The 72,089-nt window shown below is 38.6% G+C and overlaps 2 protein-coding genes and 1 pseudogene across 2 annotated transcripts; all 3 read left to right on the top strand.

Annotated features, from left to right (window-relative positions):
- Window positions 1–33,161: 33,161 nt before the first annotated feature.
- LOC149223196 (uncharacterized) lies at window positions 33,162–42,505 on the top strand (annotated as a pseudogene).
- Window positions 42,506–44,899: 2,394 nt separating this feature from the next.
- LOC149223195 (uncharacterized) lies at window positions 44,900–45,280 on the top strand. Its single transcript, XM_089383243.1, has one exon. The coding sequence runs from the start codon at window positions 44,947–44,949 to the stop codon at window positions 45,178–45,180; it is 234 nt and encodes a 77-aa protein (XP_089239369.1). The 5' UTR covers window positions 44,900–44,946; the 3' UTR covers window positions 45,181–45,280.
- Window positions 45,281–56,497: 11,217 nt separating this feature from the next.
- Window positions 56,498–57,155, top strand: LOC149223194 (uncharacterized). The gene has a single exon (XM_089383241.1). The coding sequence runs from the start codon at window positions 56,687–56,689 to the stop codon at window positions 56,924–56,926; it is 240 nt and encodes a 79-aa protein (XP_089239367.1). The 5' UTR covers window positions 56,498–56,686; the 3' UTR covers window positions 56,927–57,155.
- The last annotated feature ends 14,934 nt before the right edge of the window (window positions 57,156–72,089 follow it).

The following is a 72,089-nucleotide window of genomic DNA, read 5'->3' as shown; positions in this document are numbered from 1 at the left end:
AGTCCTTCTTCAAAGGGATCATTGCTAGAGAGAAGCTGCCAGATTGGATAGGCTGTGTGTTGACTTCATTCAGGAAGAGTTGCGAGACAAGGATATTCATCCAAAGAAGAATACTTTCGATGATGACATGGCACTTGCAGCACGAATGAAGGGTAAGCAAAAGGAGGACTTGAGTAAAGTCAAGTGTTTCAACTGTGACGAGATGGGTCATTATTCATTGATATGTTTGATGAAGAAGAAGGGAGATGACAAGAAGAGGAAAGGAAAGTAGGTCGTTGGTGTTGCCACTTTAGCTGAGATAGATGATCTCACCAAGAGATTGGAATAGGAAGACTTTGCTATGTTCTCTCATTTCTCATAGGAAACTATCGATAAGGATGGATGATACATGGACAGTGGTGCAACGAAGCATATGACAGGGTCACAGGAGGTTTTTGAGACTCTAGCTGAATCAGAATCGAAGTTGCACATGGTGTTGGGCAATAAGAGTCAGTTGGAGATTCGAGGATAGGGAGTTGTGCCATTCAGGATGGAGACAGGACATGTGATGCAGGTCTAGGATTTACTGTTTGTACCAGGACTCATATATAGTGTGATATTTGTCTTGATGATAGAGAGGAATGGGTCTGAGGTCTTGTTCCAGGATGGGAAGGCAAGACTCAGGCCCAGAGGCTCTAAGTCCAATGGGATTGTACTCAGAGTTAGAGAGCATTTTCTCTACATGTTGATAGGCAAGCCTATAGATCATCGAAAGGCTTTAGAGGATGCAGGTCCAGGTTCCCAAGAAGAAGGTAAATTTTCCCGAGAAGAAGGTACATGTTCCAGAGACTCAGAGGGAGTCTAGTTAGAGAGGGTGCTTGCAGGCTCAGAGGGATAATTTGCAGTCCAAGAAGAGTGTGTGGTCAACGAGGAGCAAGGGTGCTCCTACAAATGAAAAGAAGGAATCATGGAGAGAGTTAAAGACATTACCAGAAAAGAAGAAGAAGCAGGGTGCTTCCAGCAGTGACAACGACACTTCCAAGAGAGGCGTAGTTCACAAAATAGGGATTGTCGCGATTGTGAGTGCCAAGAGTTGGGCTACTGTTGCAAGTAGTGATGAGTTACTTCCTAGCCTTGGAAGTACCTCCCTCGCTGAGAGGGAGTGTTTATTTGTGTAGCTTGGGAGGTAATCCAAGCCCTAGGGTTCGCGGTTTGGAGGGTAAACCACCACAAGAGTCACTTGTGGGCTTGGAACCCAAGTATGGATTTTTGCACCAAATCATGTTTTGGGAATTTCCATAAGCACATTTCTACATGTGATGGCATGAGATGATAAAGGGTAGATAGGAGAATCCAATGCTTCAAGAATCGTCGAAATCCGAGTTATAGAAGTGGAGATATGAATTTTTGAAGTTATATTTTGGGTTAACACCATAAGTGTCAAGGTCAGCCTAAGATTTTTTTAGGCTCATGACAGTTGGTAGCCCCTAAATCTGACGCTTTAGAATCCCTTCTTCATGGTGTAAATAGGAGGTTATGTGAGGAGTATTCCTCATCCATTCAAGCAACACAAGAGCTCATTAAAGAACTCGGCCAAGGGAGAACGACACCTCTGAAATAACTGCAACCAAGGAGGACAAAAAACAAGGAGTTCAGGGCATATTTGAAGGATATTGAACTATTTTTAGGAGGGTCGCGTAGCTGGGCTAGAAGGTCAAGGATGAGGGGAGCAGATATGGGTTGTTTTAAAGGTTAAATGTCGTCTAGAAACTCTATCTTAGTAGGTCGTGGGTACTAGAAGCTACCTGTGGTAGGCTGCAAGACCTAACCCCACAGGAAAGGCCTTACATGTGACTACTTCGGGGCTAGATTGAGCCATAATCAACAGCGTGGAGGCAAAGGACTTAATCAAGGGAGAACCATAGTTTTTAGGGTTTTTAGGTGACTTGGTTCAAGGTTGTTGTAGCATGTGGATTCCCTGACCAGTCACAATTAGGAACAACAACAAAAGAAGATTTAGAACAACAATTTGTGTCTTTTGGTGGGTCAAGCAGTGACCAGTTTTGGATCAAAATTATTGCATCCTATAAGTGCCATGTATTGAGCTCAATTTGGGCAGTTGGAGATCTCATTTAGGAGCATAACTTATAGTGAATTATTGGGCATCATTGGTCTAGTGGAGGGAAGCATGTTGACAGCCCAAAGTTGCCCTAGACAAGCTATCTTGAAGTGATGAAGAGGGGCTGAAGGTTGGGTGAATATTGGTGCCAAAATGCATCACCTTGATGGAAAAAGGTGATTACTAGCCTGGTAGATTGGAGCTTAGGATTAGGCCTAACCAGAGAGTAGATTAGATCACCCATGTACATGCTACAGAAGTGGCATGCAACAATGTTAGGTGGCAACCCTCCTGGAGTCTCGACGTGTTGCCCTTTGAAGGACTAAGGGGTAGTTAGTGAACAGTACAAGAGTGAAGGACCGACAGGACAAGATACAACGTCGAAGTTGCAGTGAAGTTTGTCATTGTATCTTGCATACCATAGAATGTTCTATTATTCAGATTTGGTTTAATAGAACGAAGATTGGGGTTGTACATTATTGTACAATTTGTTAAAAACTGTGTATATTTGTGCATTTATGATTTACTGCTTTATATTTTCCACTCTACAAAGTAGTTATTGATGATATTCTTGGTTTGGTAGCGTCAGTGATTTTAAGACTCTAACCCAGACCCAAGGTCGTGGAAATTCAACAATTTTCATGTATGACATGCCATTAAATGCAAAGGGTTAACTTCAAAGATCAAAAACAGAAAGCCAATGAAGCTAACTATATTAAACCCTCAGCCTAAAGGATGAACAAACACAAGGAACCACTCCAGATTATAAACCATAGCTAACAACACAATCAATTGAAGGTAACCAAATCAAGCCAAAGCTAGTAACAGGAATATAAAAGAGAGAACCACATTAAGCATAAGCTTTCAAACAAAATAGTCATGTATTTATGAATTGGAGACCTATGTTTCACCTGATTGATCGAAGAATGGGAGAGGTGGCATGAATTACAGGTGAAGCATTTTCCCTCCTCAAAATCCTTGGTCCCAATCTTCCCAAAGAATCTACATAAAAATAACCCAAATACAAACAATTGTTTGTTACACAACTTTCACCAAATAATCTTAACTAAACACTTTGCTCCTCAAAGTATATTAAAGGAGCAATGATATGCACTATTTCCCCAAATCACGCTGCAAATCTTACTTATCTTCTTATAACAATTAGTTATCTTCACGTAAACAGATACCTTATACTATATTTAGTGATTCAGCAAATTCATATAAGTTCACGCAGTAAATAAACGGTAAACTTTCAATTCATACCCAATATTCTGGTGCGGTCCCTTACTGCACTACTGATCTCCTCCAGCCCCTATATAATGGCGTTGATGCACTGTTCCCTACCTTTGGAGGAGTTAAAGGTTGCACCTTCAACCGTAGCTTTGCTATCTAAAGGTTCAGCTCCAACTAAACCTCTACTGCTAATCTATGGATGTGTGCCTCTGTTGGTGCTTCTGATGGGATGACCAGCTCAGGGACCATCTGGCAGGCTTCTTCCAAGTACCTGCACCATCTACTTGTTCTAAGACACGACCTCGTCACGCTACAAGCTCAACTACTCCATGTTGATCTTCTGCTCACTTAGCACCTGCAATGCGCGGCTCTCCCTAGCCTACAGTTCTGCAATAATCCCATCCTGCAAAACATAGAGTGTCTCCCATGGGAGCGCAGCCATGTTGATCCCTATACCTTTCAATGTACTGACCATAGGCCTGTCGGCCTCATTTGTTGTAACCAGTGCCCCTTCTGGCAGCACTATTGTGTTGGTCGTATGAGCGCGCAACATTTCCTCGGTTGCGGTTGTCCCTACTATGAGGCTAGTCGAGAGAGTACCAGCCTGAGGAGTGCGCACCTGCAACTCCTGAATCTGCACTCAGAGGGCCCCCAACACAATCTGATTCTCCTCCGCAAAGTTCTGGAGGGCCTCTGTGGTGACGTCACGCACCGTCTCCCCTATATCGTGCAAATCCCCCTCAGTAAGGGTGATCGGGTCGATAGACAGCTTCGATGCTTTTACCTTCGTGTGCGACCCCATCCGCTCACTCAAGCGCTGGCGCTTTAATAGTGTCAACATTTTCTGTGGGTCTGCGCCACCCTTTGCTACCTTTGTTTACATTTCCTGCTCCTGCTTAGGCGAAGGCGACTTCTGGCCCTCGCGCTCCTTCTCTGTTGCCTTTTGTGATGCTGCTGCAGCCTTTTTCTATTTTGTTACTGTCTGTGCAGCGTCTCGTGCCTCCTGTGCTTTTTCTGCTGCTGCTTCTTTCCGTCTCTTTTCTGCCAACTGTGCCATGCACAGTTTTGCCTCCTCCCTCTTTTTCTGCGCAGTAGACTTTTCTGGTGCAGAGATGTTTGGAGCACGCCACTCTGGCGGCCAGATCTCCAGTACGTCAAAGATCACATCATCTGTGGCCATATATGGTAGCTCATTCCACTTCTTCGCAGGGTCCTTGCATGCCCTAAGGTAGATGTGATGAAAGTCCGCTTTAAAATCTATGAAACTTTGCAGGTTGTTGTAGACAGTGGGTGATAACCACAGCTTGTGGTTAATCCCCATTCTGATGTTCATCTCCATGAACACCCAGAATATTTTACTGTCGCGGATCTGGTTTGCATCCTTAGTGGCCCATAGTGAAGCGTACTTCACAGCCTCTAGGAGATCCCTTGCAATCGTGGGGAACTGGCTGTCCTCTAGCAATTCCCCAGCCACCAGCACTATGGACAATAGAAGCCATGCATAGTGGAAAGTTTTTCCTTGTTCCTGTGCCTCGTGGCAATTCTCCAGGAACTCCTTGCACAAGAATTCAGACCAATTAAACTGGACCCCTTCTGTGCACTGTTCAGCAAGTGCCACCACTGGCACGAGCACCTCATTTACGCGAAACTTTCGCATGAGCTTACCTATCAATATCTGAGTCGCAACTCTAACTACTTTGTTGTTGATGTTGGAGATTACATAGCCCCTCTTTTTCTTCTCCATCTTGTATTTCTTTTTCATGGCCTTCGCGATGGCCAAATCACTACTTTTAACCTCCAAAATGTTTGTGAGGTCCTCTCCTTTACATGGGAGCCAAGTAATTCGATGGATTAGGTGATCCGTGATGGGGATGGGCTCCTCCAGCCACAAACACCCACCATGCACCAAGCAGAGCACTTGCCTGATGACGAAGATATTCACTTGGGCACGATGGTAATGCGGCACCCAGAGCAGGTTCAACAACCCTACCTTTTCGCCTCTGTGTAACCACTTTCGTGGCTCCAATTCTATAACTCCCGCCGCGACGTTCTGCTTTAGCTTCATGAGCTGTGTGGTCTCCAAATGAGGGAATTTCTCGTGGTCGGCGAGATCCCAGTCTTCAAACTTCAAATTCGGCACTTTTCCTAGGTGCGTGCCTTCAAAAATGATATCATCTAAGAGGAGCGGAGTTTGCAGAGAACTCTTGCTCTCATCGAGGTCCTTGGGCACCTTTGCCTTCCCTTTCCGCGGGGGGACATACGCGGGCAGCTTTGTTGGAGGGTGCGCAGCCTCGGTTTCTTCCTCCATGCCCTCGTCCTCATCTTCTTCAATTATGAGATCCTCAAGGTCTTCTTCCTCCTCATCGGTTTCCAGGTTAACCGCTTTCCCTTTTTCCTCCATTGTTAATTTGGTTCATAGCGGGTTTCAAGGGGACACACGCACCGAAATCATTGGTTGTTTGTCTTTCTTCGGTCTCGACATGCGCAGGGATTTATGGATTTCCGCAAAAATCCCAACGCTCTCAGGGGCATCTTCTATGGTCATGGCCTACGCGGCGTCTTCGACAGTCATCTCTACGATTTCCCTGGCTTCCTCAGACACTGACATCTTTTTTTCCAGAAATATCTCAATCGTTCACTCAGGTGCTCAACCAACGCTCTCCACAGGACAAATAGGGCTCAGTTTGGAATACGCGGGGCGCACGACAACAGAACTCACAAATGACGAAGTGTTGTTTGTTGGGCAGCCCTTTGTATTTTATAGCGTCTTTTGAATTTGAATTCGACCATTCCCCCCAAATCTAGTCCGTTAATGCTCCCTTAGCGGAAGATTTGCCCAAATCTTGCCCATAAAGCTCGTCTTAAATGCCTACCACCCGCTCCATTTGGTCTCAGGTCAAGCATCACATTGTGAATAGTGACTACAATGATCACTTTCCAGCCAACCTGCATGGCAACGCAGCCCCCCTTGCGCTGTCGTGGACCTTGTGACACTTTGCTTCTGTGTGCACCCTCGACATCGCGCAGCTCTCGGGCAAATTAATTTATAGTTCCGCGCCTCCTTTCAACTGCTAGGAGCACTAAGAATATACTTCCCACGGCTAGTCAAATGATCACACCACCTGTATAGGGTTCCAACCAGTCATCCGTCACTTTTCACTGAGAAAATCTGCCTTTTATTTTTACTGTCCGCGTTGCGTACTTTACCATCGGCATCGCGCCACCATGGGTGATCCCTTTAGTAATATGCGGTCCAATCCAAGGCATCAGGCTAATCAACTCTCGGCGGTAGTCCCCAATTTCGTCAACATAATCATGCGCACCCTGTTTTATCACCCCAGTTTTCTTATCGAGAAAATCCTTCTTTATTTCTTCCTCAAGCTTCTTGACTTCCACGTCCACTAGAGAGCTTTTCTTCCTTAACCACACCTGTTCCTTCATGAGTTATTGGAGCCTAAGATCACCTTGTCGGATTTCGTCCTCAGGTCCCAAGTGTTCTTCTTTGCTCAGCTGCGCTATTCCTTCTTCTAAGGCTTCGTGAACCGTCATATCCACCAGCGCTGCTATGCATGAACTAGGCATACTGTACTCAACTGGAACTACAATGGTTGCTCCATAGGCCAACCTAGAAGGTGTCTTCCCTATCGGTTTCTTGCACGTTGTCCTATAAGCCCATAGAACTGCTGGTATGCGTAGGTCCCAATCACTCCGCTACGCATTATATACCATGTTCAGTGTCTCGCACACTTTGTTAAAGGCTTTAGCATGGGTAGCCTTATGCGCACTCATTCCTTCCACACTTCGTCGTCCCAACTGGAGGGACCATTCACGTAATTGCCTCGCCAACACCTGCTTATTGACCGTGTTCCCGAACGTGAAGTCCATGTGCATCTGCGCAGGTTTTTTAGCATATGCCTGTACCCATCTGGACAGATGCACACTCAGATCATTCTGTCCATCATACTTGTCTTTTAGACGCATCTGAGGCTTCCCAAAATGCATGCGCATCATTCTCCTATATTCGCGCGAGTCCTCAAAACTCCCTTGGTGGGTACCCCACCATCTCACAGGTGTAGCGCGTAGCACCCATTTCAAAGCCTCGAAACGTTGTTGTTTTGGCACTTCTCTTTCAAATATGTTCAGCAAAGCATCTACCTCACTTATCCCATCATAAGTAGGCAGATCCCTTACTTCCATTGATACGCAACGCAGCGATATTGTCGTCATGTTGCAGTTCAGCGTGGTTACCTCGTGTAACAGGTTCTACCATCGCTTTATCTCTTCACATGAATCTGACGTATAGGATCTTTCGCACTCCCATGAGATTCGTCCATCCGCGGTGGGATTTACCCAGTCTTGCTCTCGCGTGGTTATCTTGTAGATGCAGTCTAAGTCGTCGTCGCTTTCATAGTCGCGCACTAGCTCCATGTAGCATGATCCTTCTGTAGGGTCCAAAGGTACAACTACGCACAAAGACTTTTTCTCAAAAATCATCTTGCGCTTCTTCAGATTTATCACCCCATTCATGTTAATGGCCCAATCTAATCCTAATAGCATGGGGTAGGGATTGTTGTCATCAACAATCTCTATCACTTCAAAGTTTTCTAGCGCTCTTGCTCCTTCAATATTGACAGTGATTCCCTGCAATCTCCCCATAGGTATGATCTTTTGTTGGTTCGCCATTCACAGCTGGATAGGAGACCATTGTAGTGTAGACCTTCCCATGTGCTCCCATGTTTGTTTCGGCAGAACGTTCACATCCGATCCTAAATCCAGAATCACTTGGTCCATCTCATATTCTCCAATTTGCACGGTCAATCTCATTTCCCTTCCCATCCTTGTCGCATGCTTTCCAATCTTTTGGACTACACAGGGTTCTCCAGTCACAGTCCCAGTGCATCTATTTATGAGTTCCTGCAATCCATTTACAGCCTTGCTGTCACGCAGTAGCTTCATGCATGTTTCTAGGAATGTTGTGAGCATTGATGGGTCCATTTCTGGCTCCAGTCTGTCTTTGCTTCCTGAAGTGGAGGCATCAGCAAAGCTCTTCCTAGCTTCCATGAAGGTTTCCTTAGTGCGCTCCAAATCAAACTCTAGTTCTTTCGTCGAAGCCTTGCGAACCCAAGTACTATCTTTTGGCTGCTTGCCTTTATCATCCCCTATCGTAATTCCACTTTAGAGCACAATGTTCACATTAGGGTCTTCCTCGTGTGGCTCAGACCTCATCATTTGTAGGTTTTGAGTCGAGGGAGGTTGGAGCACTCCCTTGTCGCGTAGCCTTGCTATCAGTGTGGGAAAATCCTCCGTCTCATGATCAAACAAGGTACAATACAAGTATGATGGGTGCGTTGGATTCATACAATCATGGGCATAATGTCCTGGCCCATCGCAATTGTAACATATCAGCTGTTCGTGACCTCTTCCAAGTCCTCCTCCACCTCGGCCTCATCTGCGCCCCTGAAATCTGGTTCGCACCACTCCTGCATTCTGGCTAAGGGGACGTGTTTCAGCCTAAACTCTGTAGGTAGGAGTCTTATCCATCATCATCTCATAGCTTCTACAGGTGCGCTCATCGTGTCCCATCGATCTACAGAAATTACAGAACAACTGTTGCGAATTCTGCATGTACTTTTGCAACAAATGGCAGTTGTCTGTAGCATGCTTTCCTCCTATTTGAAAAATCACGCACCACAACGCAGGCACCATGATAGGTCCTGCTTGGGCCTCTGGTCTTAACGGTATAGGTTCTCCTCCCGCGAGGTAATTCACAAACACTAGGCAGTGGTCCTTATCATGACCCTGACCCTTACATTTAACACACCATACCTCATCGCGCACTTCTGGGTGAGCTGTCCTGTCCTGTTTCAGACTCTGCATCTCAAGGCACAAGTTTTTCAACTACACGTGGATCTGCTGAACTCCCAGGTTAGGATCCTGTATCGGGGTCTCATGCAACCTCATTGCGATCTCCAAGGCCTCTGCCTGAGTTGTTAACCTTTGTTGTGATAATGTGTTCCTTAAATGTGGCATTAGCGATGCTACAAACCATTCGCGGTGTTGTCCATCCATCAAAGTCATGTTAGCTTCACGAATTGTGCACTTCAGTCTCTGATCTAATTCCTAGGGGGTCTCGCCTAGTAGCATCGTGATCTCCTTGAACCCAATGATCGACTGCACCTCTGACTTCGGCCTGCTAAATTCTCTATTTAGCGCAGTTTGGATGTTTGTGATCCCCACATTCAGATTGTCATTAGAATTCTTAATATACCAGGTCAGCGCGCGATCCTACAGAGCGCTAACCAATGTCGCTTTCTTTATATTGTCATCTGTAACTCCCTGCGCTTCCCATACAGCTTTTATCACAAACCAAAACTGGTCTGGATCTTCATTTCCTACTCCCTTGAACACCGGCAACTTTATCGCACTTGCCATGTTGACTCGCGGTGGTGGCGGAGGTGGTACGGGTGAAGATGGGGGTGAAGGCGGTGAAACTGGCAGTGGTGTGGGTGGGGGTGGTATGCACAGAATCCTCTACCTTATCAAATTGATCACACTTCTTGGTGAGACCTTCGCAAGCTCTTCCTCGTCCCCTCATGGAGGTGAAATCAAGGGGCTAGTTTCTAGTTCTGCACTACCTTCATTTCTGTAAATTCTCCCACTTCGCGTAGCCCCAAACATCAATGTATTCGCATAATCCACTTTTCACACAGTAGCATTTTAATCCAAGTGTTCAAAGACTTAACGTACTTACCTCGCGGTCCTTTGAGGAAGCGTCGTTCTGCCTCGCTATAGCTGACTGAAGTATCTACCGTGAACTTAGTAATGAATCCTCCTATAATTCAATCGAGCCAGTGATCAACAACGTGCACGATCTTATCCTCCGATGCTTCCAATTTGCGCACCAACTCTAGGGTCCACACAATAGGACTGTCGAGCTTGCACCTTCCTTGGCTATATACTAACTTCGTGATCCACTCGTACATCCTAGTAGGAAAGATGCAAAGAAAATTTCATGGATCTCTGCGTACAAGTAACAATATAACCACTCTTCTTCTGATAGTTGTGGATTCTTGTTCTCCTATGCCGCGAACTCGTGAATTCTCTTGTCCAACCAAACTTCAATTTCTTTCTTAGTTGGATTCCAATGATACGACATCAAACATCTCTATGAAGATTCACCATTTGTTGGATTTTTGGGGCCTAACCCAGGTTCGTAGTTAATTAGCCAAACAAATCCCTGTACTACTGGCCCTTTCGGCAACAATCCGTAGAGCGCAGACTGAGGTCTCACCCGAAGTAGTATGGGGGGATGCTGGAACCAGGTTTTCGCACCCTTGAGATGTCTAAGGGGTGGATTTAGTCCAACTGTGAATGCCTTCCCGCAGGTTACTTCGCATATTTCCTTGACCTGCAAGGCCTTCGCGCCCAGTTATATTCACCTTCGCATAGCCCTAGTCCAGGGGTTGTGGGGCTTTTGCACTGCAAGAGCAACGATCTGCACTATTTCCCCAAGTCACGCCTTGAATCTTACTTATATTCTTATAACAATTAGTTATCTTCACGTAAATAGATACCTTATACTATATTTAGTGATTCAGCACATTCATATAAGTTCGCGCAGTAAATAAATAGTAAACTTGCAATTCATACCCAATATACTTCAATGCATAAAACAGGTAAAGATACACAGAAATATGGTAAAACTTCTCTTTATTAATGTTTCCAATGGTTACAGACTTGACCTGCCCTGTCACTCAGCTGCAGGGGTTCGCGCACTCAGTTGCGAACTACTAGGCCTCTGCTCGCTCAGCTACAGAGCCTTCTCCTACTCTACGACCCAAAGACACAACTCTATACTTCGACTCACTGCTTCATCAATTTCTTAGATCCTTTGATTATCTTTTACACTTAGAGCCTCTCTCTATTTATACAATCCCATGGTCCACGGACCATGGGAAGATTTCCCAAACCAACACTACATTTACAAAAGTAAGGGTGGACAACCCTATGACTCTATTACAACTTCGCTCTTTGCGCCTGCAACTCGTAGAGTATTTACAATGGACTTAGTCAAAACATGGGCTTTAAGCCCCAAAACATTCCTTGGGAGGATCCCACGCCCAACAGAATCTATGAAAATAGGATTTGCACATCCAAAATAAGCCCAAAAATTAAAAGAGTCCCAAATAATTTTTTGCATAAATGAATTAAAAACCCATATGTTTTGTGTTGTTACCAAGCGAAGTGTAGTTCTTAAAATGATCAAGGGTAATCGCCATAGTGAAAATGAATACAAAAGGCAATAGGAATGCTAGAAGCAACACAGTGTAAAAGACAGTCTTGTAGGATAGATGGCATGCAACAACATTCACCTTCATAAAATCCAAAAAGGCATTGGTGGTGGAAATGGTGTTTTAGGACATGTTAGGAGATATGTGAACCTACATTGTGAGATTTATTATTCTAGTACATAGTCCTTCCTAGTTGTCCCTTTTTAAAGCAATTTGTTGGGCCTTATAATTTAGTGAACACTAGTCAAAATCCATGGCTAATACGTGCATAAGGCGGACACAACAGATCCATTCAACAAAGAGGTCTGGTCAATGATGAACACTAAATAAAAACAAATACCCCATCATCATTTTCACACACTTACATTTCTATGTATCTAAAATTTCCATCATAGTATATTTCCCATAAAAAATTATGGGAAGGTTTTCGATCCACTAGTATCTTGGTTGCAAGCCAGAAATTAAAATGATATTAGACTTCAGCTCCTGCAATTTGTGCTCAGAGATATGGTACAATCTCCACTTGTGATGTACAACCTCCACCTATTTTTCTGTTGCTGGGATTATCCTCACTGCTACCTTGTTTCCTTTCCTCCCTTGGCATGAACATTAGATGAAGATCCTTTATCACCCTTGCTATGTTCTTGAAACACTGTCCTTCGCAACTCAATCAATCAATGTCTCTAATTTTTTCTTTCTTCTTCAGCTAGTCTTGCTTTTATAATCTTGAGTTATTGACCGAATCCATAAGCCTAACCTTGAAAGTGATTGACAACTCAAATTAGATCTCACCTCACTTGTCAATGCCAAATGGTTAAATTCATCTAATTCAATAATGCAAAAACATTTTCATTTCATTAGATTGAACTCACTTTTTATAAAAAAACACTTCACTTTAATTAATCCTTTAATTAAAGTGAATTTACTAAGGTTGAAGGCTTTGGACAACTTCCACACGTATAGACACTTAGACTTGTGCGGAAGTTCCTGTTTGATGCTACAGTCATTAATAGTTTTAACTTATTTTGTATGCAGTTATATTTTTGCAACCCTAGGAAACTCATCTCAAAATATATAATAAGAGATGGGAGAGGATACACATCTATAGATAGTTTTAAATTTTATTTATTCCACATAAAATTTTGTCTAGCAAATTTTCCTATGGAAGATTTTATTCAGTTGTAATGGAATATCAGTAACATACATTTCTGACAGTGATCTACATGTTCTGTTGTATGTTTTCTAACCATGTTTGTTTATATATTCTGGAGAGATTCAAATGACGGTTTTTATTGGCCTTTAAATTCAGACTTGTTAGTTTCTGGTGGGAGCAAAATCTGTTTGCATGTGTTAGAAATATTCATCAATTTATGAAGGAATTTTAAGTATTCTATGAATGGAAGTGTTGGAATAAATATGTGGCCTGTGCTTTGACATTATTGTTGTACACAAAATGCAAAAAATGTAAAATCAAGCTATTTTAGATTAACCGTGAGGTGATAATTCCTTGTTATGAATAAAGGAAAAATTTGTTGGAGTTGCTTACTGAAAAACATAAACAGCTTGGTTAGGATCTCGAACTAAAACTTTCATGAGAACATGCATGAATCCTTGACATAGAACATGCATTCAAAAATATTTTAGTAACTAATGGTTAACATGCATGTGACTAAGTCATTATCCTACTATAAAAAAGTGTATGGAAAAGAAGAAAGCTCCATAGAGCTGCATGGACTAAGCATTATCTAAAATGCCCCACTTCTGGGCCATTTCTTTGTCCTTTCAAGTGATTCTTCCGACATATTCTTGACCGCAAATCTGAAGCTGCAATCCCACTAAATCGAATTTGCAATTTCATTGATCCTTAACCACAATTTAAGGGGTTTCAGGGGGCTATGAATTGCCCCAGATCATCAAAATCGCAAATCGAACAATGTATCTCACAGAATTTGCAGATCTATGATCAGCCAGATTCTGGTGAAAGAAAGCAAGGTGTTTTATTTAACATGTAGACGATGTCCCATGGGGCATGATAGAGATTTGAAATTTTGTATAATAAATCCCAAAACATAGCATGTCCATCTTGAACACCCACTTTAAAGGGCACATAATTCTTCCAATTCAACATCAAAATGATTTTAATTAAAATGAGCGAGACATGACCCAAATCACAGACAAGTTTGACAGATACAAAAATTAAGAGCCAAAATAGGATTTAGAAACGGAAATGCCCCTAGAGATAGCAAACATTGCATGAAAACAAGATTATTTTTGGGTTGAAGATTGAAAATTCTTACCATTCAGTGAGTTGGAGGCCAACTTGATATCCAATGGCTTCGATCCACATGGCAGCAAGCTCTTGTTTGTTGGCATAGAATATGCTACAGTAAGCAGCTACCATCTCCATTATCACGCTATCCACACAACTCTCATATACTTCCCTGACCATTTTTTCTGTTTATTTTGGGTGATTTTGTAATCAATTTTCCTCTGGAATGTATTTCTTCTCCATAATTTTCACAAATTCTAGTGATGTTTGTGAGCATACTCTTCTTCATCATATGTCAATGTCTCTTTCACTCTAACATATGTCTACATCATGTATTATTTTCCTCCAGATTTTGCACCCTTTTGGCTCCTCCCTTAGCTTGTCGCTTGATGCATTAGGCTAGTCTTGGCTTATGCTTGCAATATAATGGTTGACTTGGATATGTAACATAGTTAAGATTTCAGTAAGCCTTAAGTAGCCTTCATTTTATTTTCCTCCAGCAAGACTCTTCTCTTTAGATGAAGTATGGTTTTTTTTAAATAATGTTAACCAGTCTAACATGTATTTTTTTAACTCTGTCAAGCTTAGTAAATAAACAAGATTTCATTCCCGCAAAAAATTCAAGGTAGATTGAAAATTTTTTGGTGAAAAATAAGGGTACAATAACATGTATGAGTAGCACTTACTCAAATTACCAAATATATACCCAAACCATCAATATGATATATTTTGTTTGGGAGTAAAATTATGAAACACCATGGAACAACTCAACTTAGAACTTATAGCTAAAGCATCAAGAATTAGAATAGAGTGATTAAGTGGTCACAATAAAAATAATACACATTGGAAATATCATATACACATGGATCATACATACCAAGCTAAATGTGGTAGCTAAAGAAACCTCTTCCTACACCTAGTGTCCTAGATAGGCAAGGCAGGGTGTCATCAAACCTCTTCCATAAATTTTTTCCAGTAAGAAAAAAACCATTTTTGTATTAATATTAATGCAAAGGTGTAATTTACACCATCTAACTATATTAAATATGCTTCACATGTATGACATCATATTTTAATATGTGCAATATCTAATGTTCGAGCACTATCAAAATCCTCATAGGATTCAAAACAATTTCATAAGAGTTTAATATTGCTATGTTCATAAGGTACATTCAAACTAGATAAACAACCTCTTTTTTTTCTATGTAAAACTGTTCTATTAATATGAAACAAAATATAATTACATCGAGGCACGGGCCTCAGCAGTGCTGAACATCATTTATCAAAAAATATAACAGTCTAATCTTGACTGCCCCATTGATGGGGAAACTAGTCTATGAAAGCAGAAAAAACCCACACAGGGGTTACTAGTTTTGACCAAAAATACCAAACATTGCAAAAATAACCAAGAAAGTTTTAACAAAACAAATAATAATAGAAATTATCCAGTCAGAAAAAGAACACCTAGCTGGTAGAAGGGCACCACCTGGCTGCCAAGTGTCAATCCTAGAGGTCGTCTGGGGCAGGCTCTTCCTCAATAAGACAGGCGTATTAGTACCACTCCTCCTCTACTGACGTGCCGCTCTGAATTCCATGAGCTGGTTGAGTGCCAGTGGAGCTGCATGTAGACGGGATGTGTCTCCTGCTCTGCCTCCTGGTGCTTGCGTGTCTCCAACTCTACCTTCAGCAGCCTGTTGACTGCCACCCAACTCCTTTCCATGCGGGGTGACAACATCCTCGACCAGTTGTTGGTTGCCTGGGTCGCAGGCGCTCCTGTTCCTTTGAGCGGCCCTCTGCTGCTCACCATTGTTCTTTGGCAGAGCTTATTGGGGGTCATTTTCCTCAGAGAAGGTGATAGTGACTGTGTCTGTGATAACAGGCCTGTGCAGGGTGCTGTGGAAACGAAATTGAGTCGTGTGGGGAGTGGGGTGAGGGGGAAGGGGAAGATTGGCCATATGAACAATTGTGTCCCTCCTGCCGGCACCATGGAGCTGAGCCCGACCTATGCCAGTGTGGGTATCAGGATACTGGCTAGAGAAGGAGCTATGAGGATATAAAATGTCAGGAAAAGAGGAGGGGGAGGCATACTCTGGGCTGGGCGTAGCAGGAGGACAGATTTCTTTGCCTCGACTGCCCCCTCTTCTGCTACGCATTCGGTGGCGGATGTGAGCCATGGCGGGATTCGACGCAGAGCTACCAGTGGGGAGATTGGTGGAATGGCTAAGCAGGGAGTAGGCAAAGGAAGTCTGAGCTAGAGTCAGATTGCAGAGCCTGGTGTGGGAGAAATGATACCCATTACCAAGGTCTACGCATCTGAGTAGCCAACAGCGGCTTCCCGTGACTGTGCGAGAACAAGGCTCCACTGCCTGAGGAGGGCAAATGTTGTGGAGCAGAGGAGGAAGAACATCGTTATGGTCTATGGAGGCCATTCCTATGAGCATGATGGAGAGATATTGACTAGAGCACCCAATTAATATCACCTGCAAGGTACCATGAATTCCTTTCAAGCTAGCTTGGGAGGGGACGCAGGTGGCCATGTGGCCAGGCCTCTCGCCGCCCGTCCGTCTAATCGCCATTAATGGCATGATTATCACCCGCATCTGAGTAACTAGATAAACAACTTAATATTCAAGTTAAAAACTAATATCCTAAGTTTAATGGATATGACCCTGATAATAAAAAATGTAGATATGCATGAAAAGTTAAGTTTCAACTAAAGGAAATGTGTCATCTACTAATTAACCAACACTTCTTATAGATATTCTTCATAATGTATTTGACTCAGTTATAAGCCCACTCCCATTTTGGATAATCTATCAACCTTGAATTTAATTCCATGACAATGTGATCAAAGGATATAACCCTAAAGATTCTAATTAGTTCCATAACTTTAATCATCCAATGATCCAATAAAGAAGTGTTTAAGGAAGTATAACATGTCAACCAATTTATAATAGTCTTTGAATCCCCTATCACTTGTAAGTTTAGATTTCTGAAGTGACAAAATTAAAATGACTAACATAAATGACTGATTCATATAATTGTAGTACTTGTTAGGTAGTCATACCTGTGTTCAGAGACTAAATTAGTCATTCATGTTAGTCATTTTTAGTTTATTTCTTACTAGCTAGTCATATATTTTAACTCGAGACTAAATTAGTCGTTTATGATAGTCATCTTTTTTGGGTTATTTAATATTTCTCATTTTTAGTAGTATTTCACTTAGAAAAGTTGTGGTGACTAACTTTTTTAGTCACCTAGTTACTAATTTCCCATTTTCTACCGAGTGTTTGCACTGTTACAAAGATTGTATCATTATTAAAATCAACGATGGTCAACTGTGTTTATTTTAGAGTTTATAATATTTGTATTAGGGTTTATATACCCTGGGTTTATAATACTAATCCCTTGGGTTTTTAGTATTAATCCCTTATGTTTATAATATCAATCTCTTTCATTTATTAAAAGCTAAGGGTTCATATTCATAGGGTATAATATTATTCATAGGGTTTATAATACTAATCCTTTGGTTTAATATAAATCACATGGGGTTATAGCCACAGTCAACCATGGTCCAATGCCACATTGTGACAAATATTTTCTTAATATGAAAATCAATCAATGTTCAACGTCACATTGTGACAAATACTATTTCGATATGAAAATCATTCATTCAACCATGGTCCAACACCACATTGTGACAAAGATTGTCTCCATATGAAATAACCATGGTCAACCATGTTTATTTTGGGGTTTATATGCCTATTATACCCTTGGGTTTATAATCCCTTGGGGTTTTAGAATTAATTGTTTGGGTTTATAATATCAATCACTTAGGTTTATTAATCTAAGGGTTCATATTCCTAGGGTATAATATTATTCATAGGTTTTAATAATTGTCAACCATGGTCAACCATGGGCCAATGTCACATTATTGTCTCAATATTAAAATCAACCATTGTCCAACATTGCATTGTGACAAAGCTTATCTTAATGTGAAAATCAATCATGGTCAACCATGGTCCAACATCGCATTGTGAAAATTATTGTATCAATATGAAAATCAACCATGGTCAACCATGTTTATTTCTTTATAATATTTATCATAGGATTTATATAGCTTGGTTTATAATATTTGTCTTAGGGTTTATCAAAATATTTTCTCAATATGAAAATCACTCATAGTCAACCATGGTCAATCATGGTCAACCATGATCAAGATTATTAATATAAGTCTATGGCATATGTCAACCACATTTATTAATGTGGTTATCCAATGTCACATTGAGACAAATATTATCTCAATATGAAAGTTAACCATGGTAAACCATTGTCAACTATCGTCAACCATGGTCAATCATGGTCAACGATGGTTCAATGTCACATTGTGACAAAGATTTTCTCAATATGAAGATTAACCATGGTCAACCATGGTCAGCCATGGTCCAATGTCACATCGTGAAAAATATTGTCTCAATATGAAAATCAACCATGGTAAACCATGCTCAACCATGTTTATTTTAGGGTTTATAATATTTATCTTTGGGTTTATAGTATTAATTGCTTGGTTTTAATATTATTTCGTTGGGTTTATAATATGAATCCCTCGGGTTTATTAATCTAAGGGTTCATATTCATTGGGCTTATAATATTATTCATTGGGCTTATAATATTATTCCTTGGGTTTAATATAAATCCCATGGGTTTATAATCATGGTCAATCATGATTCAACGTCACGTTTTGAAAAAGATTGTCTCAATATGAAAATCAACCATCGTCAACCATGGTCGAACGTCGCATTGTGACAAAGATTGTCACAATATGAAAATCAACCATGGTCAACCATGTTTATTTTAAGGTTTATAATATTTATCTTAGGATTTATATACCTTAGGTTTATAATATTAATCCCTTGGGTTTAATATTATTCACTTGGGTTTATAATCTATTGGGGTTTTAATAGTAGTCCCTTAGGTTTATTATTCCCTTGGGTTTATTAATCTAAGGGTTCATATTCCTAGGGTATAATATTATTCATAGGGTTTATAATATTAATCATAGGTTTTTATATAAATCTCTTGGGATTATAATCATTGTCAACCATGGTCCAACCCAATGTCACATTGTGACAAAGATTGTCTCAATACAAAAATCAACCATGATCCAATGTTGCTTAGTGACAAAGATTGTCTCAATTTGAAAATCAATCATGGTAAATCATGTTCAACCATGTTTATTTTAGCATTTATAATATTCATCTTAGGTTTATATATCTTGGGTTTATAATATTAATCCATTAGGTTTAATATTACTCCCTTGGGTTTTTAGTATTAATCCCTTAGGTTTATTATTCCCTTGAGTTTATAATATGAATCCCTTGGGTTTATTAATCTAAGGGTTCATATTCCTAGGGTATAATATTATTGATAGGGTTTATAATATTAATCCTTGGGTTTAATATAAATTCATAGGGTGTATAATCATGGTCAACCGTGGTCCAACGACACAACAACAAAGATTGTCTTAATATGAAAATCAACCATGGTCAACCATCGGCAAACTTGGTCAATCATGGTATTGTTGGGATGTGTTATATTCTTTCCACGTAGTTAACAGGGGGTTTGAAGGGCACCCATAACCACACTTTATGGGGTCTGGGGCAGCACCCCAGAAAATTTTGGTTTTGGACCCTATGTTAGGTTGGGCGGACCCACCTATGGTTTTGTGCATGATTTTCGGACATGTTTGTCGGATGCGATGGTTTTCGGTCCATGGTATTGGACGCGATGGTTTTCAGTCCATGGTATTGGATGCTTCGGCATGTATAAATATGTATTATAACATTGAAAGGAACATAATGAAAAATCAAGCTGGTAGTCCCAGTTTTGGGATCCAGGGGAAATCTCTGTGTATATGTGTTTTATGTGTTATGCTCTCACATTGTTTATTTTTTGTGTTTTAGAATTCGTATGCAGGTAATTTCTGTATGGGGTTAAAACCTAAATTTGGTAACAGATCAGATTTGGCTTCAAGAGGACGCCTTTGTTGCTGAGGGGTTTCGCTCGAGCCTGTAGTAGACCCTGTTTAGTGGGAGATCTGCGAGATCGATTTTGGTGGTGAAAGAAGACGGCGAGTAGTGGAAAGATAGAGATCGAGAAATTTAATGGTCGGAGTTTTGAGTTGTGGAAACTCAAGATGGAGGATTTGTTGGTGGATAAAATCAGTGGATCGCGGTATATCCGGGTACTAAACCAACGGGAGTGTTCGATGAAGAATGGAAGAAGTTGGGTTGGAAGGCAAAGAGCACAATACGATTGTGTGTCTCAGATTTAGTACTATTGAATGTATCAGGGGAAGCTACGGCGAAGGCTTTGTGGGAGAAGTTAGGGACTTTGTACCAATCTAAGTCTCTGGTGAATAAATTGTTCCTGCAGAAAAAGTTGTATAACCTGAGGATGAAAGATGGAGACTCGATGATAGAGCATCTAAATGCTTTTAATACTGTGGTAAGTCAGTTAGCATCTATTGATATTAAAATTTCAGATGAAAATAAGTGCATCAATTTGTTGTGTTCTCGACCAGATTCGTGGGATAGTTTAGTTATTGCAATAAGTAGCAATGCAACTGCCTTGTAGTTTGATGAAATAGTCTCAGCCTTGCTGACGGAGGAGATGAGACAGAAAAATATGGAGAGCCAAAATGGTGATGCCTTGTCTGTACGAGGAAAATCCCAAAATAGAAAAAAAAATAAGTCATCGAGTGGGAGATCTAAATCTCCAGGAAAACCTGTAAATTTGGTGTGCTGGAAATGCGAAAAGGAATGCCACTTCAAAAGGGACTATAAATCTAAAGCTCCTGACAAAGGAAAGGGATCTGATCAGGCTCCTTCTGCAGAGGCAAACCACCACAGATGAAGGTGGGGATGTGTTCTTGGCTTCTTCAAGTACACATGTAGATCATGAGGCATGGTTGATTGACACAGGTGCATCCTTTCACTTCACTCCCCATAGAGAGTGGTTCTACGAGTATGAGAAATATGATGGTGGTGATGTCTTCTTGGGGGATGACAAGAAGGCTAGAATCATTGGTCATGGAAAAGTAAAGTTGAAGTTGCAAGGTGGAAGGGTTAAAACACTTTCAGGTGTTCTACATATTCCTGCATTAGCCAGAAATCTGATTTCTGTAAGCAATCTGGATGATGCAGGTGTAAAAAACAGTGTTTGAGAAGGATACCTGCAAAATGGTTCGGGGAGCACTGGTATTGATGCGGGGAGTTCAGATTGAAACTCTGTACAAGCTGAAAGGTAGCACTATTATTGATGGGTGCAATAGTTCTATGGTTTCTGAAAGTGGAGCAGAAAATCTAGTGGTCTCTGGAGAGAAGACCATGTTGTGGCATCAAAGGCTTGGACATATTGGAGAGAAGGGCCTTCGAATACTTCATGGTAAAGGTATGGTAGAAGGCATGAGTAATAGCTCTCTGGATTTTGATTTCTGTGAAAATTGTGTATATGGGAAGCAGAATCGGGTGAGTTTCCCCTCTGGTGGTAAGAGGGTGAAACATATATTAGAGCTTGTGCATAATGATGTGTTTGGACCTGTGAAGATTACATCACTGGGTAAGTTTGTGTACTATGTATCATTTATAGATGACTTCTCAAGGAATACATGGATATATTTCCTTAAGAAGAAATCTGAAGTCTTTGATAGGTTTAAAGAATTTAAGGCTCTAGTGGAAAACTAGACAAAGAAGAAGATAAAGGTGTTGAGGACAGATAATGGTGGAGAGTTTTGCAGTAAGGAATTTGAAGAACTCTGCAAGAAGTGTGGTATAGCATGGCAGAAGGCTACTCCATATACACCTCAGCAAAATGGAGTTGCAGAAAGAATGAACAAGACGTTGATGGAAAGGGCAAGAAGCATGCTCAGTGGTGCTGGGTTAGGACAGGAATTCTCGGCAGAGGCGATGGATACTACATGTTACCTGGTCAATAGGTCACCTTCATCAGCGTTGGAGGATAAGACTCCACAAGAGGTATGGAATGGTAAGAAACCCTCTCTTTCACATCTGAGGGTATTTGGATGTGATGCATATGTACATGTTCCAAAGGATAAACGAACCAAGTTGGATAGTAAATCTGAAAAGTGCATCTTTATTGGGTATAAGGATGGTTTAAAGGGTTATAAGCTTTGGAACCCAGTCACACAGAAGGTTGTGTACAGCCGAGATGTGGTGTTCAGAGAGGTAAAAGATGTTATTAAACATGAATTCCAACCAAAGGAAGCTGAGAAGATAGAGTTTGAGCTAAAGGAGGAAGAATCAGACTCTACAGCAGAGGAGGAATCAGAAGATGAAGAGCCACAAACTCCAGTTGTGAGAAGATCAGTTCGAGAAAGAAGGAAACCAGAAAGGTATATTCCATCTGCTTTCTATTCAAATTTTTCTTTGTTTGTTACTGATGATGATCCCAGAACTGTGAAGAAAGCAGTGGATTCAAAGGATGGAAAACTCTGGAAAGAGGCCATGGTTGATGAAATGGTATCTTTGCACAAAAATGAGGCTTGGGATCTGGTGGAGTTGCCGGCTGGAAGGAAACCCATTGGCAGCAAATGGGTGTTCAAAAAGAAGACCAATGCAGAAGGAAAAGTGGAGAAATACAATGCTCGGTTGGTAGCAAAAGGTTATTCCCAGGTGTCGGGAATTGATTTTGGTGATATTTTTTCTCCTGTTTCCAAGGTAACTTCTATTAGATTACTTTTATTTGTTGTTGCTGCTTTTGATTTTGAGGTAGAACAGATGGATGTGAAGACAGCATTTCTTCATGGGGATCTGGAAGAGGAGATCTACATGAAGCAACCTGAAGGCTTTGCGGTGAAGGGTAAGAAATCACTGGTGTGTAAGTTAAAGAAGTCTCTGTATGGGTTAAAACAGTCACCAAGGATGTGGTATCAGAAATTTGATACATTTATACAAGGACTTGGCTTCACCAAAAGCAAAGCAGATCACTGTGTGTATTTTAAATTAATTGGTGACCGTGTTATTTATCTGGTCTTGTATGTGGATGATATGTTGCTATTTGGAAATGACAAAGAAACTATTCAGGATTTGAAGACCTAATTGTCCTCCAAATTCGACATGAAAGATCTTGGTGCTGCAAACTATATTTTGGGCATGGAAATTAAAATAGATCGTACAAAGAGGAAGCTCTGGTCAAACCAGAGGAAGTATGTCGAGACAATACTGCAGAGGTTTAATATGCAGGATAGTAAACCGGTGAAGGTTCCTATTCCTGTAGGTGTGAGGTTATCTACTGAACAGTGTCCCAAGACACAAGAAGAGGAAGAGGACATGTCCCGTGTTCCATATGCAAGTGCAGTCGATAGCCTGATGTATGCAATGGTTTGTACTAGACCAAACATTGCACATGCAGTGGGAGTATTGAGCGTGTTTATGTCAAAACCAGGGAAGGAGCACTCGACAGCAGTGGAGTGGGTTTTCAGGTATTTGTGTGGCACTAGTGATTATGGTTTGTGCTACCAAGGAAGACTAAGATTGGACAGAGTGTTGGATATTCATGGCTTTATTGATGCAGACTGGGCTGGAGATCTAGATCAGAGAAGATCTACAAATGGGTATGTGTTTAACCTATTTGGAGGTGCAGTCAGTTGGATGAGTAAGAAACAATCTGAAGTGGCAGTATCAACTACAGAGGCAGAATACATGACAGCCAATCATGCAAGCAAGGAAGCAGTTTGGTTGCAGAGATTGTGTTCAAGTATGGGGTTAGTACAGCAAGCTATAAGGATAGATTGTGACAGCCAAAGTGCAATTTTCTTGACAAAGAACCCCTCATATCATTCAAAGACAAAGCACATTGATGTTCAGTATCACTTTGTGAGGGATATGATAGAAGACAAAAAGGTGTTGCTAGTAAAGGTGGACACTTCGAAGAATATTGCAGATGCATTGACAAAATCTGTGAGCTCTGAGAAGTTATCTTGGTGTAGAGAGACAATGGGCATTTCAGGGCTGGAAAAATGACTAAGCTCTCTTGTGGCCCCCTGTGGAAAGAAAACAATAAGTGGGAGAATGTTGGGTTGTGTTATATTCTTTCCACATAGTTAACAGGGGGTTTGAAGGGCACCCGTAACCCCACTTTATGGGGTCCGGGGAAACGCCCCGAAAATTTTTGGTTCTGGACCCTATGTTAGGTTGGGCGGACCCACCTATGGTTTTGTGCATGATTTTCGCACATGGTTTTTGGACACGATGGTTTTCGGTCCATGGTATTGGATGCTTCGGCATGTATAAATATGTATTGTAACATTGAAAGGAACATAATGAAAAATCAAGCTGGTAGTCCCGGTTTTGGGATCCAGGGGAAAACCTCTGTGTATATTTGTTTTATGTGTTATGCTCTCGCATTGTTTAATTTCTGTGTTTTAGAATTCGTATATAGGAAATTTCTGTACGGGGTTAAAACCTACAGGTACCATGGTCAACCATGGTCCAATGTCGCATTGTGACAAAGATTGTCTCCATATGAAAATCAACCATGATCAAAATCATAGTTATTTTAAGGTTTATAATATTTATTTTAGGGTTTATATACCTTGGGTTTATAATATTAATTAAATGAATTAATTAATTATTGTTATTATTACTATAATTAATTAAAAATTAATAATTATTATAAACAAGGTTGTTGTTAACAAAAAATATATATATATAAATTATAAAAAAACAAAATTTATATATTTTCAAATTTTTTTATTAAAAAATAATTATTTCTAGTAAATTAAAAATAAAATAAATAAATTCATTATTATAAAAAAAAAAATGAATTAAATAATAATTCTTATTATTTATTTAATACTATTAGATTATTTAATAATAATATTAATTGATAATATTAGTATTATTAATTAATAATAATAATCTTAATAACAATATTTATATAGTAATAACAATAATTATTTTAAAATGATTATAATAATTTTTAATTAATAATAATTAAATATTAAAATTTATTATTAATTAAAGATAATCATTGTTAAATAAAGATTATTATAATCATTTTAAAATAATTATTTTTATTACTAAATAATTATTGTTATTAAGATTATTATTAGTTAATATTATTTCTAATTATCAATTATTATTATTAAATAATTGATTAATATTACATTATTTAAAATTAAATAATAATAATAATAATTTTTTTTATTGTAATAATTTTTTTTTAATATTATTTTTATTATTATATATTTATTAATGGTAGATACAAATGAAATATTTGGTGTATATCAACTACATTAATATTTTTAATGTGGTTGTGATATTTAATAATAGTAGTGATAGTATAATATTGTTATATTATCAACCACATTTACTAATGTGGTTGTGTTAGTTTTAATATATTAAACCTTAAGATTATAAACTCTAAGATTAATAATACAAACCCTAGGGTTGATATTTTATGTCTTAGGATTAATATTATAAACCTTAAGAATAATATTATAAACCCTAGGATGAATGTTAAACCCAATATTATAAATTCTAATATTAAACCCTAAGTTTGAAATGTCGCAATGTGATATTGAATAAATTGCAATATAATGTAACAGTGTGATAATGTTGCCACACGGATTGTCACATTGCCATAATGCTTGTCACATAGTGACGTTGGATAGATTTTTGTACCATTCCAACATCACAATATTAAACCCTTATATTATGCCAAATATTATAAACCCTAACATTATAAAACATAATATTATAAACCATAAGATTAATATTATAAATCCTAGGATTGATATTAAAAACCCTAATAAACCCTAAGATTATAGATTTCAATACCATTCCAATGTCACAATCTTAAACCCTCATAATAGACCAAAGATTATAAATCTTAACATTATAAAACTCAATATTATAAACCTTAAGATTAATGTATTAAACCCTAAGTTTGATATATTAAAACCTAGGATTATAAAGCCTAAGATTAATATTATAAACCCTAATACTAAACCCCAACTTTGTAATGTAATTGAATAAATTGCAATGTAATGTAACATTACACTAATGATTGTCACATCAATACAATGTTCGTCATAATGAGGCATTGAATACATTTTTGTACCATTTCAATGTCACAATATTAAACCCTAAATTTAAATCAAATAATATAAACCCTAACAATATAAAACCTAGTATTATAAACCCTAAGAATAATATTATAAACATTAATATTAATATATTAATATTATAAAACCCTAACATTATAAAACTCAATATTATAAACTATAAGATCAATATCATAAACTCTAGGATTAATATTATAAAACTTAAGATTAAGATTAAGCACTAGGGTAATATTGTAAACCTTATGATTAATATTATAAATCTTAGGATTAATATTGAACCTTAAGATTAATAGATCAAACTCTAAGTTTAATATTTTAAACCCTACGAATTAAACCGTAAGATTGATATTATAAACCCTAAGACTAATGTTAAACACTATAACCAATATTATAGACCCCAAGAGTAATATTACAAATTCTAGTACTAATATTAGAAACCTTGGGATTAAAACCTTAGGAATAATATTATAAACTCTAAGAGTAATATTATAAAACCTAGCCCCGGATGCGGGTGTCAGTACGTCTGCAAGTGAAGGGCCACATGGCCAACATGTGCCGCCTCGTGACCTTCAGCGGAATTCATTACCGATTGCCGCCGAGGAATAAAGTTCTGAAACGATTGCACAGGGCCTTCAATGCAACACAAGGTGAATTGGTTTGGTTGCAGAGAGCATTTATGGCGTCCAGGAATCGAGAGAATGTTGAGAAGCTTAAATTGGGAGAAAGAATGGGGCAGGTCCATACTCAGAGTAAGGAGCACGCCGCGAAGGTTTGTGTTGGCTATCTCTTCCTCCATGAAGCAACCACGGCTGTTACAGCCAGTTTAAAAGAGGTCAAGGGACATTTCGAGCTCGTATGCCCTGTTGATAGCGGTGTGGGTGATACTGTGCTTCGTTCAAGATCTGGTGGGAGAGAACTATTCTCCGTCAAGCGGGGGAAACCTTCAATTGACGCTCTGTTTCACTCCGCCAGCATCACTGCAAATATGGTTAGACCAAGGGAAAGGATGCCTTGTAGACGAGGCACAAGTAGAGGAGGCTCATCACGCCATCCCGCTGCGGATTCCCACCACCATTGTTGTTGTTGTTACTGCCACAGAAGGGCAGGGGCTACTCCCATACAGGCTGCTCAATTCATGGACACGGGCGGCCCCAATGCAGGACCACCCTCTCTTTCAGCGTTTGGAACTGCCGTTTTCACCCTCGGCAGCTCGAGGAATAATTCATGCATCAATGCACACATCTCAGTCTTATCCATTGAGGACACTCAGGAAGGTGAGGGCGGTTCGGGCAGCAAGGAGGCGCTATCAGATTAGCAACCGGAAATCGTCGAGGAAAAGACAGAGGGAATCCCTGAGCAGACTTCCATCCAACCCCAGAAGCAAGAGGCGTCGACCTCCAAGAAAGCTGCAGTGGAAGAAAAGGAAGGCCTCCCTGAACATTACGGATGGTGTCTGATCATCGAGGAGAAGCCCGAGGAGTAGAACTCTGCAGCAAGCTCCGACGTCCTTCACTTTTGTTCAGGTCTGGTGTAAGTCCTCTGTCTCGGTCTCTGTCTGTGTCTGGGTCTGGTATAGGGTATATGTTTATGTCGGTGTCTCTCAAGTTCATATACAGGTCTATATTTGCTATGGCTCTGATAGTAGGATTCGTAAAGGCGTTGTCATAGGTCCTTTGTCGCCCCTGCGAGGGAAGTTTTTGAGTTTCACGGCCCCTGCGTGGGTTATTTTTGCTTGGATTGAAAACAATGTTGTGATTTGTGGCGTTCTGGATGACATTCTGGTTGGAAATGCTGCCCCTGCGTGGGCTAATATGGAGTCGCGAGCTGATAACCCACAGAGCCACAGTCGGCCTTGGGCAACCTGACTTTCTGTTTGTAATGTTTTCCTGTACATAATATAATAGAATAGCATAGATTTACTGAGAGAAAAAAAAAATATTATAAAACCTAGGATTATAAACTATAGGATTAATATTATAAACCCTAATATTAATATTATAATAAATCGTAGGATTAATATTAAACCCTAAAATGAATATTATAAACCCTAGGATTAATATTATAAACCCTAAAATTTATATTGTAAACCCTAAGAATATAAGCCTTAGGATTAATATGATAAATCTTAGGATTTATATTAAACCTTAATATTATAAACCTAAGATTGTAAACTCTAACATTAACATTTCAATATTATATACCCTAGCGATTATAAACCCTAGGATTAATATTATAGGAATAATAAGTTACAATGTAATGTAACATTGTGACAATGATTGTTAGATTGATTGTCACATTAAGACAATATTTGTCACAGTGCAATGTTGGATAGATTTTTGTATCATTCCAATGTCACAATATTAAACTCTAATATTAAACTAGATATTATAAACTATATCATTAATATTATAAACCCTAAGATTATAAACCATAAAAGTATAATTAAATCGTAACCTTAATATTACAAACACTAAGATTAATATATTAATATTATTAAACCCTAACATTATAAACCCGATATTATAAACCATAAGATTAATATCATAAACCCCATGATTAATATTAAACCTTAGGATTAATATTATAAACCTTAAGATTAATATTAAATGCTAGGATTAATATTGTAAACCCTGTGATTAATATTACAAACCTTAGGATTATAAACCCTAGGAATAATCTTTTAAACACTAGGATTATAAACCATAAGATTAATATTATAAACCCTAATAATTATATTCTAACCATAGGATTAATATTAAACTCTAAGATAAATATTATAAACCCTAAAATTAATATAATAAACCATAGGATTAAAATTAAACCCTATGACTAATATTAAATCCTAAGATTATAAACTCTAAGATTGTAAACCCTAACATTAACATATAAAAATTATAAACCTAACATTAACATATCACTATTATAAACCTATCATTAAGATTATAAATTCTAGGGATTATAAATCCTATGATTAATATTATAAGATTAATAAATTGCAATGTTACATAATGATTGCCAGATTGATTGTCCTATTAATGCAATGTTTATCATAATGCGACATTGGATATATTTTTATGTCATTCCAACATCACAATACTAAACTATAATATTAAATCAAATATCATAAACCCTAAGTTTAATATATTCAACCCTAACATTAATATTATAAACCTTAAGATTAATATATTAATATTATAAAACCTTAACATTATAAAACCCAATATTATAAACCCTAAGATTAATATTGTAAACCATATAATTAACATTATAAATCTTAAGATTATTATTAAACCCTAAGATTAATATTACAAACCCTAATATTAATATTAGAAACATTAGGATTATAAACCCTAGGATTACAAACCATATTGTTAATAGCATAAAACTACACGATTATAAACTCGAGGATTAATATTATAAATCATACATTTAATATTAAACCCTAATATAAATATTATAAACTCTAGAATTAATATTAAACTTTAAGATTATAAACCCTTAGATTAATATTTTAAACCTTAAGATGGTAAACCTTAGCATTAACATATCAATATTATAAAAATTTACTATTGTTCTTGATAATAACAAACCAATGTAGTTGACATTAAATTTGTTCATGTTCTTGATAATCTTGCACTTGTTCTTAATAATTAAGCTTAAGGCTTTTTATGGCGAGGCTTTGCCTGACGACACTATAGCTAGATTCATCTACCGCCGCGTAATCTAGCTACTATGTCGTGAGGCAAAGACTCACCTAAGTGATCTGAGTAAGCCATGATATATTTATTGTTGCTACTTTGGGAGTTAAACATTCATTATATCTGCGAGAGACAAAGTTTAACTTGTGAATCTGCCCCAGTGTTTCCCTTTCTCATTATCTTATTTCTCTGTGTATCCCTGCATTCATAATAATGGCTTCAGCTTCCATCTCCAGCTCCGCATCCGCTTCCACCTCCAGCTCTGCATCAGCAAAAACAGTTATGAAGTTATTAATCATCGTGGGATAGATGTTAAAAAAAAAAAAATTGTCAACCATCTCTACCGTCGACTTCTTTCCTCAGGATTGCAAGTGTTTCTTGACCTACCGGAAATGGAGTGCAGAGAATAAATCATGGATCAAATAGAAGGAGCGATAATAACAACCTCCATCCACGTAGTTATATTTTCGCTTGGATACATGGAATCGAGATGGTGTCTCAGCGAGCTCGTTCAAATATTGAGTTACTCGGATGCCACTACTATTCTGGTGTTTTACAATGTTAAGCCCGCCGATCTACCATGGACGGACAAGGGCAAATGCATCGATAGATTATGTGCTCAAGCCTCGATATTCTGTTGTTGGCCAAGCACCGAAAACCTATATGTTGAAGCGCTTCTCATTCATCGAAGAAAAGGGAGATACAACCAGGAAAGAATTGCGGCTTGGAAAAATCATTGTTTTACGCTTCATATCTAAGCGGTTTCGAGATGGATGCCTATAATGGGTTAGATATCTATCTCTCTATCTTTGTATTAGCATCACTGTACTGATAAATAATGCTTTAAATACTTGTGTAGTTGTTGTTCTTTTTCTAATAACCAGTGATGAAGGCCAACTCTTGGACGATGTAGCGCGACTGGTGTAGAAAAAGGTTAAAAAAACACCATTGTGTGTGGACAAGAATCCAACTGGATTGGATGAAAAGCTACTAGAGTTTGAAACAATGGTGTTATTGGAGGAGCAGCACAACAGAGAGGCACCCAACCTTGTGGGAATTGTGGGTCCTAGTGAGGTGGGGAAAACCACCCTGGCAAAGTTATTCTTCAACACAAAGAAATCAGATTACGAGCAGTCTTGTTTTTTACCTGATGTTAGAGATGTTGCAGCTAGGCGCCTTTTACCATCCCACCAGAGAAATATTTATAAGGATCTCACTAGATCATATCAGTTGATATATAGCACTGATGAAGGAATATTGATGTTCAAACGTATCCCCAGTTATTAAGCTCTCCTAATATTGGATGACGAGGACGATGAAGAGAAATTGGAGGCGTTATTTTCACCTGTCAAAATAGTCCTTCCCGCTGGTAGTTTAATTTTTCTTACAAGTCGCAATAAGGACGTTCTTACAAAATATGCAAAGTTAAAAGAGTCAAACATTTATAGCATGACAGGACTGAATCTTCAACATTCTCAGGAGTTATTTTGTTTGCACGCCTTCCAGTAGCCTTATCCTGCTATCGAGTATGAAAACTTGGTTAGAGAGTTTTTAAAAGTGTGCTAGGGATTTCGCGTGTCTCTCAGAGTAATTGGGTCGCTTCTTTACTCAAAAATATCTGAGTATTGAGAAGCCCAATAGCACAAACTAACACAAGCGCTACCTCTAAAAATACAAAATACACTTATTAGCTACGACAGTCTTGATGGCCCGAAAAAAGAAATATTCTTAGATATTTCCTATTTTTTTACAAGAGTAAATAGGGATACAGTTATAACAGTATGTGATGGATCTGGATGGGAAGGATGGCTGGGTGTTACAACTATAGAGAGGAGGTGTCTTGTAACATTTGACAAAGAAAACAGTATAAGAATTCATGATCACCTCCGAGACCTTGAGAGGGATTTGGCGGAGAAAGAACTTGTTGGATGTCCACGTCGTCTTTGGCGCCTGATTGACAAAATTCCCCTGAATGTGTCGATTTATTCCAAGGTATGTTTGATTCTCTAGACATTATGTTATATCATCAAATTTATGCTTAAACAGTCGTGTCTTTGAGGGTGTGATTTCTAAAGTTTGCAAAGATGTCAATCTTATTTCTAACCACTTTCCTATAACAATATAGGTGCGCGGAATTAGTGTGGTTCAATCGAGATCTGGCGAATCGTTTAAAAGTCCAGAGTTTGGAGATCCTGACTTTCATATTAGAGGGTTGCATCTTCTTAGAGCTCAAGCTGATTGTTTGGAAAGCTTATTCAATCTTATGACACACCCAGAACTTTTATGGCTTCGTGTGAGATATATTCATCTTCCTCCCTACCTTGTTGGATCAAAATGATAATTCAGACTCCTCCTTACTTTTGTGCATTCTAGTAAGGAATCTACGAGTCTTAGCATTGGTTGAAGTGGAGTACCAACACCCATTTCAGCTACACCCGATCCCAATGTTGGGACTTTGTGGAACACCGAAATCCAAGTACATGTAAAATATTTAGGCAATAAATTGAGTCTCTTCTCCAAGAATGGGCTCGATGTCATAGCATCGCCCCTTGTAACGATCGAGACTAATAAGTCCATCGGTCCAAACAGTGGTCCATGTAACGGTGGAAGATTCAGCAGCTACTGCTGCACCCGCTTCTTCAGGTGGCACTCCGGGTTGAGGAGTTACTCGGAATGCTGCCAAGTTATCTATATCTTTGGTCTGATATTCAGGAGTATAATAAGTTAATCTGTAATCTTTAACACCAACTTTGAATCCAACACTAGCTTTAGTCTCTGTTTTTGGTGACATAAGTCCCTCCTTTATTAATAATTATTTCTCGCAAGGACGAGGTCTACTCGACATGGACGGAACGTAAACAATCAATTTTTACAGAAATATCCTACAAAAAGTTGTCCGTTATTGGGGTGCTAGATACACTCTCATTGTATAATGTTCTTTCTAAAATTTACTAATTTGTTTTTGTCCTAGTAGAAAGCAGTATAGTTTTTAAACCATCATATCAAAAAATTTGACATGCAATGCAAGGACCTCTTCAGTTGAGGGAGTTGAAAATTGGTTTGGAAATTTCATAGTTACCAAAGTACATAAAGCAATTGAAATATTTGGAAAATATTGAACTGCCCAACTTTACAAGAACATTGTCGAAAGAGTTATTTCATCTTGGCTCACTAAAACACTTGAGACTTAGGGCAGGAATGACATCGTTGCCAGACTCTGGGTAACTTCACAAACCTCCAATATATCAGCTTGTCTGGGTGTGTGGATTTGCAAACATTGTCGCTTTCCTTCGGAAATTCAAGGAAGCTCCAACATATTAACTTGTCTAGGTGTGTACATTTGCAAACGTTGTTTCCATCCTTTAGAAATTTAATGTGCCTTCAAAATATTAAGCTTAGGTTGGTAGAGTGTGAGAGGTTAAAAATGCTACCCAATTCCTTCATGAACTTAACTGAAGTTCGACATCTCAAATTAAGAGAGTGGTTTGACTTGGCTCTCTCTAGCCAAACACTTGGGAATATCAGCACGCTGGAAAGGTTAGACATTTCTCATTGCAAAGTGGAAGTATTGCCCGCAGAAGTCACACATCAGCAGTTCCCGGAAGAGCTAATTTTGGATTTTACTGAGTTAAAAGAATCGCCCAGTGCCATTGGAAACATTATACAGTTGTCATCCTTGTCAACATCTTATTATTCGATTCGTGAAGTTCCATTTTCTAGTGTGGAGAAGATTCAAGCAGACAACAAATTGTTGGACCCCTCTATTGATAAGTGCATGCTTCGACTCAAATCCTTAGAATTGCGGGAGACAAAAATCATTGAAATATCATTTGGTGAAGGTGTTTTCTCAGTCCTTCAAGATCTCAATCTCAGTGATTCTGATGATCCACTAGAGGTTGGGGCATTGTCGGCAACACTAACATTCTTGGACATGAATGGTTGTAGTGCATTGAAGAAAATAAATGGGCTTCATGGCCTTGCAAAGCTTTGAAATTTGGGCATGAACGGGTGTATGCGAACAGAGGTGTTGCCTCGTACGTGTGTCGGGGAGTTGAACAATCTTGAAGGCTTGCATTTAAAGGGTTTCTCGGTCAATGTACTTAGTGTAATTCCATTAGTTAGTGAGTATTATTCTATTGACAACCACATGCTTCAACTCAAATCCTTAAACTTGTCGTTGACGCCATTGTGAAAGATCTCATTCCCTGGAGGTGTGTTCCCAATCTTTAAATCACTCCATCTCGAAGATTGTCTTGGTCTGGAGGATGCTGGAGGATTTCCAACAACACTAACTAATCCGAGCTTAAACATGAATGCAACAACTTACAAATATAATCATAAACACAGAGATGCAGCAGAAAAACACTTCATTTCATTAATAGAAAAATATTGAACTATGCTTACAAACATAATGGAAATAAGATAGCTCGGGCAATGGTAACTTATCTCTGAGAAGAGATGTTGCAGCTAAATGCCTCTATATTGTGTTACAATGAGGCTCGAGGGCCTATTTATTATTGGAAAACAATAGAAAACCCTAAAAAACCAAAACCCTAACCCCAGAAGATGTAACACCAAGAGTTTGTGGGCCGCGTTGGGGTTAGTTGGGCAACCAACTTCCCGGGGTTGTAACTTGGTCATATTATCTCCTTTTGACGCGTACGATACCTTGTTAGAAAGATCTCACTAAGTAGTAGGGCTATGCCCCTACCGCAAACTCCCAAAAATGCCGTATAGGGGATCAAAACTGCTCTCGAAGTTCAGGACCTGAAAAAATGCTAAAAATATTAAACCCTGAAATGAACAAGGAAACAAATGAAACTGACTGGGGGGTCTAGGTGGAATAGGCGGGTGGCCACCAATATCCACCTGGATCATTCATCCCCCCTTTGGAAGCAATGGTTCCCATTGCGTGCAAAGCCTCCATGAGGTGAGGAAATTTCTATTGAACCACTTGTCCTAGGTCCTAGTGAACCACTTGTCCTAGTGAAGGAGTTGGCCTGCTTTGACAACTCAATATAATTGTATCCTCTATTGGCGAGTGTTCTTGATCTTTGTGTCCATGATTTGATCAGTTGTGGCTTGTTCCATGTAGTCCGGGTTGAGCTCTGTTGGTGTGAGTTGTTCTGCAATGTCAGATGTGTCCAACAATGGTGGAAAGTATGATCGAAGGCGATCTACATTGAACACTCGGTGCAAACCAAGGAACGGTGAGATGCTGAGCTCAAAGGCATTTTCACTTACAGCCTTGGTGATGGTGTATGGCCCATATTAGAGCGGGCGAAGCTTGCGGTGACGTCCAACAAGGCGCTCCTTTTGTAAATGTAGCCAAAATTTGTCGCCCAACTGGAACTTGTGCGACACTTAATGTTGATCATGGCATTGCTTGTACTTAGCATTGAATCTGTCCAATATATCATGGACCTATTGGCAGATGTGTTAAATGCATTCAATGAAGTTGTTATCCCTTTCAGCTTCAAACTGAACGTGAGCAGAATCTACCTAAGTGATTACAAATGGTATGGCCACATCAATGGGGCATAATAGTTGAAATCCCAATGCTACTTGAAAGGGGATGTGACTTGTTGAGCCGTGGAGAGATTTGTTGTAGCTGTGTTGGACATAGGGGAGACTTTCATCTCACATGTGTGGATTCTTTGAGTTGTACATGCGCATAATGTGTACGATCATCTTGTTGACAACCTCTGTTTGATCATCAGTTTAGGGATGGAAAGTCGTGTACTTAGTAAGTTTTGTATCCAGCATCAACCATAGACTTGACCAAAAATCACTCAGGAATCTGTTGTCCTAATCTGAGACAATGTACTGTGGGATCCCAAAGTGTATCCACACTCACTCAAAGAAGAGCTTAGCAGTGGCCTCGGCTGTGATACTCTTCTTGCACGTTGCCATGATGTCCATCTTAGAGAATATGTCAACGACCACGAAAACACAATCGTTGTCATGCTTAGTAGAAGGAAAGCTTGACATGTAATCCGTGGAAACAAATTGCCAAGGCTAGCTAGGATTAGGTAGAGGAGTATACAGGTCTTGCTTCTTGATGGTTGGTTTGGCAATGGTGGAGGCATTGGAGGATCTAATGTACTTCCCAACATCCTGACGAAGTTTTGGCTACTAAAAATAATTATGCAATATCACCATTGTTTTCTCTGCTCTGAAAGTTCCAGTGACCCGATTGTAGTGCACCTCCCAAATCATCTTGGCACGCTCACTTGAAGGAACAAAAATGTGTTCCAGGTGGCATAACAGTGCATCCTAAAGGTGAAAATTTGGAACTTTCTTCCCTTCTAGGAGTGTCTAGTATAAGTTGTCGAATTCTAGATCACTCTTGTAAAGATGCGACCACCCCGATGTCTCGTGCTCACAAGAGTCGAGCACAGTGATCAGTGCCATGACCCGTGGTCGACTGAGGCAATCAATGATGTTATTGGTGCTTCCCTTCTTATACTTAATGTTCAAATGGAACTGTTGCAGATAGGTGGACCATTTCTAATGGTGATCGTTCTGCAACTTCCATTGTGTCTATATGAGTTGTAGAGGTCGGTGGTGTGTGTGGATGACCATTTCCTTCCCTAGACTGTAATGATCCCATTGAAAGTAGGCCTGCACAATGGAATACATTTCTTTGTTGTAAGTGGGATACTTTCGGACTATGTCTGAAATTGTTTCACTGTGGTAAGCCATTGGATTCCCATGCTGAGTAAGAACTGCACCAATAGCATAGTCGGAGGCATCTGTCTCAATCTCAAATTGTTGTTGCAGGTCTGGTAATGTGAGAACTGATGCAGAACATAGGCGATTATTCAACTCAAAGAATGCTTTTTGTTGGGTTTCCGACCAAAAAAACTTTTCTTTCGGTCCGCCCTTGGTGACTTGACTTAAAGTCCAAGTGATATGAGAGAACCCCAACACAAACATACGGTAGAAATTGGTAAGACCCAAAAATCTTTGGAGCTCTATTAGAGTGGTTGGGGTTGGCCAATCCCGAATGACTTGTATCTCGGATGGGTCCACATGTACACCCTCCTCATCAATGATGTATCCCAGATATTGAACCATAGAAAATTTTAGGGGCGAATATTCGCCCTTTGGCGAAATTAAGGGGTTTTAAATTTTTAGTGGGCGAATATTTTGTATCATAGTACATTTTTACAAATCACCTCAAATAGCCCACCTTATTTTAAGGGAGAGGTTAAAAAAGGTAACTTTAGCCCTTGAAATTAGGAGTTACAAACTTCCATTCGCCCATTTTCAAGAATAGGTTTTATTTAAGTGAATCCATTCGCCCATTTTCAAGAATAGGTTTTATTTAAGTTAATCCTATGGGCCAAAGGCCCAAATACCATATTTATAAAAGAGGCATGATAAATTAACAAAAATATAAATAAATGAGAGGTATGGTAAATAAATAAAACATTTTTTATATTTACTCCATAAGTCACCTTATATACATGCAAGGGTGTAAACAAATAAAAATATAAGTAAAGTGGAGGTATGGTAAATAAATAAAATGTCTTTTTATACTTACTCAAAAGGTATGGTAAATAAATAAAAATATAAATAAACTGGATGCATGGTAAATAAATAAAACCTCTTTTTATATTTAGTCCATAACCCTCGTTCTATTTATGAAGGCTCAAGAAAAAGGTTTTATCTATGTGAATCCTATGGGCCAAATACCATATTTGTAAAAGAGGTATGGTAAATTAATAAAAATATAAATAAATGAGAGGTATGGTAAACAAATAAAACATTTTTTTATATTTACTCCATGAGTCACCTTATATTTAAGGATGCTCAAAAAATGCGTTATATTTAGGTGAAACCTATGGGCAAAATACTATGGGACAAATACTATGGACTAGATTGTTATTAATACCATGCAAAAAAACATTATTAACCCTAATATTAGTATTAATAAAAATTAAAATGGCACATGGTATTGACCCATGGTATTCACCAAAATGGCACATGGTATTGACCCATGGTATTCACCTGGAATGTAGCCTATTTAAATGGGGGAATTAAACCAGCATAGATCCATCTTTACTCTGGATCTACTAACCCCTGAGAGGGGATAGATCCATCTTTACTCTGGATCTACTAACCCCTGAGAGGTATCAAATGTCGTGATATGAAAACTAGCATAGAGTGAAAAAATATTTGATTCGATCAAGAGTGAAAATGGATGTTGTAATTTAATGTATGTTAAACATTTTAGCTTGGTTAAAATAAAAAATAAAATAAAAATCAACTAGTAATTTTATTAATTTTTATAAATTACTAATAGTAATTTTTAAGCTCCAGGTTTATGATAACCCATGGTATTGACCCATGGTAATACCATGGTATTCATGTGAGCATAGACTATTTAAAGGGGAAATTCTATCATCTTAGATCCACCTTAATTCTGGGTCACCAAGTGCTCAGAGGGATAAATAGATTTCATCCCCCTAAGAGTGGCATATGTGGAGTTAAGATGGATATAGGTTCATTTTTATGATAATGAAGACATTAAATAGACTTAGGAAATTATATTGTAAAAACATCTTAAGGTGAATGGTTAAAGCATAGACATTGGACAAGTATATTTGTATACTTATGTTTTAAACTAAAACAAATCCAGGGCTAAAAGGAATGGATTGATTGCACTAGTCATCCTTCTATAACTTTCCAACATATGCTGGAGTAAACAGATTGTAATCTGGGTAATTTTCTAATTGCAAACAGGAACATACTTGTGTATTGGCAGGGTGGTTACGAGGTTCCTAGAAGTGATGAATTTGAAATTTTCTTGGTTTTATATATAGTATTAGGTTTTTTCTCATGCTTTCTATGAATGGCATGGGTGAATTTTATCCTACACCCACTAGGTTACCAATATGTAATTTCGGTAATTTTGATTTCAAAAGATATTTTAAAGAAATGCAATGATTTCATTTGTGTATTCAATAAACACAAGATTTTATAATTGAGTAAAATATTCGCCATGCCTAGTGAGAGATTCGCCAAAAAATTATATATACATATCATATTATTGATAAAATCGCCTTCCTTTTTTCCTATATACCATGGAGATTCGCCCATTTATTATACATGTAAATTTGGGGGGGTTCTTAAAATTTTCCCTGTATTGAACCTAGGTCAGGCCAAAGGTTCATTTCTCCAAGTTAGCACAGAGCTTGTGTTGTCACAAGGTTTGAAGGACCTGTCGAATATGGTGGAGGTGCCCTTCCTAACTCTGGTTGAAGATCAAGATCTCATCTAAATACACCACCATGAATGCATTGGTGAAGGGTCGCAAGATGTCATCCATCAGCCTCATGAAGGTTGCAAGGGTGTTCGTCAATTTGAACGGCATGACCAACCATTCGAAAAGACCCTCCTTGGATTTGAAGGCAGTCTTCCACAAATCGAAGGGTTCAATAGGCACCTAGTGATAACCTGACTTCAAGTCAATCTTGCTGAAATGTTTGACCCCTTTAAGCTGGTCCAAAAGGTCATCACTCTGCGATATTGGGTACCTATTCCGGACAATGATCTTGTTCAACACCCAATATTAAATACAAAGCCTCCAAGTCCTATCCTTCTTTTGTACCAATACAATCAGGCTCCCACAAGCTTATGAGCTTGGCATGAGGTGCCCTTTATGCAATAGTTCTTGAATATTCCTCTTGATCTCATCGTTCTCCATAATAGAGCATCATTAGATCAGTCCATTGGGCAGCGACACACCCAGGGTCAGATCGATGGAGTGCTTGACCTGACAGTGCAGAGGTACCCCTGTGGGTGAGGTGAAAATATCCCTGTACTCCTCCATGACCTTGTCCATATGTTGTTGTTGTGTAGAGGAGCCCTGCCTGGAAGTCGTGGCCACATATTTCTTCTTGCCTTGGGGGCGAATCATAAGGAAAACAAATTTCCTGGTCTGGAAAATAATCTTACTGCATTTATTTGCAATGATCAAAGAAATGGCAGTATGCGGGGCTACCTTCAGTATCATGTACAACTTATTAGCCAAAGTAATAATCACAGAGCGAGGTATAGACTCATATACAACATGTTGCTTCCACAAGTATGGTTGTACTAACAATACATCACAAACTTCAAGAGGAGCAATGTCACACAGTATCTCATCTATGAAGGGCTTGATGTTGTAGGGAAGGCGACACTGTTGGCTGATGTGAAGATCTTGTCCTTGGTGAAGCCACACAATGGTGTACAACTGTGGATGTGTTGTAGTCTTTAGGCCCAACCGATTCACGACCTCTGTTGAAATGAGATTCTTTTGGCTCTCTTTGTCAAAAATGAACTATAGCGGAGAACCCTTCACCCACATTTGTGGGTGGAAAAGGTGTTCCCCCTCCTCTGTATCTTCAAGCTCAATCTTCAGGATCTTGGTGGTGGCCATGGTGGCACTGGGCTCCGCATCAATGATTTGCTTCCCTTTGTTAGTTCCCTTATCAGGTTCTGATTCAAAGTCAGAACCTGCATCTAATTTAGAAGCCTTCAGCTCAGCCACCAGTGACTGCTTGGCCTGACACTCACTTGTATTGTGAGTGGAGCTCTTATGGAACTCACACCATTTTCCATGTCCTTCTTCATTTCGTGGTGTTTTTCTTTTCTTGCGGCTTCGGCGAGTTATTCTGGGTAGCCCCGTCTTGGCTTGGTCCTTTGTTCTATGGTTTGGGTGCCTTTTCCTTGCTTTGGATTTGCAGATCCAAAGTCCTGCTTCTTCTGTTTAAACTTTTGCTTAATCTTGACAGCGTACCGATACGCCAAGCCGAGAGAGGAAATGTCCAGGAACTCCATCTCGTCCTAGATGTACTTATGTAGACAGCCGCGATACTTGAGCACCAAATGCCACTCAGTATCCTTGATACCCAGCTTCGTGCAAAAGGTATGGAAAATATTTGTGAACTCTGGCACAACTTGGTCCTTTCCCTACCGTAGCATGATCCACTTTATGTATTTGTCTTCATAGCTCCCGATAGGGTAATATTGTTCCTTCATAGCATCTCGGGAAGAATTCCAAGTGTGTGTGGCTGAAAACAGTGAGGATTCATTCTCATCCTTTTGTTCACAATAGGTTTGCCACTAGTCCTTGACGTGTGGGGCGGCTTTGAGAAGTGAAAAAGTAATCTTTTTCCGATTGGAAAAGTCATGAACTGAAAAATATCCTTCCAACAGATTTAACCATTTATCTACAGCTTCTACATCTATCAGGCCTTCGAATTTGGGAATATTGAAGTTAACTTGTACTTTAAAAGGAGTGGTTGTTGGATGAAGATGCATTGCCTATGGGTAGTCGTCGAAGGATTTGGGCAAAGTTATCCATAATTGCGTCCCTCTGTCACTCGAGGGCTTCCTCGAGCAACATTTTGAAAGGATATCCTGGCCCCTCATCTTTCTTTTCTTCCACCACAGGAGGTCGTCGGGTTTTGCGAAGCTGATCTTACAATGGTTCAGCCAGATCAAGCCCTAACTCCTTATACCCTGACCTCTTTGGGGACATGCAAAGAAAAACGGAGAAAGAGAATACCGCTTTGATACCATTGATTTGAACTTAAAAAAGAACGCAAAAACTTACAGATATAATCATAAACATAGAGATGCAGTAGAAAAACACTTCATTTCATTAATAGAAAAACATTGAACTATGCTTACAAACAGAATGGAAATAAGATAGCTCGAGCAATGGTAGATTATCTCTGAGAAGAGATGTGATGTCTACATGCCTCTGTACTATGTTACAATGAGGCTTAAGGGCCTATTTATTATTGGAAAACATGAGAAAACCCTAAACAACCAAAACCCTAACCCCAGGAGATGTAACACTAAGAGTTTGTAGGCCTCGTTGCGGTTAGTTGGGCAACCAACTTTCTTGGGTTGTAACTTGGTCATATTATCTCTGTTTGGCATGTATGATACCTTGTTGGAAATGTCTCACTAAGTATTACAGGTTTTTCCGCAAGCCCCTGCCTATGGCTATGGGCTTGCTGTGGACCCCAAAAAATGTCGTTTAGGGGGTCAAAACTGCTCCAGAAGTTCACGACCATAAAAACTGCTAAAAATAGTAAATGTTGAAATGAACAAGGAAACATATGAAACTCACTGGGGGGTCTAGGTGGAATAGGCGGGTGGCCACCAATATCCACCTGGATCACTAACATCACTAGACTTGAGTGATTGTCATGCATTAAAGAAAATAAAGGGGCTTGGTGGCCTTGCAAGGCTTTGATATCTGGACATGGACAGGGGTGAAGAAATAGAGGAGATACCAGGTCTGGATGTAAGGAAGTTGAACAACATTGAAGATTTGAATTTAGAGGGATGCCCGAATAATCTAGTTGTCGTAGTGCTATTTGTTAATGTGGAAGAGGTTCATTTGCAAGTGTAGAAGAGGTTCAAGGAGGCTGCAGATTGTTGGGCTCTTATATTGACAACTGCATCATGCCTAGACACAGACGATTATATTTGTCGAAGACAAGAATCACTGAAATATCATTTTGTGAAGGTGTTTTCCCAGTCCTTGAATGTCTCGATCTCAGTGATTGTAAGGATTTGGTGGAGGTTGGATCATTGTTGATAACACTAACAATAGTGAACTTGAGTGATTGTCGTGCATTAAAGAAAATAACGAGGTTTCGTGGCCTTGCAGAGCTTTGATTTCTGTACATGGGAGGGTGTTTTGCTGTTGAGGAGCTGCCATATCGGGAAACTTTCAAATCATTGCAGAACTTTTAGCCTCCTGAAAGAAAGAATAGAGCATGGATAACGGTTGACGTGTCAAATCAAGAAACCTTGGAAAGGTTATATGTAAGACATTGAGCGACCTCAGACCTCGGTGCATTTAGGCACTTCACACAGTTTTTTGATTAATAATGTTTTTCCAATTAGCTAGATTAGCTACAGTGTTAGCAAAGCCTCACCATTCGGCGTAACTAGAATCCCTTTCTCCTCGATGCGCGAAGTATATTGGCATTGACATTTTCTCAAAGCAGGAGGAGCTTAGCATCAGAAGGGGAAACGAACTGGCCATTGTTATTGATGGATTTGGTGTCGGTGAGTAAGTGATCGTTCAAAAATTTGGGCTGTGAGTGTGCAAAGAGATTTGCAGGGAGGTCGATGGTGAAGATGTCGAATCCATAATTAGGCCTCCCTACCACAGAGAAAACCACGGTGCCCTCTAATTTTCTCTGATTGCCCATCACCATGGCCATAAAGTCTACAGTGAGAAGAATTTTAGCTCAGCTCGTTTTGGGGATGAGCAGAGAATGAGGGCAGGAGTTAACCAGCCCGCCATAGGGCATTAAATGCCCGGTTATATGCAGGCTGGATAACCCAATAACACGCGCGCGTGGAGACTAGATAAATAAGAAATGGGCGCGCGCGTGTTATTGGGTTATCCAGCCTGCATATAACTGGCATTTAATGCCTATGGCAGGTTGGTTAGCCGCTGCCGAGAATGAGGGTGTGGACATCAGGACTCCCACTCGCAGGACGAGCACCATGACATCTCGCCATTCGTACAACTCTCAACGACACTCGCACGCTTCGACTTTTCTTTTCATAAATATGTGAAAATACTAGAATAATAATGAGTGGTTGTAGACATGCTTCTTGCTCCCCAACAACCATTAAATTTTGAGTACAATATGAATTTAAACCTAGAGGCACAACTAAGCCTGCATTTGCGACACGAATAAACATTATTAAGTATATCAATATTGTTAAAACCCTATCCTTGGTAGTGTTGGCACAAATGATGAAGAGAGCATTAAACAAAGATTAAATCATTTATTAATGTGCCTGAGCAGAATGCAACATTGAATTGAGCATTGGTAATGTGCGTGTATTGAAACGATCCATCACCCAGACAAAGAAACGAATGATGCAACGTCGATGGAAGATGGAGGAGGCAAGTGGATGGAAGATGGAGGAGCAATTTTACAATTATAAAATATTTATTAAACATTGTAACATGAAATCACAACCCTCAAAGGGTCTATACAATAAAGAATATTCCATTGAGATGAAATCTTATCCATTAATTTAAAAAAAAATAACAAGGCGACATTGAGAGATTGAAATAAGTATATATATATGGTAGATGAAAAAACAAATTGTTCTTCCAACCACTTGAAAACGTACTATATTGAAGTGTTTAATCCCACTCATAATCATCAACAAAAAACGTACATAGAAGCCAATATTACTTGGAGAGTCAAAATTCTTATTGCTCAGTTAAGGACTAATTCTCATCAACTCCGATGTGAAACAGGGCACTGGAAAAAGCCAAAAGAAGCGTGAGAGGAAAGAGTATGTCTTTTTTGTTCTTTTGGAAAAGTGGAAACCACAAAGCATTTCATTTTAGAATGTGAGGCCTTCAAAGACAACAAGGAAAGTTATGCAGATATTCTGGAAGCTAGCTCTTGGGATAATCTATTTAGCGATGGGTTTGTCGAGAAGCGACGTTTATTGTGAGGCTTTGCAAGAAAAGGACCGAATACATGAACCAGATGAAAAAACAACATATGTCCCATAAATTATCTTTAACTTTATAAACGTTAAAATAATTTTCTTTCTTACTTTCCTTCCAATCCAGAATTAAAATAAAATAAAAACTAGTGAGAAAAATAACCCAAAAATAAATAAATATAGAAATTTGTGAGAAAAATAACCCGAAATTAGTGGAAAAAATAACGAAATATTCGGCGTGTAAGATGTTAAAAATAATGAATCAATTAATGTGAAAATGAAAAGTTCCAGAAATATGGAAAGATCAACGTTGCTTCCAACATCTCAACAACGACCACCTCCGTTTATGAAATGGACTGCCGCAAATGTCGACCCACGTGTCGCGACTTCGTTGGTTAATGAGTTGAAGGTTGGAACTTTTTTGGGCTAATCCCAAACGTTTGGAAATCGCCAGCGCAACATCCGCGTGGTTTCCGACGGTCATAAGGACTGCCCGGCGCTGAACCAGATACACGAAGAAAGGAGGAACATTCCTTGCTGCTGCCGAGCTGTACGGGACGGACGCGAGGAAATCACGCGAATCAGTCCCCCGTTCCCACTACTTTCCGAAGAAGAACAGGTCGCCACAACTGTATAAGTTTACCATCTCGACACGATTGCACTTCCATTCCGATGCCCACGAAGTCGTCTTCCTCTGTTTTTTACGGATGGCGAAGTACATGGAAATGGTGGAAGCCGGTATAAGCATCGTTACCAGATTTCAATCTCACTGCCCTCAGACATCGCGCATGTATTATCATCCAACTTCCAACAACAAATCGCCCAATAATGAGGGCGAGGGCGCCTCCTCTGGAGGAGGACTGATGGCTACCTCTCGTGCTCTGCATCTTTCTACATCTCGCGCCGATTCAGCGTTAGAGATCCTCTGCATCGCTGTTTAGGCTGCAATTTCTTCAATAATATCCTTGACATTCGGGATCATAATATGTTCTTTGTCCTCCAAACGTATTTTTCAGTTATGCCTATCCTTTATTTCATATACTTTGATGCATTAAATACTGGAAAATGTTGAAGTGTTGGAGCATTCAAGCGGCGGATTCCAATACTTGCAGTAATTCTCGATCCATTAGTTATTTGGCGCAGCAGAAAAGAAAAGGAAGGGGTTAAAACAAAATAAAGATCGATAAATGTCACTGAATAGATCATGCTCTGAAATTAAAGATTAAGAATCTGACACTCTGTTCACATCGCAAATCATTTTTCAATCTTTTTCGGATCTCGTGGAATTTTTTGTAGTAATTGCTGTAAAAATGTGCTGGAAAGAAATAATTTTCCAAAACTTGTTGGAAAAATAATCCCTGTGTTAACACCTAACACACCTTATAAGTTGCAGCTCCTGAATTACCCTATGGAAAGCTTTTCATGTTCACTGTAAGTTTTCATATTCATCACTGCGTCTCTGTACAACTACCAAATGCAAGGTTTTTTTTTCCTTCTTAATTTGTATGTTTTGTTTTATAATTTACATTCACTTTTATGGCACTGGTCAGAATATGGCCAATATTTGAATTGGATGAATGTTGGATATAACTTATCCGACACTTGTATAGTAATTATTCCACAATAGTGTTGAAAAACAATCTTTAACTTTTCGAAAAATAATCCCTATTTTAGCACCCTATAAGTTGCAGGTTGCAGTGACCATATGGCTGGCAGGCTCTTCACATTCACTGTAAGTTTTCATATTCAACACCCTATAAGTTGCAGTGACTGAATTACCCTATTGAAAGATCTTCAGATTTACTGTAAGTTTTTATATTTATCACTACATCTCTTTAGCATGAATCTTTGCACTATTTCATGCCTCCAGCGCCTATGCAATCAATGTAGACAGTAGGACTAACCATGAAGAAAAAAGCAAATAACGTGGAAAGTTGTTCACATTCACTGTAAGTTTTCATATTTATCATTGCATCTGTCTCACGGTTCTCTGCGCCATTTCATCCCTCCAGTGCCTCTGAAATCGATGTAGACAGCAGGACTAACCAAGGAAGAGAAAAGCAAAGAACAGAGTGAGCAATAGACAGAGCTACAAACAGTCATACACTAACACTAAATTTACAGGCTCAAGTTATTGTACTTGCACTTAGCATTCTATGTTGAATACTATTGAAAGGGTAACAAAAACGCAGCTCTACGGTGAAGAAAATAGTGACAAATATATTTATGTGGAGAAAACCCTATAGGGGGGTAAATATTTTCAACGCTAAAAACATATTCTACTTTTATAAAAACATACTACAGATACAGAGCTCTCTCTTCTCATATTCACAGAGGGTGGTCGCTCTGGAGTACATTCAACTACAGTCACAGATCTTTACGAGTCTCCCACAGCCTTGCTGTAATTCCCTCTCTCTCCTTTTTTCTCCCCATGCCTGAACAAGAACTTGCCATATTTTTCTGTTTTGAAGTTATTGATGGATTGGTTCTCTCCATTTTCAAACAATTTGATCTCACAAAAAATTCGAATGAGTGGGTTCCAATTGCATTCCAAGCTTCACCTCTCGTTCTGGCTAACTGCTATTTGAAGACTGTTTTTAGGCTGCTTCAATTTCTTTATTGCATTGATTAAACTCTTCACCTGATTTTCTCTGTAGGGAAATGTTCAATTTCGGTTTACAGACATTGCTCAATATTGGTTTATCACAGGTGAAACCTTCTATTTCCTTTTTACAAGGATTGTTGCAGTGTGGATTTCCCTCCTTAACCGACCTAAACTACACATGATTCACATTTACCCAGCGGTTGTGACAAGCTTTATTTAAATTTATCGTGGCAGCATTTAATTCAATACCCTCCTGCCGCCAGCTCAAGAGGGATGGCTTGGGATTTTCATAGCTCAAGCACTGTGAAATATTAAATGCTTGCAGAATTTCAGCCGCGCATTTTCACGGTTCCAATAATTTGGAATGGATTTGCTAGTTCGCAGAAGCTGATTTTGATTTCAATTTAATTTATAGATTTTGCATTAATGGAGGAAGGCTTATTATGTTTGCAATCTCCGGATTAGTGATTGAGTTACCCTAACTTCAATCGTAACTGCTAATTGTGTTAATCATGACATAAAATAAGTGGAAAGTTTTTTTGGGGTTTAGTTGGGAATCTGCTTTTTATTGGGTTTAGTTAGGGATTTTTTTTTTTTATATATATTTGGAATTTATTTTGATTTTATTAAAAATTATTATTGTGATCTTAATGATTAACGTTGAGTTTTAAGATTAGTATATAATAAGAAAGTTGATTTTAAATTATTTATAAAAATGAAATGAAATGATATTTTGACGTCTGTGAGACTAAAAGTAGTCTATGGGACTATTAGTTCCTTGCTTTTAGCTTTTTGCAATTTAATCTTTTTTTTATTCAAATTGATGATGCGCTGACCCAACATTCCAACAAGTAGTCTATGGGACTATTAGTTCCTTGCTTTTAGCTTTTTGCAATTTAATATTTTTCTTATTCAAATTGATGATGAGCTGACCCAACATTCCAACAATCCCCCCACTCAAAAGACAATGCCAAGAAACATATGCTAACATATTCCCATAACTTTCTAATGCATCACATTCCAAAATGAAAATGTTTTTCCAACAGATGTGCAAAATGTACGCAGTTGTTCTTCCCAAGCTTCTTTAGGCCTTTTCCACCGTTCTGTTCACACCAAAGTTGATGCAAGTTGGTTCTTAATTGAGCAATAAGAACCTTTGCCCTCCACAAAGTGCTAGCACCAATGAAATCTTTTTTGTTGTAGATCACACGTAGGATTGAATTCCTCAATGTAGTACCTTTTCCACCGTTTTGTTCACACCAAAGTTGATGCCAGTTGGTTCTTAATTGAGCAATAAGAAGCTTTGCCCTCCACAAAGTGCTAGCACCAATGAAATCTTTTTGTTGTAGATCACACGTAGGATTGAATTCCTCAATGTAGTACCTGTCTTTCTACTCGACTCTTTTCCCCGTTTACCAAACTTCTTCATAACAAAATTCTTTAGCTCCTTGCTATTTATGGGATAGACATTGAGGTAGATATTCGATTTTGCATCAATGTGTAGTTTTGTTTAATCCATATCTTTTTTCTTTCGCTCGTGCCTTCATTGAAAATAACATTAGCCATCTACCTATTCCCATTTGCTTTATTCTTTTAAGTCTAACATATTCAATTATTACCCTAACCACTCAATTCTTTAATTCTAACCTGTTAAATTATTAACACCAATTATTTCATCGGGAATTGAAGGCTTAATAATAGATCTCTATAAATGCCCTCTTTGGCAACTTGAAGCACTAGAATCCGCAACTTTGAACGGGTATGATGAAGATAATGGATTAATATGAAAAGAGCATTCACTCTTCAAAATTTCTATTTTAATTTCATTTTTGATATGAATGAGCGGTCTATAATAATATAGGAGACTATAAACTTCCTAAGTTAGCTTTAAATTTCAGCCAAAACCACTTCAGGTTCATATGAGGTTGGTATAAAGACACCAGGGCCTGGTTAACCATTGGGAGATCCACAAGAATGTTGCATTGCAAAATATTAATAACATTAAAAATATTGTTACTTCTAAGTTCAAAGAAAAAATGTGGTGTGAGAAAGATTTAGCAGTGAAAAGAAAATTAAGATATTATAAGGAGGTCATCAACCCCACCCTAGAAGATCAAAAGTATCTCTCTGTTTTAACTAGCTCAAAGAAGAAAAGAAAATTAATATAGCCAACGAACTCTAACGAGCTCCACAGTGAAACGGGTCGTAGGGTAGTTCCTAAATCACCATGGATGGAAATGATGTCCCATCTCTGTGAAAATATGAGCATCGAGGATGAAAATCACTTCTTCTTAGAGTGCCCTACCTACCACCATATTAGATCTCAGTTTCATAATCTTTGTTGCAATACTGACCTTCCTAACCTTTTACAATGTCAAAATTATAGTGAGCTCGGGAGGCTTCTCTCCAAGCTTTTTGAGCATAGGAATAAAATCTTAAATCAAACTAAATAATTTGTTTCTTTAGGTCTGATAAACCAAAGTTTGGTCTTAGTAGATGTTAACCACCATCATCATATTATAAATATCACATAATTTTAAATTATTATAATTTTTTTTTTTTTTTTTTTTATAATATAATATAATTTATAAAAAATTATTATTATTATTATTATTATTATTATTATTTTATTATATATATATGAAAGGTGTAATATTTATATTTAAAATTAACATATAAGTTAAGTTAATTTAATATGATATGATATATAAAATAAGAAAATATTTAAAATTAAATGAAATTTACATAGTATTTATTTATATATATATATATATATGATGATGATGATGATGATGGTGGTTAACGTCCAGTGAGACCAAATAATGATCTATCGGACCTAAAGAAACAAATTGTCTATTTTGATTTAAGATTTTATTTCTATGCTCAAAAAGCTTGGAGAGAAGCCTCCCGAGCTCACTATAATTTTGACATTGTAAAAGGCTAGGAAGGTCAGTATTGTAACAAAGATTGTGAAACTGAGATCTAATGTGGTTATATGCGGGGCACTCTAAGAGGAAGTGGTTTTCATCCTCGATGTTCCTATTCTCACATATACGGCAGATCCTTTCCATCCATGGCGTTTTAGGAACTTCCCAACGACCTGTTTCACTATGGAGCTCATGAGAATTCGTTCTAATCTTTGCTATATTAATTTTCTTCTTTGAGCTAGTTAAAATAGAGAGATACTTTTGATCTTCTAGGGTGGGGTTGATGACCTTCTTATAATAACTTAATTTTCTTTTAGTCACTAAGTCTTTCTCACACCACATTTTTTCTTTGAACTTAGAAGTAACAATATCTTTAATGTTATTTATGTTTTGCAATGCATCATTTTCGTTGATCTCCCAATAGTTTAACCAGGCCCTTGTGTCTTTATGCCACCCTCGATTGAGCCTTAGGTGGTTTTGGCTAGAATTTAAAGCTAGCTTAGGAAGTCTATGATCGTCTATGTTACTGATTTTGTGCTTGTACAACAGAAACCTAAGCATAGCTAGGCTCTCAATAGGAGAAAGACCTGCTTCTATAAGGAGAATAGGATAGGGTGTATTACTTTTAATTTTCAGGTTATAAGTTATAAAACGCTTCTGGATTTGCTCAATCTTTCTCCATGATTCTCTGGAGATGCTGCAACCCCAAACCTCACAGCCATATAAGATAACAGGAGTGACTAAAGTTTCAAAGAGGAACTTCTTTTTATCCCACATTACAAGGTTTTCTATTTTACAATTATTTTCAAGACCAAAGTAAGCTTTCCACCCCCCATTAATCCTTTTCTCAATGCTATGGTTCCAGTTGAGCTTGTGATGAATATCAATTCTTAGGTACTTGTAAGAATACACTTCCTCCAAGTTATTATTGTCATACATAAAATTAGCGTAAGTGTCCTTCTTGGATTTGATAATCATAACTTTTGTTTTGTCAGTGTTAACAGTCATACCCATGGTAGAGCAGAAATCCTTAAGAAGCCTGAGTTGCTTATTAAGATCAGATGGGCACCTTGCCAAAAGAACAATATCGTCAGCATAAAGAAGAAGGATGACGACTATCCCAGCTAAGATCGTGCCATCACATCCTACTTCCTCTAAATAGCCTTCGAGCTTATCGATGTAAATGCCAAATAGGGTAGGGGAGAGGGGGCAACCTTGTTTAACTCCGATGTTACACTTAATATCTTTCGACCACCCTTCATTGCTCTTTAGCTTGGCAATTACATTCTCGTATAACCTTATAGCGGCAGCTCTCAACTCGAGAGTAACCTTTAGCTCTTCTAATCTATTCCAAAGGTTGTATCTAGGAAACGTATCGAAAGCCTTTCTAAAGTCCACAAAGCAACAAAATAAATTGGATTTATCATTATGACATTCCTCCGTAATGATCCTAAGCGTAACAAGGTGGTCTGTTGTTGAGTGATGCCTTCTGAAACCTGCTTGGCCTTTAGCCCGCTTACCTTCACTTTCAAGCCATATGCTTAACTTCTTTTCCAAAATACTACCATATAACTTGGCTAAGAGAGGGTTGATCATAATTGTTCGATAATTAGAGGGGTTATTTGTATCCCCACTTTTATAAATAGGGATAATGAGGCTCTCAATCCAAGGTTTAGGGAACCCTTACTTGACTGCTTGATTGAAAAGCTTGTGGATGTGGGGGATGAGGACAGGACCTCCAATTTTTAAGATTTCCGCTTGGTAACCTTTAATATTAATTTATATATATATATATATATAAATTAATATTAAATAATAACAAAAATTATATTTAATGGATAAATTAATTAAATAATTTATTATAATATTCTATAAAATTTATTCAATATTTTCAAAATAATTTAAAATTATTATTTTATTTTAAAAAATTAAAATTAATAAAATAAAAAATTATATAAATACTATATCTCTTCATAATTTGAATTTGAATTTAATTTAATTTTGTAATATGAAATATTTTACACATTTGTATTATTTATAATTTGTATAATCACTTATTATAAGTATATTTTAATGGACGAAATGATATTTTTCAGCACATTTCAATGATTTATTTGAAGCAAAATTGGGTAGATATTTTTAAAAACTCGAGTTTAAGTTGTTTAATCTTTAAAATTCTAGTGCCCCATGAGTTTTTCAAAGTGTTGAATCTATTTATGCTTTCAAAGTGCATTTTAAATAACAAAAAATCACATTCTTTTTTCAAATTGTTTTGTCGGCGAGAAAGTATATATCGTTAAATTAGACTAAGCCCTTATATATATATATATCTATATATATATATATATATATATATATATATATATATATATATATATATATATATATATATATATATATATATATATATATATATTCAAAAACAAAAATCGAACTTTTTATTAAGATAATAAAAAGTTACATAGTATATGCATTTAAGTATTCAGTTAACTGTATGGCTTTGTTCAAATCATAGAGTTGTTCTGAGATGGTAATTTGAGTGTCTTCTCGCTCTACCACCTCATTTTTGCTAATATGAGATCACTGATCATTTTATCTCGGGCCTCCTCGATGAGGAAAACAACCCAAATAGGATATTGATCAACTTCCAGTAATAGTTCTCCAAAATGAGCAAAAGAAAAACTGATAATTGATAAAACCCAAGGTATCAAAAGATAAGTCCTGAACCATTCTCGGACCTCCTCGTTGAGGAAAACAGCCCAAACAGGAATGAGCTCAGCTAACAGTTTAAACATGTGTTTTATCCAAGGCGATGTTGTTGTTTTCTAGTAATAGATTTACAAGAGGAAAATAGTGTTTGCTACTATAGTCTAAAAACTAAAACAATAAAACATAATAACTGACATAAAAAAGGATCCTATGACAAAACCAGTTCTGTGTGGCAAAATTATCAATATGGTGGCTGATCTGACACACGGATCTCATCCCGGTCTGCTTCCTCTATCCTCCAACTGTCCATATCTTGTTGTAGCCCCGCTTTAGAAAGTAGGTCTGTTGTGCTATTGCGTTCATCAAATCCCCGAAGATCTGAACCGAATGAAATCCCAGTTGAGTAAGCCAACAAAGGAGTAGTTTTAAGGCAAGGAGTTTTGTGTAATCATCGGTTCCATTCCCCAATCCAACTGAGGCTTTCAAGCTTCTGTGATTATTTAGGTGGATCACCAATCCTTCCCCACATTTGTTATTTTGATCAGAGGCCCTGTCAAAATAAGCCCAAGGAGTTCCTTCCCTTATTTGTTCCTCTCTTGCGAGTCTTGGGTTTACTACCTGAATTGGCTCAGGAATACTTGAGTAAATTGTTGTGCATCCTATAGCGATATGCCCTGCCGAGGGGTTCTGGTCTTTAAAAATAATGTTATTACGAGCCAACCAGACACCCCAGGCTATGATTAGGGGTAAATTCCTCAAATTTCCTTCAGGATAATCCTTCCACCATTTATTCTAAACTTCTGCTAGTGACTCCCCTTCCTAGGTCGTCCTAATCTGAATCAGTCTCCCTGATTCCTTCCATACCTCCTTTGTGAATGGGCATTTTAAGAAGAGATGGTGAGTCGTTTCTACATCATTTTTACATAATGCACACCTCCCTGGGCCCGACTTGTATCTCCTCTGTAATATATCCCAAGTTGGAACTTTATTTCTGAGAATGCACCAGAAGAACATCCGAGCTTTGGCTGGGCAATTTAGCTTCCAAATGAGGCTAACCCACCATTCCTGATTCCCCCATCCTTTTCTTGACATAAGAAATTTGTAGCCTTGTTTTGGAGAGTAGTAACCTAAAGGGGCATGTGCCCATATGAGCTGATTTGGTCTATCTGTTAGCCTGCCATTGGATTTGGTTAGTTCCTTGGTGAAGTTGTGCCACTCCTCCCTCCATTTTTGATTGAGGTTTAGGTCGGTCTCGGACATCCAGGCTTGTCCCCATATAGTGGAGTGACCATTTTTTCCAATCTGGCTTATGTGTTGAATGCCTATGGCGCCTAGTTGGTTTATAAGACCCAAAGAAAGTGAAAATCCTTCATTACACCCCACTCATGGATCCTTCCCTATCTTGACTTGTTCTTCGTTCCCTATTTGCCAAGAAAGGCCTTGTTCTATGATATTGAAGGCTTCTATGGTGGCTTTCCACATGACTGAAGCATTCCCTTTCTTCTTATTTGGCTTCATGATCCAATCATCCAAAGGTATGGGGTCGATGTACTTTCGTTTGACTACTATTGTCCACAAATTCTCCATCTTTATTAACCTCCATCCCAGCGTGGCTGCTAGAGATGGTCTGAATGCAGTTAACTCTTTTATTCCCCAACCTCCCCACTCCTTTGGCCTTGCAACTTATCCTATGCCACCTAGGGCAACACCGATTCCTTCTTCGATCCTGCCCAAAGAAATCGACTGCATACTCGTCTAATTATTTCTAGGATTCCTTTCGGAACCCATGTTAATGTTGCCTATATATATATATATATATATATATATATATATATATATATATATATATAACAAAATAAAATAAAAAAGTGCCAATGTTTAAGTTATTTATCAATAATTAAAAATTAACATCTCTATATTTTTAGAAAAATAAAATATGAAGATTAATTTTTCAGTTCATATTAAAATAATTTATCTTTAAATTTGGTGGTGTTGGATCATCCTCTCATAAATTAACAATTACTATTTAACTATATAATTAACTAAATATTTCAAACTACTTCAAAATTTATGCTTGCAAGCTTATGCATGTCTAAAATTACCACCCTATCTTGCAACATTACTATTTGTTTCTTGATTTTTGTTAACTTAATGGAGTTTCTCTGAGCTCTGTCATGTAATGTATAGATATTACATTTTAGTATTCATATAATCTTATCTACTCAAAGATCCCATGGTGAGACCTACTTTGTGTTGCTCTCATATGTGGACCCCTCAACGATGACTAGGTTACCTATCCTCCTTCATATCAAAGATTTTTCCATGTTAGATTACTCTCCCTTAAGTCACTTTACCTTAGTTGTCGAGTGGGCATAGCTCGAGTGCTAGGGAGGAGTTGCTATTATCCTCCCCACCTGGGTTCCAGTCTCATTGAGATTGACATGCTTGCTCCTCATGAGTCATTTGTCATTTTTAGGGGTTTTTTTGTGGATGTAGCTAGTATCAATCATCGGTAGAGTAGACCACACAAAAGAAATGTCACTCTACCTTAGCATAGATGCACAAAAAATGTAACTCTACCTTAGCATAGATGCACAAAAAATGTCACTCTACCTTAGCATAGATGCACAAATTTGTTTGAGATACTTATTGCTTAATTAAGGATTTCTACCATACATCTTCTTATCTAGCTTTGATAATTGGATTGAGTCTTTTTTGGGTCCTCTCACATCCATGTGCCACAATACCTAGAACATAGTGCATTGCTTAAGGAAAATACATTCGGTACCAAATCTTAGAACTAATAGTTCTTAGTTAAAACATATACGATACCTATGTATGATCAACTTTCCCAACTACTAGGTCAACATTCACTTATACTTTCTTGTTTACTTATTTATTTGTATTATATTTTCTTCATTATAAAACCTTTTCACATAGTTTTTTTTCAAATAATTTATAAAAATATTTCTATTTTAATACCATATAACTCCCCCATAATTTACAAACATATATTTTTTTAAATAATTTAAAAATATAAATATATATATATATATACTCCCAGTAAATTAGGGTATTATTATGTCATGCAAACTACCAATAAAAGTGCTAACCCAGTGACATAAATAAATAACCTCAAATCCCCTCCCCCCCCCCCCCCAATTGAGTACATACCAAACAAACCCAAAAGAAAATTTAACTAACTATTGAATGAGGAAACATAACCCAATAATTGAGAGACTCGTAGAGAAAAAAGTTGACACTATTATCATATCCCCAAACCATGCAGGCCCAAGGGTCATAGATGTAGAGGAGAGATCCACCTTAAAGTTCCTCTTATGTGAACCACATGCTCCCACATCACACACCAACATTTACTTTATTGTTAACTAGGGCATTAAGATCTCGTTTGACATTAAAAAAAGAAGACTTCATAATCACTAATGGAAGTGTGCATTGTACAAGTATTTCTATCCTCAGTAAATAACAAAGGAGTGCCCCAAACTTCAAGGGTGGAAAATTATGCAGACTCTGGTTATAGTGATATAGCTTGACATTTAAACAATGAAATCAATTAATGTAAAAATATGAGTTAAATAATAAAATCAACTCAGGTTAAAGGAAAGGTTATGGAAAACGTGACCGGCGTTTCCAACATCACAACTGACGGGAAATGCGCGATGCGTCCGTCTGTGAAATGGACACCCCAAAATATTGGCGTACGTGTCACGACTGCCTTAGTTAACCAGTTGGAACTTTGTCTGGTTCGTTGGAGGGTCGTGGGCTAGCCGCAATAAAAGCAGCAACAGCCGCGTGGGGTCCGACGGTCATATTGACCGCCAGGCGCTGGACCAAATGCGTAAGGAAGGAGGAACGAAAATTCCTGGATGCCGCCAAGCTGGACTTGGCGTACGAACGCGGAGAAATCATGCAGATCAATCCTTCCTTCCTTCCCAGTCCCGACTACTTTCCGAAAGACATCTCTTCACAACTATATAAATTTAACTTCTCTCCACGCCTCTGCTCATTCTGTCGCTCTGTTTCTATTCTTATGCCGCCTAAGACGTCTTCCTCCTGCTCCTCTCTTGGTGGCGGTGGAAGTGGAAGCCTTAATCTGCTGCTGCGCTTCTCTTGTGTTGAGATCCCTCTGGTGATTTCTTACGCCCTGTTTCTTATAGGAGCAGCACAGTCAATTTATTGGCGCAGATGGCTAAATACATGGAACTGGTGGATGCGGGTATAAGGATTGTTACCAGGTTTCAATCTCACTGCCCTCAGACATCGCGCATGTATTATCATCCAACTTCCAACAGTAACACTTGGAAGTCTAAAAATGAGGGTGAGGGCGCTTCCTCTGGTGGAGGACTGATGGCTACCTCTGGTGCCTGGCAATTTCCTGCATCTCGCGCCGATGCCGCGTTTGACATCCTCTGCATCGGTGTTTAGGCTGCAATTTCTTCATCGCCTTCCTCAAGGAAAACAATGGGATGCGAATTGTCCCCTTACCCTACTCCTTAATTTATTATTCATTCATTCTTTTTTACATTTAATCATGTCATAAAATCCATGACATTCGGGAGCATAATATGTTCTCTGTTGTTTAAATGTATTCTTCTGGTTCATTTCATTCAATTGAATGTATTAAATACTGGACAACAAAACAAATATTAATTGATTTCGCTCAATGGCTAATGATCTGAAAGTCAAATTATGAAATTGAAATTAAGAAACTGATACTGTGTTAACATAGTGAATTTTCCAATTTTTGTTTTATAATTGGCATGGGTCACAAAGTCGCCAATATTTAAATTGGATATAATTTCTCAGACACTTTTGGGAAAAAATTTAGGGTAACTGCTGTAAATAATGTTGAAAAACAATCATTTCCAAAAGTTTTTGGAAAACTAATCTCTATGTAAACAACCTCTGAGTTGCAGTAATTGGATTACCCTAGGGAAAACTCTTCGCATTTACTGCAAGTTTTCACATTTATCACTGTATCTCTGTAACGTGAATCTCTGCACTATTTCATCCCTCTAGTGGTTCTGCAATCAATATAGAGAACAGGACTAACCAAGGAAAAGAAGGAAGCAAAGGACGTAATAAGCGATAAACAGGGGTTAAAACAGAGTTATGGGCGTTTCAACTCAAACATGATGTAATGAAAGATTTAATCAAAGAAGAGAAGACAACCATGCTACTAAAACCAGGACATTAAATTAGCAGAATGAGAAGATCTTGAAGCAGGAAACAAATGTTGGAAAGAGAAGAAAGTACAAGACTAGCGGTAAGCTCCAGACGAATATGCACACAATAAAAACAGGATAAGTTCAAACAAAGTCAATCAAAAACCACGCGGCTCTGGTTCTATGCAGATCTGGAGAACATATACAGTGGGAATCATATCAACATATTCAATATTTATGCGCCAATGAACCATAGGGAAAAGCTGGACTGCTGGCAATCCATTAAGGAATGAAGACGCAATCACAGTTCAGGGCTGCGTCTTGGCAGGGGGTTTCAATTTAGTGTTTGGTGCAGATGAGGAAAGAGGGGCAAGTGCGGTTATGGACCCTTTCCTAGAGACATTCGAAGATCCGATGCAAGAGTGGGATGGATGTTAAACTTAAAAAAGGAAAATATTTCTGGACAAATAGAAGGATAGTGTAACGCCCTCGCGACTCGGGCAAGAGCGCGACCGGGCAAACACCCTTCACACGGCGGTTGGACAACGGGACGACCCGTGGGCGACCCGTGCACAACGGGCGGGCGACCCGTGGGCGACCCGTGCACGACGGAAAGACAACCCGTGCACGGTGAACCGGTGGACGAATTGACGAGCTGGGGTTGGGCGCAGACACTGGACGAGCTGCGGATGAGCTGCGGCGATTTGGTATGCGGGTGCGGACACCCGACCCGGCGAGCAGGCATGGCGGTTGAGGTTCGGGCGGAACGAACCGACGAGCCGGTGCGACAGGCGGAAGGGCGACCCGTGGGCGACCCGCACACGATGGGCGGATGACCCGTGGGCGACCCGCGCCCGATGGGCGAACGACCGAGCGGCAAACATACGATGGACAGCTATGTGGAGGACACGGGTAAGGTTCGACGGAGGCGTGATGTGGGCGACACGGTACAGCAGCGAACGACGAGTGCGGACGATGGGCGACCCGGGCGGGCGCCCCTCCACACGACGGGCGGACAATGCGACAGCGACCGGGCGGCGTGCGACATGGACGAACAGCAATGCGACGTAAGGGCGAGCTGGCTGCGACGTTATGGGCGCACATATGTAACTTAATGAAATATGCGATGGAGTGTTGCAGACTTTATATTGGGCGTAGGGAGGCCTTGCCCTTGGGCAAGGGCCGACCTACCAAATAATAAAGTAGGGGCTCCTAACATGTTTTTAGGGGGTCGGCTTGAGAGCTGACACCCCTCCATCGAATGGACAAGCCAGCGTATATATTGGCAGCGCAGAGGCTTCATTTGATCATCAAGCACTTCGCTCTTCTCTCTACATTCGAGCTAAGGGTAAAAGGACGCAGTGAGAAGTGCGCACATCTCATGCGCATGAGATAAGTGCGCAGTTTTACTAAGTGGTTGTTTGTGGACGAAGACACACGGTATAGGGCAGTTTTATGTGCAGGCCGAGTTGGTGGAGTTCTGGTGGCTCGGGTGAGCACGCTCCAACCAAGGAAGGTTGACACATGTATGTAAAGGCGGTCTTGCCTATTTTGTAAAAGATTCTAAGTGTTGGCCGTGGACTCTGCCCGGCACACTTGTATGTATTATTGAAGGTTTCATAATATATCATTATTGGGCGGACTCGTTCGGGAGTTGCCCCTCCCTATATAATTGTGTGCAATTGTTATGTTCATGGTTTAATTGCATATTGGTTATGAACGTGTATGAAGTTTTATGCATTGTACTCAATTAAGAAAGACAGAATTAAGTATGTTTATGTGAAAGGCGTAGTCCATATGTACAAGTATTAACAAAAAGAAAGTACACGGTGGTGCCGCACCCCGCCGGGCACGGTTGAAAGACTACCGTAGGCTTGGGGGCGTGACAGGTGGTATCAGAGCAGGGTTGCTCGTGAAGACTTGGACAAGGTTGTCTCGGTTGAAATTGAAGGTGAACCTGCATGATCTTACAAGTGACTCAAAATGTCTCTCTTAGAGAAATTGGGTTTTGCTACCATGGAAGAATTTGAAAAAGAAATACTTGAAGAGACGGAAAAGCTAAGGCAAGGATTCACAGATTGTGGCAGAAGGTTGTCTGAAACAAAGAGTGGTCTTCGTGCTTTGGTGGAAAAGGGGGCCTCAGATCTAGATGAAGAAGAAGCCCTTCGACTTACAAAGGAAGGAATCTTAATTGAGGCAGAACTCAAGGAACTAGGTATAAGACATGCCTTGAATAAGAAAAAGAAGGATTGCTTAATCCTTGAAAAACATCTCGAGGTCTTGAAGGAAGAAATCAAGTCTAGAGAAAAACAAAAAGAAGGAAGTGGGGAAGGGACCTCACAAATTCAAGAAAACTTGGTAATAGAAATCTCTTCCACCAATGATCCTCACGATGAGGCTACAAGTGAAAAGGGCCCGAGTGCTACTTCAAAGGTAGTAATCGATGAAGATTGCGAGGAAGGAGACCCAGAAAGGAACAGATTGGAGTATGTTCAGATGAAGGCCGGAGGTGCTGATGTACTCACTATGGTGGATAGTGGTGCTTCACACAACTTCATGAGTGAAGATACTGCGAGAAGGATTGGGCTGAGATTTGTACCAGTGAAGGCACAAATGAAGACGGTGAATTCTCCTCCTACGAACATTCTTGGTATAGCTGAGAAGGTGGACACTACTCTTGGTGCATGGACCGGGAAGGTGGACTTCACTATAGTAAGGATTGATGACTATGACGCTGTATTGGGGATGGAGTTCATGAAGCAATATGAGGCTATGGTCGTACCACATTTGAGGAAACTCTTCATTTATGATGGAAGGGAAGATGTACCCATTGGTGTTCCAACCATTAGTGTAACAAAACCTGATCATAAGTTAGGAGGAATGCAAATGGAAGACAAGGTGAAGGTGGACAAGCAGTTGTCGACGGTGGAGACAAAGCTTGTGGAGCAGTCATTGGTCATTAGATCACTTTCAGATAGCATCTTGGATTTGTCAAGAAGGCTAGAGCTGGTGGAGGATGATGATGACATCGATGAGGTATATGCAAGACCGAACATCCAGAAGGAAGATCGGGAGGCATATCTACAAAGGATGGAGGTTGAAGATCCGGACAGATGGATTGAGCTGATTAGTGAGAGAGAGCCACCTGGCTCTTCTCCCTCCACATCTTCTTAGATGACATAGAAGATGGGGCTCATTGTTAAGCTGCTCATGGCAGTGAGCCCTCAAACATGGTTGAGCAGGTATGGTGATCATAACATGCTGCAGAAAGATGGGGTTTCCATGGACCTGAGCATGGAATCGTGGAGATGAGTGTTGGCACATGATTGGGATGTGTAGCACTTGTTGATGTACGTGGGCAGTTTGCACATGGAGGTGACTTGATGGAGGCGGGTCCTTGTATATGCAGTGATGTTGCCTTATATGGAGGAGTCTACATCGTGGTCGATGCAGTCTTGGTAGAAAGCTACTGAGATGATGTGTTGTCGGGACGACAACGTCTTCGGGTGGAGGAGAGTGTAACGCCCTCGCGACTCGGGCAAGAGCGCGACCAGGCAAACACCCTTCACACGGCGGTTGGACAACGGGACGACCCGTGGGCGACCCGTGCACGACGGGCGGGCGACCCGGGCGGGCGACCCGTGCACGACGGGAAGGCAACCCGGGCGGGCGACCCGTGCACGGTGAACCGGTGGACGAATTGACGAGCTAGGGTTGGGCGCAGACACCGGACGAGCTGCGGCGATTTGGTATGCGGGTGCGGACACCCGACCCGGCGAGCAGGCATGGCGGTTGAGGTTCGGGCGGAACGAACCGACGAGCCGGTGCGACAGGCGGAAGGGCGACCCGTGGGCGACCCGCACACGATGGGCGGGCGACCCGTGGGCGACCCGCGCCCGATGGGCGAACGACCGAGCGGCAAACATACGATGGACAGCTATGTGGAGGACGCGGGTAAGGTTCGACGGAGGCGCGATGTGGGCGGCACGGTACAGCAGCGAACGACGAGTGCAGACGATGGGCGACCCGGGCGGGCGCCCCTCCACACGACGAGCGGACAGTGCGACAGCGACCGGGCGGCGTGCGACATGGGCGAATAGCAATGCGACGTTAAGGCGAGCTGGCTGCGACGTTATGGGCGCACATATGACACTTAACGAAATATGCGATGGAGTGTTGCAGATTTTATATTGGGCGTAGGGAGGCCTTGCCCTTGGGCAAAGGCCGACCTACCAAATAATAAAGCAAGGGCTCCTAACATGTTTTTAGGGGGTCGGCTTGAGAGCTGACACCCCTCCATCGAATGGACAAGCCAGCGTATATATTGGCAGCGCAGAGGCTTCATTTGATCATCAAGCACTTCGCTCTTCTCTCTACATTCGAGCTAAGGGTAAAAGGACGCAGTGAGAAGTGCGCAGTTTTACTAAGTGGTTGTTTGTGGACGAAGACACACGGTATAGGGCAGTTTTATGTGCAGGCCGAGTTGGTGGAGTTCTGGTGGCTCGGGTGAGCACGCTCCAACCAAGGAAGGTTGACACATGTATGTAAAGGCGGTCCTGCCTATTTTGTAAAAGATTCTAAGCGTTGGCCGTGGACTCTGCCCGGCACACTTGTATGTATTATTGAAGGTTTCATAATATATCATTATTGGGCGGACTCGTTCGGGAGTTGCCCCTCCCTATATAATTGTGTGCAATTGTTATGTTCATGGTTTATTTGCATATTGGTTATGAACGTGTATGAAGTTTTATGCATTGTACTCAATTAAGAAAGACAGAATTAAGTATGTTTATGTGAAAGGCGTAGTCCATATGTACAAGTATTAACAAAAAGAAAGTACACGGTGGTGCCGCACCCCGCCAGGCACGGTTGAAAGACTACCGTAGGCTTGGGGGCGTGACAGATAGGATCAGGGCACATAGCAGCAAGACTAGATTGGTTCCCTGTAAACAAGGAGCTGCAGTTGGAAAATCTGGAGATCACATCAAAGCTAGTCCTATTTGGAGTATCTCATCACAAATCACATCTTTCTCTCAAGCAAACTCAGAACTATGGTCCCCTATTATCAGGTTTAATACTCTCTGGATTCAGAGCAAGGAAGTAAAGAAGGTAATAGAAGAGGCCTGATGAACGCAGATCCAAGGTTTGCCCTCTTGTATTTGGGAGGACAAGCATACATTGACAAAGAGGGCTCTAAAGTACTGTGTCGAGGGAAATACAAGGATCCATCCGCCAATGAAAAGAAGATTATACAGCAGCTAGCAGACCTGTCTGGCTTTTGATTGTTTATGGAAAAGCAATGCTTATGGCTGGAATATTGCTCCTATTCTTCACACCATTTCCAGGACTCTAGAATTTCCATCCCTAAAACAATGAAACTTTATAGATTTTGGTATATTCTGAAAATGTGATGTATATGAGCAAAGTCAATTATTTGACTTGGCTCCTTTTCATCCGATTGCAAGAATATTCTGGAATTTGTTCAGGTCTCTGAGCTACTCAATATCAGTGGATTGGAAACATATAATCCTGAAAATCCAAAACAAAATCACATTTCAGGAGTATTCTGGAATTTGTTCAGGTCTCTGAGCTACTCAATGTCAGTGGATTGGAAACATATCATCCTGAAAATCCAAAACAGAATGCAACAATAGAGATTTACTATTTGCCTTCGCCAATATCTATCAAATTTTTAGAATATTTCTTACCTATTAAACTTTTAGAATATTTCAAAACTTTACAATCCAGTTCCACTCGTGTCTCTGGCTACCCAAGTCCCAATGTCAGTGGATTGGAAACATATAATCCTGAAAATCCAAAAAAGAACGCGGCAATAGGGGTTTCAATGCTTTAATCCAGCGGGCAAGATCGAATTTAATTAAGCCTGTCATCTAGACATCCCATCTATTTCAAGGATCGGCTCGGTTGGCTCCTATTGTAGTAATGAATAAAATAGGACAATTCATCAGTAAATTCCTTAGCAAGAAGGCAAAAGCAATATCAAGAAATGCTATCTCGAAATAAAGGAGATAGGGGACTGGAAATAAAGGACTTACAGATAATGAATCAGGCAATGGGGGTGAAAATCCTTTGTTGTTTGATATCAGATGGAAAAGCCTGGTGGAAATTGATAGTTCACACAAAAAAATACCTCCATTCAACTTGGCTGGCTGCTCAGTCTAGACAGACGGCTTCAGGATCTAAAAGCATCAGCAATTTGGAGACTATCCAGCAGCAGTAAACAACATACAAAGAAGTCTCTCACGGGTTCCATGTAATGAGGAAAAGTTCAAAATCTGGGAGGATGACATACTTGGAAAACAACCTCTAGTCCATGGTCCAGATGCTACAAATCCGAAGTGATGGATGATCCAGAATACTCTAATTCACCTCATTGACATCACAGAATGGGATGAGCAAGGAAATGGACTGTGCAATGGATGAAATATACCATATCTGCCGGAAAGTTTAAATGATCAATTGTCCATACTCTTACAAAATTTAAGTGGGTCAGCTCAGATCAACAAGGATAAAAGAGACTGGGGAGAACAAGCAGGTGACTACACTGAAAAGGGGTATCAAATAAACACTGCATAGCAGGTACAATTACACAAGTCTACAATCTGGAAAACAATATGGGATGGGGAGCATCTTCCTACAATAAAAGTTTTTTGTTGGACACTTGCTCATGGCAAAATCCTGACTGCAACTTATCTTAAAAAAAGGGATACAAGGTCCTTCGAAACGTTTTCTATGAGCCAGAGAGGAGGAAAATATTGATCTGTTTCTTAAGTGCGATTACACTCAGGCAGTCTGGTAATCAGCATTTGTTGAAGTAGATTTGCAGATAAGTATACCTCGAACTTGGAACTTCGAAGTACGTGTTTCCGTGGTGAGAAAATCGGGTTAAAAGACGTGACAACAAGGGTAGAGGAAAGAAGACCAAAGATAGAGAATCTTAAGAAGGGAAGAAATCCAGAAGCTCCTTTATGTGATGCAGGGCATCAAAAGGAAATCTGACGGCAGTGGGTGCGACAAGGATAATTCTTGATCCTGGAGTGACTCTCAGAGTAACCATATTCGTATATACATAGCTCTAATATCTTATATATAAGCAATTGCAAATATGATGAGAAAAAATAAAAGCAGTCAATGATCTTGGTTGAAATTTCAAGATAAATACCAGCGTATGTTGTATGCACCATCCTAAAATTCTAGATGACATTCTAAGATAAACATGGAATGCCTTTATAGTGTTGACACTGTTGTATTTACGATATTAAAATGTTAAGATGAGATTTTAAGATAAATATAGAATGTTTTTATAGTGTTGATATTTTAAGGTAAGTATAAATTATTTGCATAATGTTTAGAGTCCAAGATAAGCAAAGATTTCTTCGTATATAGCTGATGTTTCAAGATAAGTCTGGACCATCCACAATAGGTATTTGGACATGTTAAGAAAAAATCTATATCCATCTCCATTTATATGATGCAATCTTGTAATGTGCACACTTACACTTAAATCTTTTACACTAAAATATAAAGCTTTAAGTTTGAGACTCACTCTATGTTCACACCTAATGGGTGATTTGTATGCTATATAAAACACTAATTTATGGGTATAGAGTAATCAAATTGAAATATTTTTAATTTTCCAATAAAAATAATAAAACTAATTTTTCTCATTTGTCTAGGTGAAATATAAAATTTCTTTTTGATTTTAAGAGCTTTTATATAGTTTTTTTAGTGTTGGTATAGATCTAAGTTTTTATAAAATTGGTCTATTTATTAGTTGTATTACAAAACTAATCTATATTAGTTGGATATGTAAATCTCAAGTATTTGGTTACCATGACTTCATACATTATTTGAGACTTGAATGAATGCAACCAAGTTCTAGCTTTTCAAGTGATGGGTGCTAGCCAAGTTCTGTCTTTCTTGTTAAACTAATATGAATTCCTTCAAAATGCATGCCCATGTATTGTTATTAGTTAAAATGTTAGAATCCTCCCAAATTTTTATTTAAATGTGGGTTCAAACTTGTTTTTATTGTTTATAAGGTCTTTTAGTGCAACTCATCATGTTTAAAGTTGAGAAAGTTTGTTCCACTTCAAAATAAATTATAATTAATGGGTTTGATCAAATTACTTAGAAAAAATTCTACAATGTTTTAAGATAATTTGTGAAAATTTTGAAATTATATAAACAATGACTATACATAATTGCACCAAATCATTGACTAGTTTGACTTTGAGAATGCACTTGATTGAATATGTTTTACTTTTTCAAAGTAGTATAAAACATATATATTTTTTAATATATTTTATTTTTCGAAAGTAATATAAAACATGTATATTTATGAAATTACTTAGTTGAACCATATTTTGTGGACAAAAACACCTATATAATAAATATTATATAAATGATAGATAAAAATAAATATCAATCATCATATTAAGAGTGGTTTAAAAAAAAATCGTATATAAAATTGTTGTGTATGTATGCATTAAATTAATTTATCTTTGAGTTTGGTGATGTTGGTTCATCGTTTATAATATAGGGATTGGGGTCGTTATTTAATTACATAGTTAATTAAGCATCTCAAATTGATATATCTTTTAGTTTTGTGATATTGGCTCATCCTCTATAATATAGGGACTATTATTTAATTACATAATTGACTAAGTATCACAAACTACAAATTTTAGTCTTGCAAGTTTATTCCTTTGCCTTTTTTAAAGCATGTATAAGATTATTACTTTGGATTGCAACATTAGTATTTATTCCTTGATTTTTTGCTAAATAAAGGTTTTTTTATCTCTATCATGTGATGTATTGATTTTACATTTTAGTATTTACATAAGTTTATTCACGCAAAGATATTATGGTGAGATCTATTTGTGTTGCTTTCATATGTGAACTATTTAATGATGACTTGGTTATTTCTTCTTCTTCATATTAAAGTTTCTTCCATATTAGTTAAGTTTCCTTTAAGTCATTTTATTTTTGTTGGAGTTTAAGCAAAATCACAAGATTTAAGTGTGGAAAATGTTGAACTAGATACTTGTAAAACAAGAAAGAAGAGAGAATGAAATTACGAAGAAATTTAATAATGAACCAAGGAGGAAATTCGAATTATTCATAAATTTTGTTGATATGTTGTTGTTGAGCATGGATGCAATATATAGACTCTTTGAGAATCCAACCAATTTGAATTAGTTTAACACCCTCCTCCCACATTTACCCAACTTACCGTTCCGTTGGGGTAAACATGTGACAAGAGGCTACTATGACCTGATTCAACTCCCCATGTATAGTTAAGGAAGTGGAACCGACAAAACACAACAAATCTGACCTTCTACACATGTTATAGAACCTTCGGGAACCAACCAACCCTTCCAGGTGACCAACCCTTGAGGCAACTTGACATTTTACTGAACTAGAGCCTTAGTCGCTCCCATGACATGCGCATGCATGCGACTGGGATCCTCTAGTCACTCCCACATCAAGGGCATGCGAGCAACTAGGGACTTTTCAACTAGTTCTGAGCTTGCGACCCTGGATTATGTGCCACCTTTTCAGGGGCATGACTCAGGCCACTGCCTAGAACTCCGTGAAACTTCCAGAAATGAAAAATAACATCGAAACAATTATACTAATGCAAATACTTGAACAAATACTTCATCTAACCCCTATTAGCCATGACAGGCGTTTCGTCAAACATGTCACACATATGAAATCGACATGACATATCAACAGATCTGAGCATAGGGGTCTCATACTCATTTGAGAATCACTAAGAAGCATTAATGCCTTATCACATTAGCTGCATTATCATATATTCATTGTTCATTCATTTACAAATCAAAACATGATGAGAGACATACATCATCACTGTAATAAAACATACTCATAACCAGCATATAAAAAACATAAATAATAAGGATACAGCAACCATAAAATCCACATATAAACCAATACATTTACAGATGACATACCAAGGAAAAGAGTTCTTATTAATGAGTGTAAAAACCAACCAAGTATGGGACTTGCACGAACCACCTAACAATAGATTGGCTGAACCAAATCTTTCTTTCAACCAATCAGCCTCGTGCCATATTCCAAGCATGAATGTGGGACTTATAACCATAAATCAACTAGGGCTTCCCGAGGCTAAACCACCTCACCCTCATCAATAGAACTAGGATTTACCATAATCCACACCAGATCACTAAGCCCTAAACAAGCATGGATGCCACTGGATTTCTCCACCTACACCATAAGGAATTTGTATGTATCCTAGTCTCTAGGCTTTACCATACATCCCGCCATACAACAGTCAAGGATCCCTAGGCCTAATCAAGACTTCACCCTCTAGGCTTTACGTATATCTTGCCATTCACCGGCCAAGGATTCCTAGGCCTAATTGAGGGCACCCACCTCCAAGATTTACCATATATCCCACCATTCACCGATCGAGGATTCCTAGGCCCACTGAGGTAACACAAAATCTGGCTTTATCACAACTCATAGTCTGAGTTAGGGGTTACTAGGGCAAGGCTTTACTGCAATTCACATTCTGATTCAAGGATCACTAGGCCATGTGTTCTTTCTTTCAGAGACCACCTCACTCCGTTTTTAATCCATCCGGCAATCTAACTCAACCAAAACATGAGAACCCCATCACACCATGGTTATCTGGAAATGGAAAGGCAAGGCTGAAAAACACTGTCACACCTAGAAAAGCCCTTGCCCATGACAACAAGAGAACCAAGAACACACATGCATACCCATGCTTGTTAAAACTAGCAAGGAAATCATACACAACTCAATACCTGCAAATAATATGGTTGTAGTCGCTTGATCCTACTCTTCCTTGCTTGATCTTTGCTTCCTCTTGCCTTCTTTGTTTTTTTTAATCCAATGCTAAAGTGCTCCAAGAAAAACCCTAAGTGCCCAAGAGTGTGAGAGAGAGGATAGAGAGAAAGCTCCAAAACTAAACTGAAAAAAGGTACCAATTGATCCTCAGAAACCTTCTTATCAATGAGGCCTCTATTTTCTTCATTTTCTCATTATTTTCCTTCAATTTCCTCTTCACATGCAACCTGTGACCTTTCACCTTCCTTTTCTCCTAATTTCCATTATGTTCATAAATAAATTACCAAAAATGTTATTTTTCCTTTCCAAAGCCTTTGCCAATTTACTTAGCCATAATAAGCCAAATGAAAACCCACACTAGGACGTTTTTCCCAACATTCATCTTGGAATAAGTGTCCCATGGCTGTGGTTATTATTTTCCCTTTATTAAATTTATTTACATGGAATTTTCACCATGGTTGTTACAATTAGGTTGGGGTTCCATGTGCACTTGCCTTAGTTGGCAAGTCAAAATTACACTAGGAGACCCAAAATTAGAAATATATCCTAAAATGGAGTGAATTGAAAGTAAGTAGAGTTAGAAATCAATTAGAATTGATTGAGAGCTCTCACACGCAAACTACTAACCAGTTAAATAACAAAATAGGTCTAAAATCCTATTAACAAGTGAAGGAGAGATAAAAATGGTTGTTAGTTGCTACAAAGTAGGGAAGAAATGCATACTCTAGGAAGCCCTATGCGTGAGGTAGTACAAATTTATGGAGTCAAAATAGTCATTTCATCCTTCAACTAGTGTCCAGTAAATTCCACATGTCATTCTAGTTGGAACCCTTGCTAAAAATAAAAAAAATGTGTCAAACGATACAAAATATCTAGTAGTGAATGAAAAGTGGCCATATGTGCCCCTAATAACATATGTAAGATGATCTAAGGATGGCTAGAGTGTAGGTTCTGATGGACTATTGAGTGTAATGTACCCCAACAACCTTAGCCTAGATGCACAACCTCTTTTGGGATATCTATTGCTTAAATAAAGTATTCTACCACACCTCTTCTTAAATATCCAGGTTTTAATAGTTGGATTGCATCTGTTAGATCGCTTAGGGTGGTCAATTGAATTTTTTGTTGTTTGGGAACTAACTTGGACTCCAACCCCCTAATCTAGCCCACATTTGGTTAGGATTCTTTATTTTGAGTCCTTAATGCCATAAATTCATTTGAGAATGCTTACTTAGGAATCTACTAGGTCCAATATTTTTTAACACTTCTCAATTTCTTGATGCCAAGTGAACCACAACTTTTTATTGGTCATTTATCATCCATTTGCCACTACATCTAAAACATAGCACACTCCTTGAGGAAAATACATACAAGCCTTGAAACCAATGGTCTTCGTCAAAACATGTAGTCCACTAGCTATGTATGATAAAATCATCTAGGGCCAATCTTCACTTATACCTTCTAGTTTCCTTGTTTATTATATTAAGCATCTCTTCCTTGTAAAGCATCTTCAAATATTCTTTTTTTGAAAATAATTTTACAAAAAATACTTTAAATTTCCGTAAATGAGAATAAATATTTAAATGTTTGCTCGTATGAGGAAGTTGTTTAAGTTGTTTTTGTGGTTGTAAATTATTCTTGGTCAATTTTGTTGTATATATTTTTAAAAATCATAAATTTAAGTTGTTTAATTTGCAAAGATCAAGAACTTCAGAGGTCTTTCAAAGTGTTGAATATATTTATGCATTCAAAAGTATATTTTAAACAAGAAGAAATCACAATTTAGCTAAAATTTGTATTGTAGAATATATATATATATATATATGACCATACAAATTGAAATAATGATTCACGTTCATAACTATTATATTTGATAGCTTTATATTTAAATTTAATTAATAAGCACATAAGAATTTAATATTTATAATAAACCTTTTCTATTATGGCTATCATATTTAAAAATTATATATATATATATAATCAAGATTTTAATAAAATAAAAAATTAGAATATTTCTATATGTAGAAATGTGAAATTTATAATAATAATATTATTAAGAATTAGTGTATATTCATCTTAACTATGCAACTATCTAATGCCAGAAGGAATCAAATCTTTGGAAGTGTGAAATTTTCCTCAAATTTTGTACTCAAAAAAAGGTTTGCATCTTGATAGATTCGATCTCTATTAATATTTGATAGACCTAGAATTAATAAGGATCAATGCTAATTTAAAAACAAATCTGTCATTGTCATTCATTAAAAAGTACAAATAAAATTGTTGTCCATCAATTAAATTATATAAAAAACGATGACATCGATAAGTAACCTCAAGTTTGTGAAATGCATACCAACCAAACCCAAAAAAATGACTAAACAATTTATTGAGAAAACATGATCAGATAATTGAATGACTTGTAAAAGGAAAAATGTTGAGACTATTAACACATTTCTTAAACTATGCAGATCTAAAGGTCATCAAATCTAGAGGAAATATCAACTACTTAAATGTCCTCAATGTGAACCACCGAGGGATGCTCATGCACCACCTACCAACATTAACTAAGGCATTAAGATCTTGTTTGACCTTAGAAAGAGACTTCATATCAGTGATGGACCATCCTCAATAAATCACAAAGGAAATGCATACCAACCAAACCCAAAAAAAAATGACTAAACCATTGATTGAGGAAACATGATCAGATAATTGAATGACTTGTAAAAGGAAAAATGTTGAGCCTATTAACACATATCTTAAACTATGCAGATCTAAAGGCCATCAAATCTAGAGGAAATATCAACTACTAAAAATTCCTCAATGTGAACCATCGAGGGATGCTCTTGCATCACCTACCAACATTAACTAAGGCATTAAGATCTCGTTTGACCTTAGAGAGAGACTTCCTATCAATAATGGACCATCCTCAATAAATCACAAAGGAAATGCATACCAACCAAACCCAAAAAAAAAAATGACTAAACCATTGATTGAGGAAACATGATGAGATAATTGAATGACTTGTAAAAGGAAAAATGTTGAGACTATTAACACATTTCTTAAACTATGCATATCTAAAGGTCATCAAATCTAGAGGAAATATCAACTACTTAAAATTCCTCAATGTGAACCGCCGGGGGATGCTCCTGCATCACCTACCAACATTAACTAAGGCATTAAGATCTCGTTTGACCTTAGAGAGAGACTTCCTATCAGTAATGGACCATCCTCAATAAATTACAAAGGAAATGCATACCAACCAAACTGAAAGAAAAAAATAAAAATAAAAATAAAAATAAAATAAAATAAAAATAAAAAATAAAATAAAATAAAATAAATAAATAAATGACTAAACCATTGATTGAGGAAACATGATGAGATAATTGAATGACTTGTAAAAGGAAAAATGTTGAGACTATTAACACATTTCTTAAACTATGCAGATCTAAAGGTCATCAAATCTAGAGGAAATATCAACTACTTAAGATTCCTCAATGTGAACCACGAGGGATGCTCCTGCATCACCTACCAACATTAACTAAGGC

The sequence above is a fragment of the Pinus tabuliformis genome, chromosome Q, assembly GCF_031772625.1.
Source record: "Pinus tabuliformis cultivar Carrire ecotype Pingquan chromosome Q, CPIR1, whole genome shotgun sequence".
Taxonomy (NCBI): Eukaryota; Viridiplantae; Streptophyta; class Pinopsida; order Pinales; family Pinaceae; genus Pinus; species Pinus tabuliformis.
Note: the sequence above shows the minus strand (reverse complement) of the source record. Positions and strands in the feature narration are given on the sequence as shown.

Coding starts and splice junctions, on each gene's coding strand:
- LOC149223195 (XM_089383243.1), top strand. CDS start 44,947: ATGGCGAAGTACATGGAAATGGTGGAAGCCGGTATAAGCATCGTTACC.
- LOC149223194 (XM_089383241.1), top strand. CDS start 56,687: ATGGCTAAATACATGGAACTGGTGGATGCGGGTATAAGGATTGTTACC.